This window comes from Schistocerca piceifrons, chromosome 1, assembly GCF_021461385.2.
Source record: "Schistocerca piceifrons isolate TAMUIC-IGC-003096 chromosome 1, iqSchPice1.1, whole genome shotgun sequence".
In the NCBI taxonomy this organism is placed as follows: Eukaryota; Metazoa; Arthropoda; class Insecta; order Orthoptera; family Acrididae; genus Schistocerca; species Schistocerca piceifrons.
This window is the reverse complement of record NC_060138.1, coordinates 417,748,594-417,820,682: the sequence shown is the minus strand read 5'-3', so window position 1 is coordinate 417,820,682 and position 72,089 is coordinate 417,748,594. Positions and strand designations below refer to the sequence as shown.

Here is a 72,089-nt window from a genome sequence, read left to right as displayed (position 1 = left end):
CAGGATTGATGGTCACGAAGTCAGTGAAGTTAAGGAATTCTGCTACCTAGGCAGTAAAATAACCAATGACGGACGGAGCAAGGAGGACATCAAAAGCAGACTCGCTATGGCAAAGAAGGCATTTCTGGCCAAGAGAAGTCTACTAATATCAAATCCCGGCCTTAATTTGAGGAAGAAATTTCTGAGGATGTACGTCTAGAGTACAGCATTGTATGGTAGTGAAACATGGACTGTGGGAAAACCGGAACAGAAGAGAATCGAAGCATTTGAGATGTGGTGCTATAGACGAATGTTGAAAATTAGGTGGACTGATAGGGTAAGGAATGAGGAGGTTCTATGCAGAATCGGAGAGGAAAGGAATATGTGGAAAACACTGATAAGGATAAGGGACAGGATGATAGGACATCTGCTAAGACAAGAGGGAATGACTTCCATGGTACTAGAGGGAGCTGTAGAGGGCAAAAATTGTAGAGGAAGACAGAGATTGGAATACGTCAAGCAAATAATTGAGGACGTAGGTTGCAAGTGCTACTCTGAGATGAAGAGGTTAGCACAGGAAAGGAATTCGTGGCGGGCCGCATCAAACCAGTCAGTAGACTGATGACCAAAAAAAAAAAAAGGTCAACCGAAGACCAGTATCAGTTGCAAAGCGATTCAGAAAAGATAGCTGTATGGTGTGGCAGGTGGCAGTTGACGCTAAATAACGAAAAGTGTGAGGTGATCCACATGAGTTCCAAAAGAAATCCGTTGGAATTCGATTACTCGATAAATAGTACAATTCTCAAGGCTGTCAATTCAACTAAGTACCTGGGTGTTAAAATTACGAACAACTTCAGTTGGAAAGACCACATAGATAATATTCTGGGGAAGGCGAGCCAAAGGTTGCGTTTCATCGGCGGGACACTTAGAAGATGCAACAAGTCCACTAAAGAGACAGCTTACACTACACTCGTTCGTCCTCTGTTAGAATATTGCTGCGCGGTGTGGGATGCTTACCAGGTGGGATTGACGGAGGACATCGAAAGGGTGCAAAAAAGGGCAGCTCGTTTTGTATTATCACGTAACAGGGGAGAGACTGTGGCAGATATGATACGCGAGTTGGAATGGAAGTCATTAAAGCAAAGACGTTTTACGTTGCGGCGAGATCTATTTACGAAATTTCAGTCACCAACTTTCTCTTACATAGGTAGGAATGATCATCAAAATAAAATAAGAGAAATCAGAGCTCAAACAGAAAGGTATAGGTGTTCGTTTTTCCCGCTCGCTGTTCGGGAGTGGAATGGTAGAGAGATAGTATGATTGTGGTTCGATGAACCCTCTGCCAAGCACTTAAATGTGAATTGCAGAGTAATCATGTAGATGTAGTTGTAGATGTAGATTGTATATTACCAATCGCTCCCTATAGCTCACCTCTGTTTTTCTCAGAATTTCGAACATCTTACATCATTTTACACTGTTGAAAGCTTTCTCCAGGTCGACAAATCCTATGAACGTGTCTTGATTTTTCTTCAGTCTTTTTTCCATTATCAACCACAACGTCAGAATTGGTTGTCTGATAGCTTTACCTTTCCTAAAGCCAAACTGATCGTCATCCAACACATCCTCATTTTTCTTATTCATTCATGGATGCATGAGCTACGATAGTTCTCGCACTTGTCAGTTCTTGCAGTCTTCGAAATTGTGTGGATAATATTTTTTCGAAAGTCAGTTGGTATGTCACCAGACTTATACATTCTGCATGCTAGTGTGAATAGTAATTTTCTTGTCACTCCCCCAATGATTTTAGAAATACTGATGGAATGTTATCTACCTCTTCTGTCTTATTTGATCTACGTCATCCAAAGTTCTCTTAAATTCTGATTCTAATACTGGTCCTCTATCTTTTCTAAATAGACTTCTGTTTATTCTTCTATCACAGCAGACATATCTTTCCCCTCGTAGAGGCCTTCAATGTACTCTTTCCAGCTATCCGCTTTCTCCTCTGCATTAAACAGTGGAATTCCTGTTGCGTTCTTAATGTTACCACCCTTGCTTTTAATTTCACCGAAGGTAGTTATGATTTTCTTATATGCTGAGCCAGTCCTTCCAAGAATCATTTCTTTTTAGATTTCTTCGCGTTTTCCATGCGGCCATTTCGTCTTAGCCTCCCTGCACTTCCTATGTATTTCATTCCTTAGCGACATGTATTTCTGTATTCCTGAATTTCTCTGAACGTTTTGTAATTCCTTCTTTCATCGAGCAACTGAAGTATTTCTTTTGTTACCCTTGATTTCTTCGCAGCTGCTTTCTTTGTGCCTATGTTTTTATTTCCAACTTCTACGATTTCCCTTTTGATAGATGCCCCTTTCTCTTCAGCTGTACTGCCTGCTAAACTACTCCTTATTGCAGTATCTATAGCCTTACAGAACATCAAGTGTATCTCCTTATGACTTAGTAGTTATGTATCCCACTTCTTTGCGTATTGATTCTTCCTGACTAATCTCTTGAACTTTAGCCTACTCTTCATCACTACTACATTTCCATCTGAGTCTGTATCTACTCCTGGGTACGCCTTACAATCCAGTATCTGATTTCAGAATCTGTGTCTGACCATGATGTAATTTAACTGAAATCTTTCCGTATCACCCGGTCTCTTCTAAGCATACTTCCTCCTTTTGTGATTCTTGAAGAGAGTATTCGCTCTTACTTGAGGAAATTTATTATGGAACTCAATTAGTCTTCCTCCTCTTGCATTCCTTGTCCCAACCGAATATTTTCCTGTAATTTTTTTCTCCTACTCCTTCCCCGACAACTGCATTCCTGTCCTCCGTGACTATCAGATTTTCATCTCCCTTAATGTACTGTATTACTCTTTCAGGATCCTCAAATACGTTATCTCTTCATATTCAGCTTCTGACATCGCTTGTATACCTGAACTATCGTTGTCAGCGTTGGTTCGCTGCCGATTCTGATAGGAACAACCCTATCACTGAACTGTTCACAGTACCACTCTTTGCCCTACCTTCCTATTCATAACGAATTCTACTCCCGTTATACCATTTACTGCTGCTGTTGATATTACGCTATACTCTTTTTACCAGAAATCCTTGTCTTCTTTCCATTTCACTTCAGCGACCCCTACTATACCTAGATTGGCCTCACTCGCAGAAACTTTTCCTTTTATTGATCAAACAATCAACCTCCCCTTCGGCAGTCGCCTCCCGGAGATCCGAATAGGTGACTACTACGGAATCTTTTGCCAATGGAGAGATCATCATGCCACTTCTACATTTCAGTCCACATGTCGTGTCTTTAATGCAGCCCTTTCAGTTGTCTTCTGCATCTTCATGCCGTTGATCATTGTTGATTCTTCCGCCTTAAGGGGCAGTTTCCCTCCCCTAGGACAAGAGAGTGCCCTGAACGTCTGTCCGCTCGTCCGCCCTCTTTGACAAGGCCATTGGTAGAATGAAATTGACTTCTTATGCTGAAAGTCTTCGGCCGCCAATGCCGATTATTAATCAAAATTCAAACGGTGGCGGGTTTAGAACCCGGGCCGAGTATGGTTTGATTATTAATCAAAGACTTTACTCCAACACCACGTGTTGAAGTAGTGATGTGCACTACTTAGTCAATATCGAGAAAATAGCAAAGAATTTTCACGCGACTATTATGTAACTGTACTTAGGTACCAGAGGTTAGAAGTAATGGTGGTCAAGTGCTTAGCGTTCGAGCTACATAAGAACGATTGGATATGAGGGAGCAGTTCGACTCACGCTCATATTAAATTTTTACTCTATATTTTCTCATCAGTGGTCGTATTATTTAAGTCATATGACATTTGTGAGGTAATAAAATTTTTAAAAAACCACCTGTATTCGCATGAAGTTTTAGTCAATTTCTTAATATTTGACTATTTATTATTTTTAATCAAATTTATTTATTAGACCAAGCGTATTTCTAACCATCCACAAGTAAACGAAGAAAAGCACAGAGTTTTCCTGAAAATGTGTGCCTGTCGTGATCGAGTTGCAGACACTGAGCTAGGCCCCATTAGGAGTTAGCCTGCGTAGCGGTGAGACATAGCTAATGTAGTCAGAACGAGTAGTGTAGATTCAAATTTTTAGAATGTCACAGAATTTACACGTATACTAAAAAAATGGAGGTTTGAGCGGGAGTCGGCAGGCCGCCACAGATGCGTCATTTATACGAAGCCCGAACGCTAACCATTTTACCAACATGAACCCTGGCTTGTGGGCCCTATGCACGGACACATAAGTGACTTGATTGACTCGTAAAATTTCTCTTGCAATTTTCTTGGGATTGACAGAGAAGTGTACCTTACTACTTGCTCGTTATGTTGTTTTGATGGGCTACTAAAAGTGTACAAAGTTTGAAGTTATCCGTTATCCCAGCGGCGTGGCCTCCCCTTGTCAGAGACGGAAAGACATCGCCATTTGTACTGGAATGTAAATACAGTGGCATGAGTGTACTGGGGAAACACAAGGTGACGTGCATCCATTTGTCGTTATTAATGACTTTCCTATAGAAAGCGTGAGGAGATTATCTCCCTGGGCGAGAGCTGTTATATGTACAATGTTTTATTCACAGTTTCTACCAGATTTGCGTTAGGGTGATGAAGAATATTCATAGACTCCTCCCTGAAAATAGGTTCTTTGGTAAAAAAACGGATTTATGCAACTAACCGTATTTGTTTCTTCAAGACAATCAAATTTAAAATTGGAATGCCTCTTTTTACGCAGTGATGTTAGTAAAACAAGTCTCATTATGTATGAATACGAGCCGCCATTTTACTCAATGCTGATGTGGATTCCACAAAGTTGAGAAGTGTTACTTTATAGGGAGTAAGCGAAGTAATGGTACGGCACTTTCGGCAACAAACTGTAGTTTCCTAGCGCACTACAAGTCGACCCAAACCTATCACCTGCTACAAGTGAGATAATATGATCGTTCCACTTATGACACCTATGATATGGACTCTTATCTACTTGTTCAGCACTAGTATCTCCAGTATAAGTTTTTTAACAGTGTAGTGTTCTTCTTACTTTCTTGAATGCATAAGTTACATTTATATGTTTTCAGATCTAGTTGCAATTTTCACACAAGCCTGAGATTTTGTCAGTATCCGTATTACTGCAACTTCATTCCGATAGAACATCCCTATTGACAATCACAGAACGGTCATAGTCAAAGACTGCAAGTAAAGCCAGCAGTTATGACATTAGTACATACAGGATATCCTTCTCACCTTGATCATCCCAAAAAGCTATTATCCAGAAGCAAAATAAAAAATGATGAAGCAAATGTTTAACTACCAGATGGACATAAAACAGCATAATTGTCTCTCTAGTATGTTTTTTATTCTATAATCCACTTTCCCCATTCATAAACGTATCTCAGTGCACTATCCAAAGAAACATTACCCTAATTGTAAACGTAACACGTGAGTGACTTTGACTCTCATGTACAATTACACAGAGCAGGTACCAGCGGTAAAGAAACTTTCCACTTGCTGGACTTGGCAGCAGACAAATGGAAAAACAACGAAAATTCGCATCGGTAATTCAGTCAATCGTCTGAAGTTGAAGGTTTACGTGAGAACAACGTACGCCAACGATGATAAGGTAGAAATACATTATATTGCTCAAAAGAAGTACCGTACTGTGTTGTATATACCCCTGTTGTAAACAAGAAAACATTATTGCTATTACTGTTCAGCTAACTTACATCATGCTTATACGAGTAGAATTTATTGGAGTAGCATTTATATGTGTAGTATTCCTTTTAGTGTACATTCTACTCACGCAGATCTCCAACTGGATACGGCTGAATAACCTGTGTGCATTTTCCTTGTATTTCGATTTGTTTATTGTTGGGTCCGGTTGTCTAATGGAAAAGTGTGTACCTGAGAACCAAGAGGTCGCGAGATCGAATCCCGATTGGACCACAGAAATTTTCAGTCCGACTTAAGTCTAGCCCTCACCTCTGAACGATGTGAAAAGTTGCCAGAGGTCTTCATGCGGTTCTGATTCCGTGTTAAGCTGCAGATCCTCTTACACGGTTGGATAACTGGGTTAGATCAGGGAAACGCGAAACGCAACTTTCCAAAGTGCCGTCCCGTTGAAAGACTTGCTCTAGGCCAGTGAGCCGCACGATATACACTCCTGGAAATGGAAAAAAGAACACATTGACACCGGTGTGTCAGACCCACCATACTTGCTCCGGACACTGCGAGAGGGCTGTACAAGCAATGATCACACGCACGGCACAGCGGACACACCAGGAACCGCGGTGTTGGCCGTCGAATGGCGCTAGCTGCGCAGCATTTGTGCACCGCCGCCGTCAGTGTCAGCCAGTTTGCCGTGGCATACGGAGCTCCATCGCAGTCTTTAACACTGGTAGCATGCCGCGACAGCGTGGACGTGAACCGTATGTGCAGTTGACGGACTTTGAGCGAGGGCGTATAGTGGGCATGCGGGAGGCCGGGTGGACGTACCGCCGAATTGCTCAACACGTGGGGCGTGAGGTCTCCACAGTACATCGATGTTGTCGCCAGTGGTCGGCGGAAGGTGCACGTGCCCGTCGACCTGGGACCGGACCGCAGCGACGCACGGATGCACGCCAAGACCGTAGGATCCTACGCAGTGCCGTAGGGGACCGCACCGCCACTTCCCAGCAAATTAGGGACACTGTTGCTCCTGGGGTATCGGCGAGGACCATTCGCAACCGTCTCCATGAAGCTGGGCTACTGTCCCGCACACCGTTAGGCCGTCTTCCGCTCACGCCCCAACATCGTGCAGCCCGCCTCCAGTGGTGTCGCGACAGGCGTGAATGGAGGGACGAATGGAGACGTGTCGCCTTCAGCGATGAGAGTCGCTTCTGCCTTGGTGCCAATGATGGTCGTATGCGTGTTTGGCGCCGTGCAGGTGAGCGCCACAATCAGGACTGCATACGACCGAGGCACACAGGGCCAACACCCGGCATCATGGTGTGGGGAGCGATCTCCTACACTGGCCGTACACCACTGGTGATCGTCGAGGGGACACTGAATAGTGCACGGTACATCCAAACCGTCATCGAACCCATCGTTCTACCATTCCTAGACCGGCAAGGGAACTTGCTGTTCCAACAGGACAATGCACGTCCGCATGTATCCCGTGCCACCCAACGTGCTCTAGAAGGTGTAAGTCAACTACCCTGGCCAGCAAGATCTCCGGATCTGTCCCCCATTGAGCATGTTTGGGACTGGATGAAGCGTCGTCTCACGCGGTCTGCACGTCCAGCACGAACGCTGGTCCAACTGAGGCGCCAGGTGGAAATGGCATGGCAAGCCGTTCCACAGGACTACATCCAGCGTCTCTACGATCGTCTCCATGGGAGAATAGCAGCCTGCATTGCTGCGAAAGGTGGATATACACTGTACTAGTGCCGACATTGTGCATGCTCTGTTGCCTGTGTCTATGTGCCTGTGGTTCTGTCAGTGTGATCATGTGATGTATCTGACCCCAGGAATGTGTCAATAAAGTTTCCCCTTCCTGGGACAATGAATTCACGGTGTTCTTATTTCAGTTTCCAGGAGTGTATAATAATAATAATTGTTATTATTATTACTGCCAACGCCAGCAAGTGGACGAGTTCCGTTAGTGCTGGTAACTGTTCTGTGTCCTTGTACATGAGACTCAAAGTCACTTACATAATAAATAACGTCGTGATTATTTGAATGGTACACTGTGATATGTTTCTGAACAGGTGTTGAGGAGAGATTGTGGACTATCGAATGAGAAACACGGGATGTTATTAGAAAAGTTCTGTTTTTCATATCTCTGTTACGAACAAACTTACAAGAAAGGAATCCATGCTGGTTAGTGTCCTCGTCGTAAACAAACAACCTTCGCCACTGCTATAATTGTCTAAGAAAATGTAATACGGTAATTACAAAAGGTCTCAATATGGATCTAATGGCTCTAAGCACTATGGAACACATCTGAGGTCTTTAGTCCCATGGACTTACAACTACTTAAACCTAACTAACCTACGGACATAACACACATCCATGCCCGAGGCAGGATTCGAACCTGCGACCATAGCAGAGGCGCGTTTCCCGACTGAAGTGCCTAGAACCGCTGGGCCACAGCGGCCGGCCAAAAGGTCTCAAGAATGAATCTTTCACACTGCTGTCGAGTGTCTGCTGTTTCAAGCTTCCTAGTAGATTAAAACTTTGTGTTGAGGCGGGACTCAAACCTGGATCCTTGCTTTTCGCGGGCAAAGCTCTTACCGGCTGAGAGATCTCAAGACCCGTCTGACGGCTGTCCTTCACAGCCCCACTTTTACCAATTCTTCTCTCCTACTTGTCCAATCTTCACACAAATTCTCCTGCGTAGCTTGCTCGAAGAGCTTTCGTGGAAGAAAGGTTGCTGAGGTGAAATGGCCTAGCCACAGCGGAAGTGACTCTTTTTGCAGCCTGAATTTTTCACTCTGCAGCGAAGTGTGCGCTGTTTTGAAATACAGGGTCTCGGCTTCGAGCCAAGTTCTATCACATAATTTTACTCTGTCAGGATTTTCATTACAAAAAGTACTCAATAACTGTACAACACAACAAGCACTCACTCCGTCTTCAGGCCTACCAGGAGCATCCGACCGCCGTGTCATCCTCAGTGTAGGATGCAGGTAGGAGGGGCGTGAGGTCAGCACACCGCTCTCCCGGTCGTTATGATGGTATTCTTGACCGAAGCCGCTACTGTACGGTCGAGTAGCTCCTCAATTGGCATCACGACGCTGAGTGCACCCCCATAAATGGTAACAGCGCATGGTGGCCTCGATGGTCACCCATCCAAGTGCCGACCACGCCCGACAGCGCTTCGGTGATCTCAGGGGAACCGGTGTATCCACTGCGACAAGGCCGTTGCCCGCAACACAACAAGAGTATCTCAAATACCTAAAAGGGCGAACTGTGGACGAGTTGGGGAAAAAATCACCAGGAAAAGCGCAGCATGTGAAGTACTGAATATTTATCATAAAAATACTACGACTGGGCAATGACTGCGATGCCAGCCGATCGTGTCTTCCTCTGCCTAAATCAGTGAATGAAATTTCTTATGTGTTACAGAGATATTATTTATGATGATTAAAAAGTGTAGTTCTAGGTTAAATCAGCGATGGTGATAATGACATTCTGCACTTGTTTCCTTTTACAAAAATAATCTTTCTTTTCGTAAGTTTGTTCATTATATTTATTTTCTACGTACTTTTCTACCCCTTAATAGTGTCTCAAAAACGTTTGTCTTCATATAGGCTGTACAGTAGGCTTTGAGGGTCACTTTCTAGAACTTATTCAACACAAACGATGCATCTTCGGTCTATTAGCATGAAAGAAACTAGAATGAACGGTATGGAATCCATGTGTATGAGAGGTGGCATGCCACTCTCTCACTCTGACAACGTTGTCAGTCAGATTAACTTTCATATTTTAGGACATGACATGTTCCCCAGTACTACATTTTCTATGTGTGTTTAATGACTTTTTCTACATGAGGAATTTGTGGGCAGACTTCTTTTGTAACTGCATATGAAACCCATAGAGAGCTTGTGGCAAGGGGAGGGGTGGGGGCTGTAGTGGAGGTAATCAAGAACAGAGAGCGAGATAAACTAGGGGGCCATTAATGCTGAGCGCAGCAATCTGGCTGTGTGAGTGATTCTGGGAAACAGTGATAATTGATTCTTACCTGTAGAGACTTCCAGCCGAAGCCCTGTCCTCCTTCCTCGTAGTACCAGGCAGCAGGGTGCCAGTTCACAAAACATTATACCCAGGCCAGACACCAGTCCGTCACAGAAGGCGGCTGGACGGTTCAAATGATTCAAATGGCTCTCAGCACTATGAGACTTAACTTCTGAGGTCATCAGTCCCCTAGAACTTAGAACTACTTAAACCTAACTAACCTAAGGACATCACACACACCCATGCCCGAGGCAGGATTCGAACCTCCGACCGTAGCGGTCGCCCGATTGCAGACTGTAATGCCTAAAACCGCTCGGCCACCCCGGCCGGCACGGCTAGATGGTTGGAACTGGTTGGAGGATACCATTTAAGAGAGAGCTGTAAACTGAGCTTTTGTGCAAAAGGTAGGAAGGTCATAAATGTGCATTCTCATGTTACAAGCAGGGACGGTACAGACTGTGGCTGGCGTACATGTCTAGTGGAGGTGAGAGACTGTGGTCCTGTTTAGGTATGTGTTTTTTGCCAAAACATTGCCATGCTTATTATAAGAACGACGCCTCCTTAGTTTAAAAATCTTCTTTTTTTTTTTTTTTTTTTTACAAGAGAGACTTGGAGTCGCTAATTGGCTCCTCTCAGGATCTACAATGTGGAGGCTTTCTTCCACAGCATGGGGACCCTGGTGCTGTTGCTAGATTGGTTACCTGGCCAGCAGAACAGTCGAGAGGAGAGATTCAATGAGTAGAATAGCTTGACTGCTTTGCGCAGTGTGGGGGCGGTTTTTGGTTTGCTAATTCAGCTCCTGTGCTGAGACTTGGTGGAAAGTGAGGTGATTCTTCGTGTGCTTCGTCTTCTCGCCCTCTCCTGGTGGAGAAATTCAGGTCTTTCCCTAGTGGGAGAGACTTGTCGTCTGAATCCTGGGATGGACTAAGATCCTGTGGCAGTTCCCAACTCTACTGTCAGCAGAACTGCGTATCATCTTGGACATATCGTCACGATGGTGATGAGGGTGAATTTATTCATCCTGAGTTAGCCATCTGACGTTTGGCAATCCCGGCACGCAGTGTTCTGCCTGTGAGTCAGATTGGTTTGGCCAGACCAGCGAATGGGTGCACCTCACACTGAAAATCTGTCAGGATTTCAGGGCTCTGATAATGATATTTCCCACAATCCGATAACCAGAACGCTAGACCGAGTATTTCACATATTTTTGTGGACATGTCAGAACTGTGCGGCTGGTCCCGGTTGAGGTTCGAGTCCTCCCTCGGGCATGGATGTGTATGTTTGCCCTTAGGATAATTTAGGTTAAGTAGTGTGTAAGCTTAGGGACTGATGACCTTAGCAGTTAAGTCGCATAAGATTTCACACAATTTGAACATGTCAGAAAATTACAGCTGCCGTTTGAATCAAGGTGAAATGGTGAAGTACTGCCGCACTGGTGTAGAGTTGTTAACTGATATTCACAGCTTCCTCTTTTCAGATGAAGTTTGTGGTATAGTTGATCATATTTGATTCCGTTTAAATAGAATCGGGCCTCGCAGTGGATTCATGCAAACAAAGTTAGATTGCGCTGTAAAAGGGATTAATTCAGAGGAGAATTTGTACTGCTTCCACGCAAATGTGTGCTTTGCCCATCAAACAGCATTCATTATCTAATTTGTGTTTGTTATTTTTGTGTAACATCTGTCAGCTAGTTGTAGTTACTAAATGTTTAATAAATCTTGTGTTCAATTAAATACTCCGCTGTTATTCATATTCCCTATGCTATTCACTGTTTTTATATTATTGTGGTGGTACACGAATAGCTTCACTCAGACATGTATTCAAGATTAAAGCGAGCGATAGCTTGCAAGTACTAATTCAAAATTAAGTAGAAAAATAAAATAAGCGTAAGATTCATCAGTACATTTACAGGAAGCATAAATCAGAAGACAGGAGTGGAATACTTTTTACTGCTTGTATCTGTGGCAACGGACGTTCTTCAAGCACTGGAAAAGTTGGTACTGCTCTGGATACGAAGAAGTTGGTGATACTGTGGTTACGAAGCCCTGTTACAGCTGCACAATCCTTCCATGACTCACTGCCGCTGTTTCCGTGAGGCCTGCAGCCGTTTAGCAGATGTCTCGAGACACGCACTGCTTTGTCTGCGTGAACAAAGCACACCTTGGCCGTCTTTTCACAATTCCACGGTCTTACGTACAACTACTTTCCGAGTCTCAAGTGCCAACTGTTCTTAAATAAAATTAGATTCATTATTCCATCCTAGCGCAAGATGTATTAACGCCAAAATGGACGTAGTGTGTAAAATAGTTCTTCTGATCAATTATCAACCATTTAAATTTGCCCATTAAAATTTTAAATTACAGAACAGAAAATTTAATGATCGTAATGGATATTACAAGTAACGCGACTTGTAGCAAAAGTAATCGATGAGTAAACACGGCAAAGAGTCATTATAAATTTACATTCAATTACGTAGTTTTATTTTGCCGTTATCAGTGGAAAACTATTATTCTCTTTAACTGTTAACACGCATTCGTATTTTTCATGGTAGTTACATGTAATAGAGTGTCACGTTGACAACATTGAACAGCCTCCTGCAGAAAATAAATATAAGTATTTTTCTTGACCCTAATACAAGAATTTACTTCGCTTAACAATACCAAAGCTTTTTAAGGCAGTCGTATGCCTAAGTATGAAAATGAAACTACGACGGCATGATACCTTATTTAAACTATAAACGGATACCAACAAGATAACACTGCATAATTTAACACAATTTTTGCGCAACTAACTACTTATAAATATTTTATCTTGGAGTACCTAGTACTGTACGGAAGTGCAGTGAGCAAAAAGTTTCTTGTGATAGTTGTATGAAACTATACTGATTTTTATATTACAACTGTCAGTATTACAAAATTCGTAGCAGTAAGTGAAGGAGATGCTGTGCTATTACTTTTGCTACAGAATACCTTGTTTTAAATGTGCCCTTAGAAAGAATCAGAAATATGTATGTCCAAATAAAAAGTCTATCTCACAACAAATTTTACGTGAAGGCTACATTTCAAACGTCTAATTGTTATGAGACTACGCCAGAAAACATACAAAGAACTGACAGAAAACATTTGTCATCATCATTTATACACATGAATACATGGTGTCTGTTCTTTTCATGCATGGGCACGTGAAGGCGTTAAATAGCTTTATTATTGCGAAGTGAAGTAAATTTCTGTACGAGGATCAAGAAAAATACTAACATTTATTCTCTGCAGAAGCCTGTTAAGTCCCAATGCAACTGATCTCATGAGTTCCTTCCCGTGCCTTTCCTTTCTCCCCTCTCGGCCTTCAGTTTACAAAATTATTTATATAGTCATGCGCATGGTACTTTGTGCCATAAATTAAGGCATTATATTACCTGTGTTAGCGAAATACATTCATGATGTAGTGCTGACTGCAGCTTCCATAAAACACACACATACACACACACACACACACACACACACACACACACACAATCACACACACACACACACACAAAGAAGATATTTTTTACAGTGTTTTGTCTCATTACTGAACAATAATAACGGGGAAAATTCCTCCTGTGCTCTCATAGAAATTTATTTCAATAGACTCCACATCTTACAGAACGCCTGCCGAAATATCGGTGGCTGTCGACGACGCTATTTCAACCTTGTATACGCCTTGTATACACCCTAAGGAACGAAGGTCTCACACGATTTAGAAATTTTGTGATATATTAAAACTGTATACTAGACTAGAACACCGAGACTATTGCCTATTAGGAGCATTGTTGCTAATGACTGATCTATCCAGGCCGACCTCACGATTACGTCATCCTCTCCGTGGGTGGCAGGTGTGTAAGGACAGTTTGTACAGAAAAGAATTTTAATTCAGACGATTATCAGGAGGCATTTCAAGCCCAAGTAATACGGTGTCCTGTAACGTGATCAAAGTTCTACCAAACAACCAATAATATGAACCTAAAAAAGGTCGATAGACGCCTTCTGAGTTACTCAGTACTTAGATGATGGGGATGAATATTAAATACATATGTGAAAACGAACTTCACACTCAGGTTTCTAGAAGAATGTTATCACGTTATCATCCTCCATAACTGAAGTCACTAATGCAGGCTTGTGCAATTGGTCTTGAATCAGAGGTAGCAAGATCGGTTTTTCATGGTGGTGGAGATTTTCATCGGCAGAATTTGGCCAGTAACGGGAGGGAAGCAGATTTGATCAAGTAACTTCCCGTTTGAATTCTAAAGCTCTCCACTGTGTCTCTAAAACTGCGGTAATAGAACACTGTTACTGATTATCCACCAATCGGTCTAGGCTGTAGCCCCCTTGATATAATTAGAGTGGAGTAGGTTTCGTGACAGCACCAGAACGTCGGCTAACTCATCCTCCTCACCGTCATTAGTAATGTAAGTACTTCATTATGCTGTACACGCGTTCATCAAAGTGACCTACTCTAACCACAAGAAATTAACTCATACTTCAAGGAGTAACGGCGCCGGCTACCTGAATAAGCAGCTGAGCAGCAAGTCGTATACTCCTAGCTCACTCATTTGTTACATAGTTTAATTCTTAATTTCTTTGCGTGTTTTTGGTACTTGCACTGTTTAATTCATAAATTTCGGGCGTATTATAGTATTTGAGAGTTGTAGCATCGCGTTTTAGTACCTGAATAGTGTAAATTCGCGTAGTCGTGTGTCTACTGTTTTGTTTTGAACGGCCAGTGTCGGTTGGTCGCAGTCAGTGTGCTCCCTGCCGCCGTTGGATAAGCAGCTGAGCAGCAAGTCGTATACTCCTAGCTCACTCATTTGTTACATAGTTTAATTCTTAATTTCTTTGCGTGTTTTTGGTACTTGCACTGTTTAATTCATAAATTTCGGGCGTATTATAGTATTTGAGAGTTGTAGCATCGCGTTTTAGTACCTGAATAGTGTAAATTCGCGTAGTCGTTTGTCTACTGTTTTGTTTTGAACGGCCAGTGTCGGTTGGTCGCAGTCAGTGTGCTCCCTGCCGCCGTTGGATAAGCAGCTGAGCAGCAAGTCGTATACTCCTAGCTCACTCATTTGTTACATAGTTTAATTCTTAATTTCTTTGCGTGTTTTTGGTTCTTGCATTGTTTAATTCATAAATTTCGGGCGTATTATAGTATTTGAGAGTTGTAGCATCGTGTTTTAGTACCTGAATAGTGTAATTTCGCTTAGTCTCCTTCCGCCGCCGAGCAGTGTCAGCAGTGCGCAAGTAGCAGCATTACTGCATTTACTAGGCAATCTTGTATTTTAATAACCGTTTAAATTTTGTCGATTTGTTTGCGCTCTCTGTAGATTAGTTCAGACGTTCTTAGCAAAACAGTTTTTAGCATGGATAGGGACTGCAACTGCTGTGTTCGGATGCAGGCTGAGTTGGCATCCCTTCGCTCCCAGCTTCAGGCAGTGTTGGCTTCGGTCACACAGCTTGAGGCTGTTGCCAATGGGCATCACTGTGGGGGTCGGGATGGGGGTTTGTCGGGGACGGCCAGCTCGTCCCACGCATCCCCTGATCGGACTACGACTGTGGTTGCCCGGGATACTGCCCGCATTGAGGCTGATCCCTCACCTGTGGTAGAGTGGGAGGTCGTTTCAAGGTGTGGCAGGGGGCGAAAGACATTCCGGAGGGCTGAACGGAAAGCCTCTCCAGTTTGTCTGACGAACCGGTTTCAGGCTCTGTCTCAGGCTGATACTGATCTTCGGCCTGGCATGGCTGCTTGTCCTGTTCCAGAGGTTGCCCCTCAGTCTGCAAGATCCGGGCAGTCGCAGAGGGTGGGCTTACTGGTAGTTGGGAGCTCCAACGTCAGGCGCGTAATGGGGCCCCTTAGGGAAATGGCAGCAAGAGAGGGGAAGAAAACCAATGTGCACTCCGTGTGCATACCGGGGGGAGTCATTCCAGATGTGGAAAGGGTCCTTCCGGATGCCATGAAGGGTACAGGGTGCACCCATCTGCAGGTGGTCGCTCATGTCGGCACCAATGATGTGTGTCGCTATGGATCGGAGGAAATCCTCTCTGGCTTCCGGCGGCTATCTGATTTGGTGAAGACTGCCAGTCTCGCTAGCGGGATGAAAGCAGAGCTCACCATCTGCAGCATCGTCGACAGGACTGACTGCGGACCTTTGGTACAGAGCCGAGTGGAGGGTCTGAATCAGAGGCTGAGACGGTTCTGCGACCGTGTGGGCTGCAGATTCCTCGACTTGCGCCATAGGGTGGTGGGGTTTCGGGTTCCGCTGGATAGGTCAGGAGTCCACTACACGCAACAAGCGGCTACACGGGTAGCAGGGGTTGTGTGGCGTGGGCTGGGCGGTTTTTTAGGTTAGATGGCCTTGGGCAAGTACAGAAAGGGCAACAGCCTCAACGGGTGCGGGGCAAAGTCAGGACATGCGGGGACCAAGCAGCAATCGGTATTGTAATTGTCAACTGTCGAAGCTGCGTTGGTAAAGTACCGGAACTTCAAGCGCTGATAGAAAGCACCGAAGCTGAAATCGTTATAGGTACAGAAAGCTGGCTTAAGCCAGAGATAAATTCTGCCGAAATTTTTACAAAGGTACAGACGGTGTTTAGAAAGGATAGATTGCATGCAACCGGTGGTGGAGTGTTCATCGCTGTTAGTAGTAGTTTATCCTGTAGTGAAGTAGAAGTGGATAGTTCCTGTGAATTATTATGGGTGGAGGTTACACTAAACAACCGAACTAGGTTAATAATTGGCTCCTTTTACCGACCTCCCGACTCAGCAGCATTAGTGGCAGAACAACTGAGAGAAAATTTGGAATACATTTCACATAAATTTTCTCAGCATGTTATAGTCTTAGGTGGAGATTTCAATTTACCAGATATAGACTGGGACACTCAGATGTTTAGGACGGGTGGTAGGGACAGAGCATCGAGTGACATTATACTGAGTGCACTATCCGAAAATTACCTCGAGCAATTAAACAGAGAACCGACTCGTGGAGATAACATATTGGACCTACTGATAACAAACAGACCCGAACTTTTCGAATCTGTATGTACAGAACAGGGAATCAGTGATCATAAGGCCGTTGCAGCATCCCTGAATATGGAAGTTAATAGGAATATAAAAAAAGGGAGGAAGGTTTATCTGTTTAGCAAGAGTAATAGAAGGCAGATTTCAGACTACCTAACAGATCAAAACGAAAATTTCTGTTCCGACACTGACAATGTTGAGTGTTTATGGAAAAAGTTCAAGGCAATCGTAAAATGCGTTTTAGACAGGTACGTGCCGAGTAAAACTGTGAGGGACGGGAAAAACCCACCGTGGTACAACAACAAAGTTAGGAAACTACTGCGAAAGCAAAGAGAGCTCCACTCCAAGTTTAAACGCAGCCAAAACCTCTCAGACAAACAGAAGCTAAACGATGTCAAAGTTAGCGTAAGGAGGGCTATGCGTGAAGCGTTCATTGAATTCGAAAGTAAAATTCTATGTACCGACTTGACAGAAAATCCTAGGAAGTTCTGGTCTTACGTTAAATCAGTAAGTGGCTCGAAACAGCATATCCAGACACTACGGGATGATGATGGCATTGAAACAGAGGATGACACGCGTAAAGCTGAAATACTAAACACCTTTTTCCAAAGCTGTTTCACAGAGGAAGACCGCACTGCAGTTCCTTCTCTAAATCCTCGCACAAACGAAAAAATGGCTGACATCGAAATAAGTGTCCAAGGAATAGAAAAGCAACTGGAATCACTCAATAGAGGAAAGTCCACTGGACCTGACGGGATACCAATTCGATTCTACACAGAGTACGCGAAAGAACTTGCCCCCCTTCTAACAGCCGTGTACCGCAAGTCTCTAGAGGAACGGAGGGTTCCAAATGATTGGAAAAGAGCACAGATAGTCCCAGTCTTCAAGAAGGGTCGTCGAGCAGATGCGCAAAACTATAGACCTATATCTCTTACGTCGATCTCTTGTAGAATTTTAGAACATGTTTTTTGCTCGCGTATCATGTCATTTCTGGAAACCCAGAATCTACTATGTAGGAATCAACATGGATTCCGGAAACAGCGATCGTGTGAGACCCAACTCGCCTTATTTGTTCATGAGACCCAGAAAATACTAGATACAGGCTCCCAGGTAGATGCTATTTTTCTTGACTTCCGGAAGGCGTTCGATACAGTTCCGCACTGTCGCCTGATAAACAAAGTAAGAGCCTACGGAATATCAGACCAGCTGTGTGGCTGGATTGAAGAGTTTTTAGCAAACAGAACACAGCATGTTGTTATCAATGGAGAGACGTCTACAGACGTTAAAGTAACCTCTGGCGTGCCACAGGGGAGTGTTATGGGACCATTGCTTTTCACAATATATATAAATGACTTAGTAGATAGTGTCGGAAGTTCCATGCGGCTTTTCGCGGATGATGCTGTGGTATACAGAGAAGTTGCTGCATTAGAAAATTGTAGCGAAATACAGGAAGATCTGCAGCGGATAGGCACTTGGTGCAGGGAGTGGCAACTGACCCTTAACATAGACAAATGTAATGTATTGCGAATACATAGAAAGAAGGATCCTTTATTTTATGATTATATGATAGCGGAACAAACACTGGTAGCAGTTACTTCTGTAAAATATCTGGGAGTATGCGTACGGAACGATTTGAAGTGGAATGATCATATAAAATTAATTGTTGGTAAGGCGGGTACCAGGTTGAGATTCATTGGGAGAGTGCTTAGAAAATGTAGTCCATCAACAAAGGAGGTGGCTTACAAAACACTCGTTCGACCTATACTTGAGTATTGCTCATCAGTGTGGGATCCGTACCAGGTCGGGTTGACGGAGGAGATAGAGAAGATCCAAAGAAGAGCGACGCGTTTCGTCACTGGGTTATTTGGTAACCGTGATAGCGTTACGGAGATGTTTAATAAACTCAAGTGGCAGACTCTGCAAGAGAGGCGCTCTGCATCGCGGTGTAGCTTGCTCGCCAGGTTTCGAGAGGGTGCGTTTCTGGATGAGGTATCGAATATATTGCTTCCCCCTACTTATACTTCCCGAGGAGATCACGAATGTAAAATTAGAGAGATTAGAGCGCGCACGGAGGCTTTCAGACAGTCGTTCTTCCCGCGAACCATACGCGACTGGAACAGGAAAGGGAGGTAATGACAGTGGCACGTAAAGTGCCCTCCGCCACACACCGTTGGGTGGCTTGCGGAGTATCAATGTAGATGTAGATGTAGAATAAGGAACACCTTTCGAAATAGTCAATAATATTGACTCTTAGCTGGCATTCGGCTTTCCTTTGTTTTGTTACAATCTCGCAAGCGCAAGTTTATGTCGAAAAACTGTTTTACGAGCGGATTTTGCTACACTGACTAGCCAAAATATTATGACCACTTAATTTTCTTTATTGTTATTTCATTCTCCCACAAAGGGACGGGCTGGCAGCAGTGCATTAAAGCCACTCTTCAGCCAACGGGTGGCTGTGGACTCTCTGTCTGGCCACGACATCTGCATCCATTTTGTGGCAGAGTCCAAACTCTGAAACACTGAGGCAAAGATGGCTGCTGGGCTCGCAAAGTCGGACAGTTTTCGGTGCCTGCCTAAAATGTTCTTTGCTCTTTATTACAGTAATTGTGATGACACTACTAACACTGCAATCTCTCCAGTCAATCGCTGTAAGAACTGCAAGCACAGACCAATGAAAAATTCAGGAATATCTTACAAAAATCCCCTCCCTTACGTATTTTGTCCAGGTGAATCAGTAATGTTAATTGTGTCTGAAAATGGGGACAGAGGTTCGGAGTTTTCTCCTGCCACGGACGTGATTTTCCGTCCTGGGAAATGAGAAGGACAGCATGTACACAAATGCAAGCCCTTCCTCGGCTACCAAATAAATTTCGTGAACCAATCAGAGTACGCTTTACAAGTTTGATTAAAACACACGGCTGCTTCCTTCGTCGCTACGGCGTCATTCTTCACTTTGAAAGCATATCGTGTTTTCTCCACCTTGCAGATCCACATCTGTTTAGAAGGAATGTTTAAGGCTACGCGTGGCCCAGAAATTTTATGGCCTCCTAGTTTTGCCGGGCTGTCCCCAGTTGTTAGGGACTATGGATGGTTGGGCCCACCATTGGCTTCCAGTTCTGGTGAATGCCTCTTCGTTCAGTGCTTTCAGAAGGAAAAGAATTTATGACTCCATATTCCGCCCCTGCACAGAAACACTAAAACAAACGTGTCAGTTTAAGACAAAATGGGCCACTGAACTACGAGGACAATCCAAATAGTGGAGTTATTCTTGTCAGTCATGCAGTATGTCTGACGCACACCGTCTTATTCAGTTGTGATAGATTATTTCCTGATAAAGAGACCGAGCCATCAGCAAAGTGTAATAAATAGCACGTGTGTTCTAAATTGCTCATCAAACATTTTAATAGCATTTTTGATGTTGCGAAATACCCTTGTAATCAATGCCACATATCACCCAATGACATGCGACAATCATCATGATTACCAGAGTCTTGCGTCACATGTCTGTTGCAAGAGCTACATTGTTAAGTAAAGTACACTACTAGCCATTAAAATTGCTACACCACGAAGATCACGTGCTACAGACGCGAAATGTAACCTACAGGAAAAAGATGCTGTGATATGCAAATGATCAGCTTTTCAGAGCATTCACACAAGGTTGGCGCCGGTGGCGACACCTACAACGTGCTGACATGAGGAAAGTTTCCAACCGATTTCTCATACACAAACAGCAGTTGATCGGCGTTTACTGGTGAAACGTTGTTGTGACGCCTCGTGTAAGGAGAAGAAATGCGTACCATCACGTTTACGACTTTGATAAAGGTCGGTTTGTAGCCTATCGCGATTGCGGTTTATCGTATCGCGACATTGCCGATCGCGTTGGTCGAGATCCAATGACTGTTAGCAGAATATGGAATCGGTGGGTTCAGAAGGGCAATACGGAACGCCGTGCTGGATCCCAACGGCCTCGTATCACTAGCAGTCGAGATGACAGGCATCTTATCCGTATGGCTGCAACGGATCGTGCAGCCACGTCTCGATCCCTGAGTCAACAGATGTGGACGTTTGCAAGACAACAACCATCTGCACGAATAGTTCGACGACGTTTGCAGCAGCATGGACTATCAGCTCGGAGACCATGGCTGCTGTTACCCTTGATACTGCATCACAGACAGAAGCGCCTGCAATGGTGTACTCAACGACGAACCTGGTTGCACGAATGGCAAAGCGTCATTTTTTCGGGTGAATCCAGGTACTGTTTAAAGCATCATGATACGCATCCGTGTTTGGCGACATCGCGGTGAACGCACGTTGGAAGCGTGTATTCGTCATCGCCATACTGGAGTATCACCCGGCGTGATGGTATGGGGTGCCATTGGTTACACGTCTCGGTCACCTCTTGTTCGCATTGACGGCACTTTGAACAGTGGACGTTACATTTCAGATGTGTTACGACCCGTGGCTCTACCCTTCATTCGATCTCTGCGAAACCCTACATTTCAGCAGGATAATGCACGACCGCATGTTGAAGGTCCTGTACGGGCCTTTCTGGATACAGAAAATGTTCGACTGCTGCCCTGGCCAGATTCTCCAGATCTCTTACCAACTGAAAGCGTCTGATCAATGGTGGCCGAGCAACTGGCTCGTCATAATACGCCAGTCACCACTCTTGATGAACTGTGGTATCGTGTTGAAGCTGCATGGGCAGCTGTACCTGTACACGCCATCCAAGCTCTGTTTGACTCAATGCTCTGGCGTATCAAGACCGTTATTACGGCCAGAGGTGGTTGTTCTGGGTACTGGTTTCTCAGGATCTATGCACCCAAATTGCGTGAAAGTGTAATCACGTGTCAGTTCTAGTATAATATGTTTGTCAAATGAATACCCGTTTATCATCTGCATTTCTTCTTCGTGTAGCAATTTTAATGGCGAGTAGTGTAGTAAATCCAGCCGCACAGCAACAGCAGGTATCGAAATGGAAGAGTGTGGAGACTCGCTAGTCTACAGAGAGAGAGCAGCACGTAAAAGCCACGTCCCTACAACACTGTCACATCCCAATAAGGACAAGTTAGCAAACGATATCCAATTTGCTACAACGTGCACGGGAATCGTCACTGCCCAAAAAGTGACGCAGAGTTCTTCACCTGTCATAAGCATGTCCACGTAGCAAGTATGTACATTAGTCTGAAGCCGTCAACCAGACGCCCATACATCAGTACCAGTGGATGAGTAATTGCGACTTATGCTTTTATTAAAACTGAAACCGCTCTGATAGGTTTTGTCGCCTTAGGAAAAGTACCAGACATCGTAAAGTAGTGCAGATATTTGAAATATTATTTTTATAGGTACATGTTGCAGGAAAAGGTAGATATCACCCAATATCTACAGGAACCAAGAGGGAACAATAAGAATAGAGGACCAAAAGATCAGATTAAACGGGATCCAATACAAGGACGCAGGTTTTCAATGACGGAAATAAAATAAACGTTTTGGAGTGAGATTAAGAATCAGGACATTATATATAAATGATAAGATTCGCTGTAGGCACAGCTATTCTCGGTGAAAGTGGGGAATTACAGTACCAGTTGAATGTAACAGTGCATCTCGTGGTCGTGCGGTAGCGTTCTCGCTTCCCACGCCCGGGTTCCCGGGTTCGATTCCCGGCGGAGTCAGGGATTTTCTCTGCCTCGTGATGTCTGGGTGTTGTGTGATGTCCTTAGGTTAGTTAGGTTTAAGTAGTTCTAAGTTCTAGGGGACTGATGACCATAGCTGTTAAGTCCCATAGTGCTCAGATCCATTTGAACCATTTTTTTGAATGTAACAGAGCCTAATGAGTGCAGAATGTGGACTGAGGATAATTCAATAAGAGATGAAAGTAATGAAGCACATGAGTAATCAAACTAGCGATAAGCTTAGCATAAAAATTGGGAGCCACACAGGAGTCGAAGTGAAGGAATTCCGCTACCCTCGAAACAAAATAATGTTTGAAGGTCGAAGCAAGGGGGACATAAGAAACAGAATAGCACAGATAAACAGCAAATCAAATGTCTACTAATGCTAAACATAGGCAATTCGATGAAGAACCTTCTGGTACACGGCAGTTTCCGAAAGTGAATTTTGGACTGTGGGAAAACGAAAAAATATGAGGATGAAAGAGTTTGACTTATGTCGTTACCGAAGGATGACGAAAATTGAGTTGTCTGTTAAGAAATGAGTAGGTCCTCCCCAGATCTGCCGAGGAAAATAAAATGTGGGAAATTAAGTAAAACAATGGACAGGTTGATTGGGCGTGGTTGAGACGCAAACGAATAAGTTCCATGGTACTAGAGAGCAAAAACGATGAGAAAAAGAGATAGGAAGATTCCGTCAAACAGTTGAGAATGTTTGGATAAAGTGGTAATCCGAATGAAGAAGTTGGCACAGTAAAGCTGATCGTCGGTGCCCGCATCATACTTGGCAGAAAAAAAGCAGTAAACAAAGCTACGACGCAATTAGTGATATAGATGATCATTAATTGATGCTAAAATCTTCTAGGTTGATAATCCACATCATGTTCATCTTAAGATTTCTTCCTCGCAACTTAAGGTTTCGACCTCTCTGCGGCAATCTTCTTCAGGACCTTCTGGTGTATCATGTTAACTGTAACGTGGAATAGCTCTGCCCTTAATTAGGTTAGCTGGGTAAGGACCTACCACGTGCCCGCAGCAACTGTAACCGCAGCAACAGGTCGTCAGCTATACAGGTCTTATAGTCCTACTAAGTAATACATAAGCATTTATGTAAACTTCAAACTAATCCATAAACATATAAGTGTAATATTAACTCTTTTTACTGTTTCTTCGACACTAGCAAGTAATAAATTGAACTGAACGCTTTTACCACTTTCTGGCTTTAAAGTTATGGAACAAATGTCCAGGTGTATCATCTGTCATACCGTTCAGCCACTTAGGCTGTCAACAACTGTTTAAAGCCCCAGTAAGCGGCACAAAATCTTCTCAAGAGCGTAAGCTTTTATTTCAGTTCCACAGCCACGGATTTACAGACGACAAGCAATTACAGAAGTGGTACATAAATAGCATTAGCTAGATGTGAGTAACATCTACATCAATCAGGCAATGGGCGACGTCAGTGGTCTCAATTTAAACACCAACGCTTATATCTAGATTTAGACATTTGAAGTCACAGATAATATATTTATCCAATTACACTACCAGAATTATTACTGGCAAAATTCGCTAAGACCATAAATTTTTTTCAAGACTGGCCTTGTTGACATTTATTCACAAGTGCCCTCCACTGCAGAAATAGGTCAAACAGTGTTACTATAAATTGATTTCTACATGTTACAGAATAACCTGCTACCATTTGGAGTGGCCAGATCACCACTGTCTTTTCCAAACTGCTTCTCGACATCCCACTGTGTCCTAATTTCCTTCTCGATATAATTTTAATGAAACCTATTTGAGAGGAATATAATACTAATTTACAGACATTTTTAATCACGTATTAAAAACGGGGCTGTGGTGGAAGCTGGGCAATTCTCACTTAACTGAACCAAGCTTAAAATACGTAGTAATATTTTTAATGAGAGCAGGATCTACGAGGGATACTGATAAGCTTCCAGTCACACGAAATTTACAAGTGTTAGAATCATTTCTGTATGAACTTCTGTATTGTGACAGATTTATAGTCCATGAAGCTTTCACTAACCCAACACTGCAAAAAAGACGTTAAGTATGAGTAATCTAGTGCATGCAAGGAAGCATTTCTGTAATTAAAAAAAAAAAAAGGGTCCAGCGACATTCACGCCAGACAAGCATCCCACTGTGGCAACCAAAGCTTCACAGTATGGAAAAGGGGCAGTGCTGTTACACAAATGTGCCAATGGCACAAAGCAGCTAATATTGATGATATAAAAGTCTTTGACATTGGCACAAGGTCGTTACCACTAGATTAAAAAATTGATTTTGGCAGTTCATTGAAGGAGCTAAAGACATGTAGACATGTGTACCTGTACGGAACAATTCACTAATACTGAAACATTTAGATGTTACCTTCGGTATCGGACGGCATCTGATGGCCACCTATTGTACTTAACCCAACCTGTGTCAGTACACAGTAGCCCTAGTCCATTGTATTCCTATACACTGGAATGTTTTGATAAGATTGAGGGGCTCTTGCTATAGTGTCTCGTATACATGCAACGATTTGTGCTATGTGAGTTAACTACTTTCCATTGTCTTTGCATCTGACAAATGTTTGGAAAAAATCGCAAGTTAGGCAAAGTAAGACGAATCATTTTATAAACATTTTACAGTGCTTTCAAGGTATTAGATTTTAATTTGCAGCTGTAGCGGCGCATCGAAAGCTAAGTACTAATTAATTGTTTGTGTATAGTAGTTTATTTAGGATCTTTAGTAGTCTTCAACCGGTGTTCTTGGTGTTTTCCGGTGAAATAACTTCAGAAGAAATTTTTGCGAACTGCTTTCAGTTTCGTTACTGTCATTAGACGTTTGATTTTCTTTCTGTGTTGGTATTTTGTTATATTCTCATTTGTTGTTGATTAATACTGTCAATAATAGTAGTTACTTTCCTTGTAGAACAAGTTTGTGATTATTGTAGTCAGTTTTTAACATCTTCTTATTGTAGTAGCGGAACTTAGATAAAGTTTTTTTCTTGTTTCAATAACTGTAAAATTTTACCATGAGTGAAAAGTGTGGGCTTTGCCGTAGGTTCGTGAGTAGTGGATTGCGGTGTGAGACTTGTTCGAAGTATTTTCACTGGGGGGAATGCAGTGGGGAAGCCAGTGGGCATTCTGGTGAGATCCTCTCCTGGAACTGCAGGTTATGTAGCAAGAGTAAGTTGATAGAGGAGCAGGAGCGTAAGATGTGTGCCCTTCAGGTGCAGTTGAAAAACGCACAGGAGGAGCTAGATAGGATGAGGAGGGAGAAGGGGGTTGGGGAATGGGAGCTGGCTGTTGGCAAGAGATCTGCTAGGAGAAGGAGATATTCAGATAGTTTTACTATAGGTGTTTGTAATAGGTATGACCAACTGTCAGAGTCTAGTGGAGAGGAATCTCTAGTAGCTATAGATATAGGAAGTATGCAGCAGACCTCAGCAGTTACGGTGGCTAGGACAGTTGCAAAGTCTAAGAGAAAGAAGAAGGTTCTGATGTTAGGTAGTTCTCATGGTAGAGGTGTAGGCCAGCAGTTGCAGGAAGTTTTGGGAAGTGAGTACTAGGTCACCAGAATTGTGAAGCCTAATGCAGGAATGGCTCAGGTGACTTTTAACATAGGGGGGTTATGTAGGGATTTTACAAAAGAGGATCAGGTAGTGATTGTGGGTGGGGCCGGTAATAGTATTGATAGGGATGGGGAGTATGACATAGATGGTGACCTGGAAAAGATAGCCACTCAGACTGGTAACACTAATGTGCATTTCGTGGAACTGTTTCAGCGTCACGATCGGCCTCATCTTGATACAGCTGTCAGAGGTAATAACATGAGACTTGGGGGTGCGCTAATGACAGAAGGCATGAGTCACATTTCAGTAGTGTCGGTGGAGTCTATCAGCAGGACGGGTTTCCCTATACATGGCCTGCACCTCAACAGGTATGGAAAGGGGAGGTTGGCAAAGCTTATAGGTGACAGCATAGGTGGGGGTGGTGGGATCACTCATGGGAAAATTTCGGTAGTTATGGGTGTCAGAGCTGTACCTTTTTTAGATTGAAGTCAGCTGACAGGTATTGCTGCTTAAGGGAAGTCTCTCTAACAAAGAAACCACTTTCGACAAAGCTTAGGTATCCGATTAATGAGGGAATTAGTATATTTCATCAAAACATACAAGGCATTAAAGTTAGTGAACTGCTTATAGATGTTGACTCTAAAATTATTGGTATATCTGAACACTTCTTAAATAAGGAGATAATTCAGAGGCTTCCTTTACCAGGATACAAGTTGGCTGGCAGCTTTTCTAGGAGCTCTTTGCGGTGTGGGGGAGTAGCCATGTATGTGAAAAACGGTATCCCATTTGAGTCAATTGATGTTTCAAAGTACTGCACTGAAAAGGTGTTTGAATGTTGTGCAGGTGTGGTTAAATTGAGTGGAGCTAAACTTCTTACTGTTGTTATTTATAGATCCCCAGACTCAGATTTCACAACATTTTTGCTAAAGCTAGAGGAGGTTCTTGGTTCACTTTATAGGAAATACAAAAAGTTAGTTATATGTGGTGACTTCAATATAAATTGTATAAGTGATTGTGCAAGGAAAAGGATGCTGGTAGACCTCCTTAATTTATATAATCTTATGCAAACCGTATTCTTTCCAACGAGAGTGCAAGGGAACAGTCGAAAAACCATAGACAATATTTTTGTTCATTCGTCATAACTAGAAGGGCATTCTGTTAGCAAAATGGTGAATGGCCTTTCAGATCATGATGCACAAATTTTAAGTCTAAAAGATTTTTGTGCTGCAACACATGTTAAATATAGTTACCAACTTTTTAGGAAAGCTGATCCAGTTGCTAAGCCATTTCTAAAACCAAACTGTACATTTGACAGCAAATTATGTGAATTTAAATGCTGCAGTAACCTTGTATATACAACCGTCTCGATAACTTTAGCAAACACCGATGGCATAGAAATAGGTCTATAATTATCAACATTATTTTCAGTTATCAACATTATCCCTGTCTCCCTTTTTATAAAGTGGCTTCACTACCGAGTACTTTAATTGGTCAGGAAACCGACCACTCCTAAAGGAAAAGTTACAGATATGGCTAAGTACTGGGCTAACATACATGGAACAATACTTCAGTATTCTGCTAGATACCCCGTCATATCCATGAGAGTTCTTGGTCTTTAGTGATTTAATTATTAACTCAATCTCCCTCTTGTCAGTATCATGGAGGAGCATTTCAGGTAACAGTCTCGGAACACTTTTTTCTAAGAGCAACGTTGTTGCCTCGCAAATCGAAATGGAGCAACAACTTTAATCAGATATTCAAGACATACTCCAGAATGCTCTGAAGAAGAGGAAAGTGTGCGAATCTTGACCTCTGAATAAAAACGACGAGTGGACGCCTGCCGCGACGTGGTTCAAATCCATAACGCGGAAAACTCTTTTTTGGGAATAACCACAATTCGAGAGGAGACTTATCAGTACGAACCTGCTATGAAACGACAAAGGTTCTAAATTCACAAGAAGCGTCAATGATTTGACGATATAACTGATAATCAGGCCATTACGACATTCGAGTTGATTACAAAGAAGAACTTTCTTGACAGTTTCACATGGTTGGGTGACTGTTCTGTGTTTTGTGCTTAAGTGGAAGGAGAATATGCTGAATGCCTGAAGCGTTAAATGCACCGTTTTAACGTTCCAATTTTTAAAAATCCAATCTCGAAACTTTCTGGACTGACAGGCTATGAAGAAGTCTTTTCTAAAGAGGTATAAATTACGCAATATTATATTTCCATAAAGGTCACTTGTTCATATCCCGTCAGTCCAGGCTACTTGTTCATACCCCGTCAGTCCAGGCTACTTGTTCATACCCCGTCAGTCCAAAAATTTTCGAGACTAGGTTAAAAAAACAGAAACGCTAACACACACACACACACACACACATATATATATATATATATATATATATATATATATATATATATATATATATATATATATATATATATATGAGTTTACGGAAAGGCCCACAACAAGAATGAGCTTTTATACACTGACGGTTCAACGACTGACAAGTAACAGAAAGTTCTGACTGCGAATCAACAAACATGCAAATCGTACTCTACAAACTATGACAGTAGAGATAATATAAGTCTTAAGGAGACTCAAATACACTAACAGAATTCCGAAGATACAGCTCTACTATAGCCGTAATCGCAATAACTCATACACACTGTCAACTTTGGTAACTGTAAGGAGGCTGGAGGTTAATAGAAGGATGAAGGTAAAAGCAACGAAAAATCTCCACAAGAATGGCACACAAGTTACCAAGATTGAGAACAGCAGTAATTAGACATCTCATGACAACTAAAGATTACTGAAAATTTTCTTTAACTACTTCGAGACTGGATTTTTCGTCATGAAGCCTGTGAGAAACATTCATGCAGAATAAGGATGGCGTATAAGAATATGTAAATCAGCTCTTGTTTATTTATGAAGGAAATGTGAATAAAATCAGTGAATTCACAAAAACCAACGTTAGCTTGAACTGTGGACAACCAATCCGCTCATGGTCGTTGTTGTTGTACAGAGACGTAAAATTTTGCACAAAATCGTCGGATAGCTTAAATAACTCTACGGAGATGGCGATGTAATCCGACAGCTTGTAAATAATGTATATCATGATCACTGTAGAGGCCTGCTGCTTAAATAAAATTATTTTATTCACCATCAGGTTCGATCACACCCATCATCATCAGGCCCATAAAAAGTCAAGTCCTTTTACTTAAGCGTGCTGCCAATAATAAAACGCAATCTGAGTTATTCTTTGATAATGATACCTACTGATAAAAAAGCACGCCATGAGAGTTGTATTGCTCAAAAGACGTCGGTCACAAGCGTGACCTTTGACGTTTTTGTTATTTAATAACGATCCAAATCATCTAAATTGATAAACAAAGGTTTTGTTCGAACTGCATGCTATTTTGGTAATCAAGACGTTCTGTAAGCATTTAATTAACGTGCATTTAAATAGATTTAAATAGTGTAAAGCAATAGAAATACGAAATGTGGCAAGCATACAATAACATAACATATAACGTAACAAGAAGCTGTGAGATAAACGTATATGTATTTCACAGATCTCATTTTTGTATCTATTAATTGCTTTATGTACATATATATGTTAAGATTCTTTTATTGCTATCTGATTCTAAGAGTACATTATATTTCTCTTGCGGCAACAACAGGTTTGGTTTCGCGTGCACAAACACGCAGGGAATTTTTTTTTTTTTTTTTTTTTTTTTTTTTTTTTTTTTTTTTTTTTTTTTTTTTAGTAGGCCTGTGGTTGAGAGCGTGTCGGTATTTGGGTGCGTGTAGAAGAGGTTCTTCGAGGTTCGAAGCAGGCTACGCTGGTATGGGTCGTTAGTTATGCAGAATGTTCTACTGTGATTTGTATTATGTGTAGAGCCACCAGTATATTACTGGTACGTGGTTTTTAAAGAAACTAATGACTGTCAAGGCCGATACTTTGTGCAAATAAGGCAGAAACTTCGAAATGGGTCTTTTGTTAACCTGAGCCATCACAGACACTTCCTAAACGTGGCAGATCAGGATCTTAGCATCAGTTAAAGTTTCTTGCCCGCTCCCTCTACAGTCGGCAAGTAAGGAGGAGGATCAGGCTTTTATCCAGCGAGAGGATAATGGGAGCACGTTACAAAGTTAAGAATCAACAAGCGTGTGAAGGTGTGCACATCCGCACTTGTGCGTGTGTGGTGCATGTCTGGTTAAGTGAGTATTACAGCAGATTTAAGGCACTGAACAGACTTGGTTTTTTACCAGTCAAGTAAACTGAGAAAAAACACTTTCATTGGTATCTGTAGTTAGGTGTTTTTCTCGGTCGCTCGAGGGTGTATCCACCTCTGACGAGTAATGTATTCCCCGATGTAAAAAAAAGGGTCCTAAGGGCGCGGCGGCACTAAAGCCACAATCGCGACCACACCCTGCGAGCAAGGTCTTCCGATGGCAACGCCCGTCGCCTTTACGATCTGATATCTCGCAGAAGACAAACAATGGGCTAACGGACTGGGCGTATTGCATTTGCGTACTTCTAATAGTTGGTCCCTAGCCTGAAAACTGTTTGAAATGCTCACTGAGTGACCTGAAACGATTCTGGGCACTCATTGAACTGTCCAGCTAGCCAGATTAACCCAGACGCTCCCCTCAGCAATATCACGGCTGATTTCCTCCCACATCGCTTTACACCTGAGTTAGTGCTTGTTCTCTCGTGATCTATAATCTTCGTTTATCTTTTCTTAAAATTTTCGCTACGTTGTTCGATGATCCTTTAACTAACAGCGACGTGTTAATCTTCGATACTCGTTTCCCCTATTTTGCTGTTAGTCCCTGTGTAATGTGAGGCTTGTGAATCAAGATTTTCGGTATAGATTTCTGTCTGAGTCTATTATGAAAAGGATTTAGAGATGAAAATGATGCACTTACAACTCAGAGTCTGTTGTGACGTTTATTGTGGGCAGATACGCCGAAATAATGTTTATGGAAAAAAATACCTCATTTACGTTCGTAGGGAATGTGTTCTTTATGAGTAACCCTTGTAATATTACTTTCTTTGATTTTATTTAAGATATAGTGTTTGAAGAACGCTATGCTATATAAAGTACTAATTCCCCATGGTATTTTGCATGTTGCTTTCTCGAAAGCTTCGATCTTACTGGAACGTTTCTCAAAGAACCTGTACACGTCTCTTTCTTAAATCAAACAGCAAGCCATTCCAGCGAAAACGTAGGAAATAAGAAGAAAAAGAAACGAAAAATAAGAAGTAGAAAGAAGCGTATGGTTTCTGAGTAACGTTTACCTGTATGCTACAGTGGACAGCAATGATTTCCGATAGTAAGGCAACGTTTACGGGTAAAATTCTGGGACGAATGGACAAGGTTCGAATTACCTTTCCCAGAATTTTGACTTTCCCGTGTTTCCTTCCATGCTCTCCCACAAATGTTACCGAGATCAACTAAGTGCATCAGTTTACACGGTTTTGTAAACACACTTCAGAAAGTTTTTGTTCTTTCTCCACTTTTTTGCAATTGCAGTACTGAGTTCGGCGTAGTTAAGTTGTTGTGGTAAAACTTGTAGTAAATTGAACTGATCAGTGTCAAGTTCATTCTTATCAGTATCAGTTGCAAGGTCTTTGAGCTACAGTGTCACATAGTCATTATTATGTAAGCAAAGTAATTTAGTACTAAAATTCAACATTTATATCTAATTTGAGTATCAGACGTAGGCATTTATTTTGAACGGAATTACTCGTACAATTCCACTAAATTAAATTACCTTCGTCACTGATATAAACTTTCTAGTTTCACGTTGTCTCCGAATTAGTTACCTCGCATAATCGATACAGTAATATGTGCCACCAAGAGACAAACACACTCCAGACCGGTAAAAAATTAATGTATGTTTAGCAGTGTCCCTGCTTATCATCGGAAACTGAAAGCATGTTAATATGAAAATAATGGTAAAATAAGCCAGTCTGTGGAAATGTTAGAGGTATACGTGAGAGGTTACAAAGCTGAAATAAACAACCTTTTTAAATAAATGTAAAACCTTCTTCGTTCATAAGATAATTATAAATGTTAACACTGAGCGCTACAGTGATTCAAATAAGGATCTTCGCCTCTTATTTGCAATATTAAGCTGCCTGTTCTGCCGATTGCACCTCACCTCGAAGTTCCGAACTGTCACAGTACTCGTGTGATCTGCCTTTCATCCGGATTTCATAATGATTGTCTATAATGTTGAGCAACTACCAGCACCATGGCAATGGATGAACGAGGCTTCTTCTCAGCCTACGCCACAGCCGTTCTTCGCTGCTATCATGCGTCGAGTAAGAAGATGAACGAGTTACCAGAACACGATATATTTACTACGTTCTTGACTATCCATGAGAGCCATTTTGTTCTATCAAAACTGCAAATAACGTGCGTATAGAAGAGAAGGACGTAATCTGAATTCTTCAAGCGGTTCGTGTTGTTTTGGATACAAAGGAGTGCTTTTCATAATTTCCAGCTAGGGCCTATTCAACACTGTTATTAAAAATATTGTGCGTTTTTTAGTTTCCATTCGTTGCGTATCTTCTTTGGTTTAAAGCTTGTGTTCAGCGAACACCCGTTTGTCGTTTATATTCTATAAGTTTCCTTTAATTTACGTCTACAATCACAATCTTTTCTGTTTAACAGATTACCGGTTTCGGTCTTTAATGACCATCATCAGATCTGTTTCATAAAAACAAAGTCCTAATGCACTGTAGCCATAGTGTTTTTTAAACAGTAGTTTTACTGACAACATGACTCGTGCATGTGATGTGATATATATGTATTTGACGATGCTGGTGCTGATTCCGCATTTAACAGTTGACTATGCCACTATGGCTGCAGTGCATTAGGAATTTGTTTTTATGAGACAGATCTGATGATGGTCATTAAAGACCGAAACCGGTAATCTGTTAAACAGAAAAGATTGTGACCATAGACGTAAATTAAAGGAAACTTATTACATATACGGGTCATTAACTATATATGACGGTAGTATCTGTTCCCGAAAGAACAGTTACCGTGGATGACCATGCAGCATTGCTAGAAATGAAATGATAATTAAATAGACACCCTAGCTGCAAGCAGGCGTTGATACACTTCATTGGGGACATGTTGAAAATGTGTGCCCCGACCGGGACTCGAACCCGGGATCTCCTGCTTACATGGCAGACGCTCTATCCATCTGAGCCACCGCGGGCACAGAGGATAGTGCGTCTGCAGGGACTTATCCCTTGCACGCTCCCCGTGAGATCCACATTCCCAACATGTCCACACCACTACATTCGTAGTGCGCCTAATAGTGGACATGTTGGGAATGTGGATCTCACGGGGAGCGTGCAAGGGATAAGTCCCTGCAGACGCACTATCCTCTGTGCTCGCGGTGGCTCAGAAGGATAGAGCGTCTGCCATGTAAGCAGGAGATCCCGGGTTCGAGTCCCAGTCGGGGCACACATTTTCAACATGTCCCCAATGAAGTGTATCAACGCCTGATTACAGCTAGGGTGTCTATTTAATTATCATTTCATTTCTAGCAACGCTGCATGGTCATCCACGGTAACTGTTCTTTCGTGAACAGATACTACCGTCATATATAGTTAAAAATATGGGTTCCCGGCCTTTGACCTTCTTGTGCGAACGCACACGCTATGCCCGAACTCGTACGGGACTTGGTAGATTAATCTGCCGCGAGTAATGAGTATGATGGGCAAACATCTATTAGGCGCACTACGAATGTAGTGGTGTGGACATGTTGGGAATGTGGATCTCACGGGGAGCGTGCAGGGGATAAGTCCCTGCAGACGCAATATCCTCTGTGCCCGCGGTGGCTCAGATGGATAGAGCGTCTGCCATGTAAGCAGGAGATCCCGGGTTCGAGTCCCGGTCGGGGCACACATTTTCAACATGTCCCCAATGAAGTGTATCAACGCCTGCTACAACTAGGGTGTCTATTTAATTATCATTTCATATACAGGTCACTGTGTTTCTTCGCGACGATGTCGCAGCTTGTGTTTATATTTTAGTTTTATACATCTGCCCGTCACCTAGAAGTTAACTCAACAGCAGCGAAAGACAAGTTTTCGCAAACCATTACTTTATTTTAATTTAAATGTGTGGTAGTGAGTGTTAGGTGAGTGTAAAAGTAGCGTCATGGGTGAGAATGTGAATGATACTGTGGGTTAGTAGGTATGAGAGAAACATGTCAGGACTGTGGGCTAGTGTTTCACTGGGATTGATTGCAGCGCAGAAACCTTTAAAGTGTCAGATAGGAGTCTCCCATGGAGTTGTAGATCATTTAGTCGAGTCAAGAAAATCGTAGAAGAATGAAGAAAGATTTGTGCTCTTCAGGCAGAATCAGATGTGGTGGTGATAGGCTGAAGGATAGAGACAATGGGAGCTGGGAGCAGGTGACAGGTAATTGACAAAAGGAGAGAACCTCAGAAATAGCTTTTCAGATTCAGTCAGCAATCAGTTGCTCTTGCTATCTGGAACAAGAGAAGAGCGTCAGCCAGTTTTTGAGCAAAGAGGATTGCACTGGAATCGTAGAAACAACTTTCAGGCTAGGTTCAAAGAAAAGTCATGTTGACAGGTTGGGTGTAAGCTAGATGCTACAGAAAAAGATGGGAGTAGAACACCAGGGATCACAAGCATCTTGAAATTCAGCGCCAAGCTTAGCCAGTTGACAAAGCTCGTGGGGGCCTTGTACAGAGATTTTTGATGAGGAGAATCAGATACTTGTAGTGGGAGGAGTGAATAACAGCCTGGCTATCAATTTTGGTTTCAATATTAAATGTGACCTGGAAGAAACAGGAGGAGTACACGCCAGTATTGGATTTTGCAGTGCCATGACCAGCCCTGCGTTAACACAGCCATTAACCATGCAAACAAAGAGCTTAGTGGAATAGTTTTGGCTGGAACACGCATATAGATGCCACGGCTGTTGCTGCAATTGGGAGATGGGTATACACAATTCATGGCCTGATTAGGAAGGGTAAGGGCTGATTATGGAAACATTTCAGAAAGTGTAAGGGGCGCCAGAAGCACGCACGACAAAATCCCTGTAATTGCTGAAATCAGAGAGGCATATTTTTTATGTTAGAATCAGTATTTAAAGAAATTGGAGCAGAGTAGGACCACAATATATGTAAAAGTATCCAGAAGAATAAAATTAATTTATTTCAGCAGAACATTATGGGGTTGGAAAACAAGATACATAAACTTCTTGTATGACCAGGAGATGTACAAAATTCTGAACTGATCACTGTTCTGTGCCTCTCTAAGAACCACATAACCATAGGGATGGAGAAATGAAATATCATGGACTAAAGACTAGCATTACTTTCGTCTAGAGATAATATTGGTAACATATGCAAACACTGAACACAAAGTAAAAAATACTGAAAGGAACAGAATCATATGCCTGTGAATTGTTACTGCAAAATACTTATCTGGTAACTGTAACAATATACAGATCCCCTCCTCGAAATTTTAACTATTTATGAGAAATATAGAAGCATTGTTGAGTTTTCTGTTAGACAAGAAAACACAGTTAGTAGATTGTGGAGATTTAAAAGTGGACATCTTAAAAGATACAAACAGGAAAAATGAAAATGGAACCATTATTTTCTGTATCAATCTAATTTCAGAAGTCAGTTTCCTAATTCATCCACAGCAAGGCACCTAACACTGAGTGATAAAATTTTCGTAGTTATTGCTCAGGCTGAAGTAATTAATGTGTACCCAGTAGTCAATGAACTATCTGATCATTATGCAAAATTAATGTAAATAACCAATACAGCGCCTTATAGCCCTGAGGTAGGTTAATACTAAACAGTGAAGCTTATTAATAAGATTGGATAAATATTTTCAGAGTAATTTAAAGGAACTGGGAAGGGGGAGGGGTATATATCGAAACACATGCTAATGTCACATTCAATTTTGAGAATTGCTTTTCTAACACATTATCCAGATAATCTATTAACAAACAAATAAACTATGGATAACTAAAACAATTAAAATCTCATACAACAGGAACAGGTAATTTGTATGAAGGCCACAATAAATCAAGATCCAACAGTACCTGCAGTCTATCAGAAATACCGTAATATTTTAAGGATAGACAATCATACGCCAGGGAATAAATACATCCCAACAGAAATTAATAGTGTGGATAATAAGAAGAAAACTCTATAGGGTATTGTTAAATGTGAGACGAAACAGCCAGTCAGCGTACAGCAAACTGTAACAAGTAAACTGAATGACAATGTTGTAACTGATAATTCACCAGTTGTGAGTACTTTTAACAATCACTTCCTAAATGGGGCAGCAAGAATAGGATTAAACAGTACAACAGAAGGGAATATATTAAAATAAAATAGTTCAGTTGAAGAGAATATATTAAAAACATCATTAAGGAACTGGAAGTAGCACCACAATTATTTGCTGAAAGTAATAGAAATCTAAAAATTCTAAAAAAAAATTGGTCATATGGTATTGTTGTATTATCAAACAGAGTTTTGAAAAAATTTTCTAACTTAATGAGTAAAGACCTTAGTGATATATGTAATGCATTACTGACAAAGGGAATTTTTTCAGGCAGATCAAATCATGCAGTTGTTAAACCTTTTCATAAGAGAGGCGTTAAGGAAGACATACTTATCATCCTATTTCCTTACTGACTTTTTTTCCAGAGTATTCGAAAAAGTGATGTACCCAATAGTCGTATCACATACAAGTAGAAGCAATTTACATAGCATATCAGAGGCTGGTTTCTGTAAGGGTTGTTCGACTGAGAATGCTATTTGCACGTTCACTAATAAAGTATTACAAGCCTTAAATGATAAAATATGGGCAGTTGCAATTTTTGTGATCTTTTCAAAGTGTTTCATTGTGGAGATTATGTCACACTATAAGAGAAACTCAGGGTGTATGCAAAAGATAGCTTTATACACAGCTGGTTTCAATAATACTCAATTAACAGAAAGCAATAAGTGTCAAATAATTCAAGCCGTATTGGAATGGTAGAAAGTTTTAGTGACTGGGGATTAATCGCAAAGAGAGTCCCAAAGGGTTTAATTCTGTGTATACTCTTAGTCCTTGTACTCATGAATGACCTTCTACTAAACATTTAAAAAGCAGACGTTACTAGTGTTGTAATAAATTCCATTAGAGAGAAGGCCACAGAATTAATTAAGCGTTTCATAGAATTATGAAGTGGTTCTCTGGAAACGGACTCTCCCTAAGTTTGGAGAGAACACACTATATTCAAATCTGTACAACAGAGCTATACGACAGTTGATGCAGCACATGAACGGGCGTCAATAATCGTTGTAGAAGGCTCAAAATTTCTGGTGTACATTTGATAAAAAACTGAACTGTAAGAAGCATATTACTGAACTTCTCAAAGATTTAAGTGCAGCTACTTTGGTCTCCTTATAATTACTAGTCTTGAAAACAAGCGAATCAATCTTCTGACATATTTTTGTACATTTCTACTCAGTAACATTTTACGGTTAAATTTTCTGGAGTAACTCATCTCTTAGAAAGCATGTATTGATGCACAAAAGTGATCAGTAAGAATAATATATGGTTTTCGCCTACAGTTAGCATGTAGGTATCTCTTGAAGGGGTTGGGCACCATAACAATACATATATTCGCTGACATAATTTGTCATAAATAAACCATAACAATTTGAGAATAAAAGTGTTGTCCATATCTACAACACTAGACGAGAAGATGATCTTCATTACACTATTAAAAGTGTCATTGGCTCAGAGGGAGTTCAAAATGCAATAATGAAAGTTCTTGTTCATTTTCCCAACAACCTAAAATGATTGACAGGTAGCAAAGCACGTTTTAAAAACTATCCTAAGATCATTTCTCCTGAACACCTTTCTACTCCGCTGGGGGATTTCTATTTAAAAACAGGAAGCGTGTAAAAAAAGTACCGCACTTTGTCTTTAAGTGCAGCTCCAAGAGCAAGTTCAAAATTGTTCAAATGGCTCTGAGTAGTATGGGACTTAACATCTGAGGTCATCAGTCCTCTAGAACTTAGAACTACTTAAACCTAACTAACCTAAGGACATCACTCACATCCATGCCCGAGGCAGGATTCGAACATGCGACAGTAGCAGTCGCGCGGTTCCGGACTGCAGTGTCTAGAACCGCTCGGCCACCGCGGCCGGCTCCAAGAACAGGACTAAAAAATAATTTGTAATATGAAAACTAATCATGTAAACATATCCTTTAAACTGACTCGTTCAACAATATTTCCATAAAAGAACCGTTCATATGATCTGTGAAACATGTAACTAATTATCTAACTAATCTGGAAACCAGTATTGTACGAATGCTGTGAGTTTCATCTTGTACTGGATACACAAGAAGCTTCTAGTTCACTTTCTTCCATGTGTTAAAGTAAGCTCACCTTCAAAGCAAAGTCTTTTTCATATTATTACAGCTATGTAACAAACATAAATAGCACGAAATGATTTCGTCCTTAACTCCAACGTCTGAGGTGTTTTTAAATATTCCCTAGTGAGAAGTGCTTAAAAACTGTTATTATGGTTCTTTAATGTTCGAATTAAATCTCTTCCAATGATACACTGCAGTAAGTACTTACTTCCCCAACACAGTAACAGTTTACAGACTTTGTGGTTCTTACATTAAGCCTCTGACTACCCTGCCTGCAAATATTAGCACAGCTGAACTTTTGAGAAATACAACAGGACGGCAGACCAAGTATGTGTATAATTTCCGGAAATCGTTCCTTCGATAATTAGTACATATACGTCGCTGCAGACCAGCTGCAGTGAAACATACACCAGTCAAGGATAAAAAGTTTTTCCTGCTCACCAGTACTCATGAAATAGAGTATTATAACATCTGAATAATATCGCGATTCTTCCAGTTTCCTGTTGAGCAGTTGAGTAGTTTTGAAGATGGTACCTTCACATCATGCTCACTTAATTTTACGAAAATCTTGCAACATATATTGAGACACACACCTACATACACGGCGAGATTACATACAACTATGTTTCGCAATTTGCAAACAGTTCAGGGTTTTCCTTTCCCTCGACCACGTCAGGAAATGTCCATGGAGACTTTCAACAGAATGAGAAATGTGTGTTGTTTTGTAAAAATGTTTATTTACAAGGTAATATACAGTGATAATGGGAAGTATGAAACTGGCTCACGTTTTTATTCCTGTTTTTTATCATTATGAGGATGCGAGTATCGTTAATCGTCAGGAACCCTGCAAAAGAAAGAGCAAAGAAATATTAACAAAGAAAATGTTGTTTGAGAAACACTCAGCATTGTATTTGACATTTTAAAAATATAGACGAAGAATAAAAGTAGCTTAATGAATGCGAATCTACAATAAATATTTCGAGGTATTTGGCTTTTCCCTTTTTCTGTTCCTTTTTTGATGTTTACTGGGTTTCCAGCTGGGGTACATATTTTGATGACGTTGCACGATTTGTGGAAGGAGGAGCAGAGGGAGTTTGATGGATTTCTGTCTGATTGGACAACAAACGAATTTTATCAGTTACATTTCGTCCTGTCAGTGAAAATAATGGTTGAGAGAAGTGCTGAAGTGGCATCTATTTATATAAATAGACTATAAAAAAATCCCAGAATGCTCGATCTCTATGTAACTAAGAGAATCGAATACTAAGACCAGTTAAATTTCCTCTATAGGAACAAGATTACTTGTTTATTCTTTTGAAAAATCGAGGGTTCGTTTGGACTGGAAAGATAAGTGAAATGGGTGAGAAACGAGAGCAGATATTATTCAAGATGAAATAATTTCCAGGTGTGCGCGTCGAAATATGAAAAATTAAGTTGTAAAAATTGGGTTACACCTAAATAAATCACTTAGGCAGGCTAGTAAAGTAAGTCATTCAAATGTCTGGGTTTTTTATTCTATGGTAGATTATCAGTAGAAAAGTAATTCGGAGGTGTCGATGGGTGTCCATAGTGGAACGTATGTATGTAATATGAATATATGACAAAAATGTGATAAACGATTTTCGAAATGTAATAGAAACGTTATGTAAACGTTGACGATAAAAAAATAAAACAATATTTTCCTTACTGCTGAACAATATTTCTCTCATCTCTTCTGCAAAGTAATTTTACTGATGTTTTCTGGATTTAGAATATCTGGAACTTACATGAGAGAGAAAGACTGCCACAGCTGCACTCTGAGACATTCTCCCTAGGATGCATCATTTATTTTTCAGCGAAATTTACCCTGTAATAAAATTTCCTGAGAGACGAGAGTCATTACTTGATCTGAACTACAGCTGGCAATGTTTCGACTAAAATGCTCTTTGTGACTGCGCTGTGTCAAAGGCTGCCCCACGGCTTCAAAAATGTTTTTCACTAAGTGGGGGTGGTTACTAGGTTTTCGCTTTGATTTTTCTCTCTTGTTCTGGGGGGGGGGGGGGGGAGGGGGGGGGGAGGGGGAGGGGGGAGGGAGAGGGAGGGGTAGGTCATATGTCTTACGAAGTTTGTTTCATGTAGAGGCTTCAAGCTATCTCTCTGTTCATCTAGGATTTCCTGTGTATCTTGCTGCTAGAGAAAGGATGTGGTAGAGAATACAAAGCAGTGATAATATGGGTCGCGACTGCGAACGCTGATGCATAACGTGACTAATTTTACTGCTACATAACGTGGAGCTTCATTTTACGGGTCGCGACCAAACTGAAAAAACTCTTACGTTCGTCAGTGTTTTCTGGAAGTGTGGTGGAATGTGGGCTATTGCAGTCCAAATCCATAACGTTACACAAATATACTGAAAACAAAAAACCACATACAAAATGTCTGGAAACTGTCGCTCTAAAAAAGTCACACCCCAAGAAAATTAGGAATCCTGCCTTGGCACACAATTTTAACTAATGATAAATGTTCAAACATGTGTCTTTTTGTTTCCATCTGGTGTCACAAACAGTTCTAAGATCGATTATTTAAAGCTGTCTTTTCAGCATGGCTGGTGCCTTTAATCCATTGTGGGTTCAGAAGGCTACATCAAGATTTCCTAAAACTGTTTTTGACAAATCGCTAAGTTAATGTAGTTATTTCAGGTGATTCTGTTTTCAGAATAAATATTGTGTTTCGTTTGTTCACTACGCTGCACCTCCGTAGTCAAGAGATCAGGCGTCACTTTCATGCAGAGGATCCTGGTCCAGTTCCCACTACTGCCAAAGACTTTTTCTTGGTTGGAAGACTGGAGTGGGGTGAACTCCGCTTCGTGATACCAACTGACGAGCTACTTAAATGGAAAGTAGCAGCCTCGAAAACTGACAACGGCTGGAATAGCGGTGTCCTGACACGGTGGCCGGTCGACATCGCGTGTTTTTAAGGCCTTATCGTGGAGTTTAGTTTTGTGTCAGCACATGGATATCCTAAACGTACCGACAGGGAGTATGAGTTGATAGGTCACGGTGAAACGAGTATCACGTGGTACATTGTTAGAGGAAGGTGCTTAAATTCGGATTCCCACCACTAACGCGGATTCACTACTTCTTGGCTCTGCAATTTCTTGAACTCTAGTGGAACCAAATGTAAATAGTAGGTTAGACTTCAACCATTCTGTAGCGATATTCTCAGGCAATGGAAAAAGTTTTTACTTTCTGCCACATTTTTCGTTATTTCTCCTAGATACTGACGGGTAAGCGTTTCAACATACATTCCTGTATAGTGAGGTTCAAGGTTAGTGTTTAGGACTAAACTGTTTCATTTAGGCGTTTGGTTAAAATTTATTTGGTTAACAAAATGTAGGCTGTTGTTGCGTAAACTGGACCTATTCAGTTGCTTAAACCCGACTCTAGTTTTCCATGCTTCAAGTCTACCCTCGTTCTCTTGGATTTCTGTTTCAGATTCGAAGCGGATTGTGGGGAACGTTGAGCAAAACACGAGCAGTCCTTTTAAAACCACTAAAGCTGTTGATGTAGTTCAGAAAACGAGGAAGAGGTTAGAACAATGCAAGCGAACAGTCGTGAGACTGTCCAACAAGAAGTACAGTACACCAGAGAAAGCAGCGAAACGAAAGTAGGCAGACCTACAATTTCGGGTAAACGTCTTGAAGAAGAACTACTTTAATACTTTCTTGCTATGGCAGCTTCTTTCTTTGGGCTTGAGCATAACGACATGAGAAAAATGAATGTGTAATTGACAGTGAGAAATAGTATTGAACACCTTTTCAAGGACGAAATTTCTGGTGAAAAGTTGATTAGTCTTTTTCTAAAACATCGCAAAACTAAACTCTACGAAAGAAAGCATGAAGGGACATCCAGTAACAGGGCTCATGGGTTCGGCAAAGAATCCACACAGAAATTTTATAACCTTCTGGAAGATGTTATATTATGCCTGAAAAGTAAATATTACGTCTTTTTAAAACATAAATTTTTTAATATTTTCTAAGCTTTAAAATCAAAAACAAAATGGGGGACCAGTTTTTGGGAACTTCCTCTGTAAACTATCTTTGCACCTTCAAGTGCACGTCCAGTGAGAACGCAGCTAAAAGACTGTTTTTTCAGTGATATGTATCTTCTTTACAGCATAAGCAGCCATTCTGTCTCTTCGACTAAGTATTTAATTCTAATAAAAAGTACAGTATTATTTGTAAGTACATGCAGGCTTTCGGAAGGCGAAAGTACTAGACATAGAGGAAACAGGCACATATCATTGTGTAGAGCATTTATCCAAGTTTTAACTTGCGTTACAAGTGCTGAATGTGGTTATCCTTTATCCCACCACAGACGGAAAGAGTTTATGCAATTCACTGAGACTACTGCTGGTACGGTCCAAGAAGGCGCAATGGCAGCAGCTCACTTTGGAAATCTGTTTACTTATAGGTTTCTGCACTTGTGAAGTATGAGGGGCAATCAAATGAAAACGAAACAGGGAATAAAAGTTTAAATGAACTGTTTGTTATTTCAAAGGTTATGGCCATAACTGAGAAAAATGCGAGCGAGGCATAGTGTCTAAACTCACAGGAATGCTGAAGGGTGGTGTTATGTCTGCCACAGACGGCCCCTTCCCGACAGACTACACTCAAGATACCCCTGTGTACCATATAACATACACAAGCACTTGCAGGCGCAACCAAGAGGACAACAATTCTTCAAACAAACAGAAATTGCTAGATACTAATGCGAACCTTTTTCTGCAGAGGTCGCCTCGTAGATACAGGGAATGTTGGAGTACTCCCAGTACAGCCAGTTCCTTGTCGAGCTAGGACCAGCTCCGACGGACCTCACCGACGCTCTTGATGAATGGTCGTCTACTGAGTATACTTCAGTATTGTAGAACACTCAGTTTAATGTCGTTTATTGAAACTGAACTACACTTCTCGAACAATCACTATATACACACACACAAATACAAATAACTTGTAGACGATCATTCATCAAGAGCTAGTCCTAGCTCGACAAGGAACTGGCTGTACTGCTGCTGTGCTGGCCTTATAAAGCCGGCGGAGTACTCCAACTTTCCCTGTATCTGTGAGGCGGCCTCTGCAGAAAAAGGTTCGCATTAGTCTGCAGCAAGTTAGTCTGCGGCTGCCGTATAATGTCGGCCCACATGTTGCCAAATTTGTTTCGACTACGCTGCACAAGTTTTGCGGGGGAGCCCTTACTTATCCCCCATACAGTTTCCATCGGTCCCCATGCGATTTTCATAGTTTTGGAGATCTGAAGAAAGACGCTTCGGATGAAGAGGTGCATTCCTGGGTACAATCACGCTTCCGAAAGCAAACGCAAATATATTGTTGGTAAAGTGGGCATCGATTATTTGGTTTTCTTCTTTTTTTCCACTTGATTCCCCTCATACCCCGATGAGAAAATTCGCAGTGGATGATTTGTCTGCATGATCTGACACATCTGGCCCTATTGGTGCGCACTGCGACTGTACCACAACACGTATTACGAATCGAAAGTTGTACAGATAGAAAAATGAGGTATCGGTGGATAGGCTATGTGTCCTGATTCCCTACCTCGTAGGTAGTTGTGAGTAGCTCTTTAGATGTAAGGTTGCTCACGTAATTGAAATGCAGCTTGATAGTGCTCGAGTGTACCTGCTAGTCGAAGAAGCCGAAGCCGCCGCCGCCGCCTCGGCTGTTGCTGAAGGCCTGGCTCTGGGAGAAGGAGGCGGTGAAGGGTCCGACGCCGAAGCTGGCGGAGGCGCTGGAGGCGTGGCTGCTGGACTGGCCGCCGCCCCCGTGGGGGCCGTGCCCGCCCGCCACGCTGCCTGCGGACGCGGAGCTACCCGCGAAGCTGCCGCCGCCGCCGCCTCCGTGGCCGCCGTAGCCGCCGTGGCCGCCGTAGCCCCCGTACCCTCCGTAGCCGCCGAACTTCTTGCGGTGGAACGTCGGTTCTGTGGGATCGAGGACAGCTGCGTCACGTCTGCGCTAAGTAAGCGAATCTGCTCGGCTGGACGAGAGCTCCTCGACGGCAGCCTCGAGAATATCTACGCTTATTAAGGACGCGTTGAGAGCTTTTCCTCTCCAGCACTTCACTAACTGCATGGAAGATATACTAGCTTCTCGGTGAGGACTACCGCCGACTTTTCCTTAGCTGTGAATTTTCACTTAGCAGCGGTGTGTGCGGTGGAAAATAGGGGATGAGGTACTGGCTCAGTGCTGTCAGAACGGGACGAGAGCTACGTTTGGCGGAATGCTCTGACGATAGAGCGCTAGCCCGCGAAACGCAATGGTTCCGTGTTCGAGTCCAAGACCTGCACATAGTTTTAATCTACAGCTAATCAGTAACAGTCGGTAAACTCAAGAGAAAGAAAAGGCAAATACATTTAATTTGATCTGTAGTTATACTCGAGATTTCTGAAATCCTTACATGCTGCAGTAATCCTTCGATTCTAGCTATTTAATGTAATCTTTCAATGCCAAACACTAAATTTACGTCAACAGTCCGGTAATATGGACTTCAGTTTACTAGTCTGCTCACAGTGGTTGGTTCAAATGACTCTGAGCACTATGGGACTTAACTTCTGAGGTCATCAGTCCCCTAGAACTACTAAAACCTAATTAATATAAGGACATCACACACATCCATGCCCGAGGCAGGATTCGAAACTGCGACCGTTGTGGTCGCGCGGTTCCAGACTGTAGCGCCTAGAACCGCTCGGCCACACCGGCCGGCTGCTCACAGTGTACCTGCCTTCTCCATCCATCTCAGTATCGAGTGTTCCATAGCTAACGTGTTCGTATGAGATCCAGACAACACATTCTTGTTCGTTGATGTTTTTTTAATGGTTATTTTTATGTATCTTACAGTATTTGTATTATCATTAAACATTTATCCCTTTCAAATTCTGCTCCCCAAGTTCTTACGGATCGTCATCGTTCTCATTCAACACAGGAAATTTCTAATATGAAAAATAACCAAATTGTGACAAAAATTAGAAAAAAAAATCAGATGATGCAGCTTAAAATTTGAATATATTACACCAGCTGCACTGTATTTCATTTAAATTATACCAGGGGGTTACAATTAAACTTTCCCTATTTATAACGTTATAACAGAGAAACTAAATACTAAAATGTAAACCTTCACGGCCGGAAATATCATGTCCATTATAATTATCCGGGCGGTTATGCCGTGGTCGGTTGATGAATTCTGAGGTGATTCCCAACGTTTCGTCCCCGACTGCGGGAGACATCTTCAAGGAGGTCCGTAGCTTGATGGAAGGTCCAACACACACACTGGCTCGCTACTGACTGCAGTCAGTAGCGAGCCAGTGTGTGTGTTGGACCTTCCATCAAGCTATAGTCAGTAGCGAGCCAGTGTGTGTGTTGGACCTTCCATCAAGCTACGGACCCCCTTGAAGATGTCTCCCGCAGTCGGAGACGAAACGTTGGGAATCACCTCAGAATTCATCAACCGACCACGGCATAACCGCCCGGATAATTATAATGGACAGAGAAACTAAATACCGTAAGAGTACCAAACTTGGTAACGTTAATGTCCAGAGTATGGGCTGCATGATTTCCTTGCGTCACAGGGCCACCGTCCTGTTTCAACTATGGCCATCAGGTGCCGTGATCAGTCATCGGGATGCATAGTCTCACACACCTGACCAGTCACAGTGCACTTGTTGATGTGTCAACATGACCTTCGACAAAAGGAGCAGGGCATCACTGGTGAAGAAGCTCTCTTATCAAAACAACAGTAATGCTGCACTTCGAGCATATCGCCGGCTGAAGGGATAACAGAAGGGTCTCTTTCTCCATCTGCTGTGCGGAGCACGACGAAGAAGTTCGAATCAACTGAAAAACTGGGCGTCGCTCCGGGAGGTGGTTAAAGAAATCGCTGTTGCAATAACACACAACGCTGCGTGCTATTCCCGATCGTCAGTCGGTGAGTGTGCTGTGTCACGACAGTTGAAAATACCGTGGTCCACTGTACCGAAGGTGCATAGAACCATTCTTAAATGGTTTCCGTACAAGATCCATGTCGAACAGCAGCTTGCATCACGGCACGCACAACGACGTGTTGACTTCGCTTTCTCTCAGGGATTGAAGTTGACGAGAGCTGGCCCTGGACCATTCTATGGACAGACGAAGCTCATTTTTCCCTGACAGGGGAGGTGAACACGCAGAATTGCTGAGTGTGGGGATCTTCACCTCCAGTCACTGTGCATGAAGTTCCTCTGTATGGTGGACGTATCACCGTATGGTGTGACTTCACGGCTACGTTCCTCATTGGCCCATTCTTTTTTGAATAAGCTGGCGCTCAAGGACCCAAGACTTGCAGTGTGACTGGCCAGCGATATTTACGGCTACATGATTATTCGGAGTAAGAAAATAAGGGTCTCATGATTCATTAGCTTTGCTTCAATGCCTCTGTAATTTACTGAGCGTACTCCTATTGAAGGCAATATTCCGTTACATTATGTTGGCCTATTAACTGTCACACTGAACCATTTCTTGGGACAGAAATAAAAAACACAATGTAACCCAGTCACTAAACTAAGTCAGTAATGTGCGACGTGTTTCGGAGACTTTGCTCCAGGAGCAGGTGGAGGATCAAGTGTTTAGATTGTTACCGGGATCAAAACACTTGATCCGCTACCCACTGATCAGCATAGCCTCTGAAAGACGTTGTAAATAAAAATGACTGCTTAAGTTATGTTTTTTATTTGAAATTTAAACAGACAGTCACGGAAACAGTCTGCGAAACTTGTGTATGTGTAACATGTATTGTCCGAAAAACGGTGGAACATAATATGTATTTTATATATATACAAGGAATTTTTAAGACTTCGCTGACAGCACAGAACAACAGTGGAGAAAGGGATTTTAAAACCGATGTTTTGGAATTATAGTCTGATTCCCAGAATGAAGTTCACTCTCCGCTGATTTGAAATTTGCTGGCGGACCAGACCTCGAACCTGGAACCTATACTTTTCGCGGTGCTCTACCGATTGAGCTACGCAAGCACGTCTAATGACGAACCCACAAATTCACTTCCATCAGTACCTCGGATCTATCTTTTAAACATCACAGGAGGTCTCCTACATACTTGCGGGACTAGCATTCCTGGAAGAAAGGTTATTGCGTAAACACGGTTTAACCACATCCTGGGGAGGGGAAGGAATGGGTTGTTTATAGAATGGATTTTCTCTCTACAGCAGAGTGTACGCCTCCTGGAAGATTAAAACTCTGTGCTGGATCGGGATCGGACTTGTGACCTTTCTTATTTCTTTTGGAACTGTAAATCTCGTAAGGTATGTAGAAGAACTTGTGTAAGTTTGGAAGGTATGTGTACCGGCGGAAGTGAAGTTGTGTGGACGGGTAGTGGGTAGAGCACTTACTCGCGAAAGGCAAGGGTCCCACGTTGGACCCGATTCGGCGCACAGTCTGATGTTTACCCACAGAGCCGTAAACACAGTGTAAGAAACGCACCACATTTCGAACAGTAACACTAGTTCGAGGGCCATACTTCCTATTCCAAGAGCCTGACAAAGCTCTCTCGGGTTTACAAATGTTACGGTCGTCAACTGCGTCCGCATTTGCATCTACATATACAGCTACAGTTCATAATTCAAAGCCTGGCAGAGGGTTCATCGAACCAGCATCAAGCTCTGTATCTACCGTTCCACTCTCGAACATCGGACGGGAAAAACACTTAAATTTTTTTGTGATACTCATTTCTCCCTACAGAGATCGACAATAAGAAAATATTTTCACATTATGAGGAGACAGTTGTTGATTGGAATTTCATGACAAGATCCAGCCGTAACGAAAAACGCCTTTGTTTTACTGATTGCATCCCAACTCGCATACCGTATCCGCGACACTCTCCCTCCATTTCACGATAATACAAAATAAGCTGCCCTACTTTGAACTTTAAGGTTGTCCTCCATCAATGTTTTTTGATGCGTATCCGACACCGCGCAGCAATATCCCAGAAGTGGACATACAAGCATAATGTCTGCAGTCTCTTTAACAGGATATTACATCCTCTAAGTCTCCTGCCAATAAAACGCAGTCTTTGGTTTGTAATTCCACACATCATTACGTCCGTGATCATCCCACTTTAAGTCGTTCGTAATTGTAAACCTAAGTATGTAGTTAAAATGGTGCAAATGGCTCTGAGCGCTATGGGACTTAACTTCTGAGGTCATCAGTCCCCTATAACTTAGAATTACTTAAACCTAACTAACCTAAGACATAACACACAACTATGCCCGAGGCAGGATTCGAACCTTCGGCCGTAGCAGTCACGCGGTTCCAAACTGTAGCGCCTAGAACCGCTCGTCCACCACGGCCGGCATGTAGTTAAATTCACAGTCTTAAGATTTCTACCATTTATCGTGTAGCCGCATTTTTCTTTTAAAACCTATGTGGATGACTTCACACATTACTTAGAGTCAATTTCCACTTCCCACAACACAGAGATATCTTGTCAGAAACATTTTGCAGTTGGTCTCGAGCATCTGATGACTTTACGAGACGGTAAATGACAGCATTAACTGCAAAGAACCTGAGATGGTTACTCAGATTGTCTCCTAAATCGTTTATATAGATTAGGACTAGCAGACGGCCTACAACGCTTCCTAGAGGAACACAAGTATTAATTCCATTTTACTCGATGACTTTCTGTCAATGACTAACGAATTGACGTTTCTGACAGAAAATCAAGAGTCCAGTCGCACAGTAGAGACGGTACTCCATACGCATGCTATTTGATTAGAAGTTCTTGTGAGGAACAACGTCGAAAGGAATCTAGAAGTATGGAGAAAATTAGGGCTCACCTGTGAAAAGCACTCATTAGTTCGTGTGAATAAATGGCTGCTTGTGTTTCAAAAGAACGACATTTTATGAATGCGTACTGACTGTCAATAGATCGTTTTCCTCAGATGATTCATAATGTGCGATCAGACTATATGTTCCTAAATGATATCGCAAATCGACATTCTGTAATTCAGCGAATTACTCTTAGGTGCTTTCTCGAGTACTGGTGTGGGCTGTGAACTAGTGGAGACTTCACCTGGTGCAGGGGCGCTGGCGGCCCACTCTGCGACCAGCACGATCCCGAGCAGCAGCAGCGCGACTCTCGTCGAGGGCGTCATGTCTGGCGGCGGCGTCTCGTCTGCTTCTCGTCTGTGTCTCCTCAGCGGCCTCCGGTGCCCGAGCTAGACTCTGCAGGCCGGCCAGCGCCGGTCGCCTTTATAGCGGCCACCGGCAGGCCGGGCGACCTCAGCCCGCAGCCCTTGGGACTGGTCCGAAGGCCCGACCACGCGCGCGTCATCCCACCTGCTGCAGCGTCTCTGGAAGACTCGCACAGCCCGCGTCTCGCTCCCGCAAGTGTGTGGCTCGCTCTAACAGCAAGCGTTAAGTGGGCCCTCACACACTCAATATTTTTGCACTATAATATTATGTAATTACACTACGCGAGAGAGTGACGCCAAGAGCAGCACAATATTATTACAGTGACGTCCAGGTAGAACTCTGTCTGCGAAGCGAAATGTCTGCGCTCAATAATTTAGAACTTGAAACTTCCTGGCAGATTAAAACTGTGTGTTGTACCGAGACTCGAACTCGGGACCTTTGCTTTTGCGGGCAAGTGCTCTACCAAATGAGCTACCCAAGCACGACTGATGCCCCGTCCTCACAGCCTTACTTCTGCCAGTAGAGCACTTGCCGCGAAAGGGAAAGGTCCCGAGTGCGAGTCTCGGTCCAGCACACAGTTTTAATATGCCAGAAAGTTTCATGCCAGCGCACACTCCACTGCAGAGTGAAAATCTCATTCTGGAAACATCCCCCAGGCTGTGGCTAAGCCCTGTCTCCACAATATCCTTTCTTTCAGGACTGCTAGTTCTGCAAGTTTCGCAGGAGAGCTTCTGTAAAGTTTGGAAGGTAGGAGACAAGGTACTGGCAGAAGTAAAGCTCTAAGGACGGGGCGTCAGTCGTGCTTGGGTAGCTCATTTGGTAGAGCACTTGCTCGCGAAAGCCAAAGGTCCCGAGTTCGAGTCTCGGTCCAGCACGCGGTTTTAATCTGCCAGGGAGTTTCATATCAGCGCACACTCCACTGCAGAGTGAAAATCTCATTCTGGAATTTAGGACGATCTTTGAGTCATCAGTCTTCTGGTTGGTTTGATGCGGCCTGCCAAGAATTCCTCTCATGTCTCAGAGTAGCACTACCCTCAGAGTAGCACTTGCAACCTGTGTCTTCAATCCTTTGCTGAATATATACCAATCTCTGTCCTCTACAGTTTTTATCCTCTACAGCTCCCACTAGTACCATGCAAGTCATCCCTTTTTGTCTTAAAAGATATCCTATCATCTTGTCCCTCCCTCTTGTCAGTATTTTTCATATATTCCTCTCCGATTCTAGGCAGAATCTTCTCATTCCTCACCCTATCAGCCCACCTAATTTTCAGCATTCCAAATACTTCGATTCTCTCCTGTTCCCGTTTGCCCACAGTCCGTGAGTCACTACCATACTGTGCTGTGCTCCAAACGTACATTCTCAGAAATTTCTTCTTCAAATTAAGGCTTACGTTCGGTACTAGACTTCTCTTGGCCAGGAATGCCCTTTTTCCAGTGTTTCTTTTCCGTGCGTCACTAGTAATTTTGCTGCCTGGGTAGAAAAATTCTTTAATTTCATTTACTTTTCGACCATTAGTCCTGATGTTAAGTATCCAGGTGTTCTCGTTCATGTTATTTCTCATTACTTTCGTCTTTTTTCGATTCACTCTCGTATGTTTTGCTATTGAATTACTTGCCTTGCAAAAGCAGAAATTGTGCAGAACTGACGAAAGTAGCCTGAAAAGCTCTTTGTAAACGCTTTAGTCGACTAAAGGACTCATTCATTCAAACATAGCTGCGTAAGCTAGGATAACAACAAACAAATGAACTGAGTAGTTGATCGAAAACATGTGTTATTGTTTATGTATTTATCTACTGTAACAACTGTTGCAAACAAAAGAAAATAATTATTTACTGACTGAATGCTTATACGATCTTATGTACGTGGTGCGACAACCGTTACAAAGAAAGAAGTTTGTTCACGTGGATACTAACCTGACTATTTGTCAATTCTGAAAAATGCTACAAGTAAAATTAGCATTTCCGCTTACTGTCATTACATCCTTATCTTCAGTTTTCTCTGATACTCTGGTCAGTTAAGTATCTAGCTTTTCCTTTACCGTCAGGAATATCATTTCTCAAAGTATCTCAGGATGGTTTAACATACATCCTCCAGCACACACCCTGACCTTTTGTCCGTGGCTTTTTTCAGTTCTTTGCGGAAATTCATTCGAAGCGAGTTGAATTACTCTCTGTTCCGGCAGGAACTGCCGTATATTACGCAATATTACACTTATAGTGTGCACTATACTGAGCGAGTGTTAACATTTTTCAAACTTGCCCTCTCCTTCAGTACATTACCAAGCCGTCAATACCGCTCGCTGATGGTCAGTGTCACTGCGCAATAAAAACTGAGTGTCTGAAGGCCATTTTACAATCCCGTTTCGAGCGAAAAAAATTACATGACCGAGTTTACATATCACTTTTTAGCAATTAAGTGGTATCTGTGTCCAAGATCTTAGCTGAAAAATGTGTCATACTTATTGGTGACATACACAAAAGAGCCTGTAGAAATCGTCTAGGTGTGTGACCTACTTTGAAACGTAACTTTAAATTTAAATTCGTTCGTTTTTATTATCCGACAGTCTTAAATTTTCTTTCTGTTGTTGGTGATGGGTTTATACCAGAATCTTTATTTTCATTTAATTTTACCGTATTAGTTATGTTATAACAATGAAAATCTTTTATTAAGTTGGTTTTTGCTATAGGGCATCATCGCCCTCCAAGAACTTTCGCCAGAACTAAAATGAATGAACCGCACATTTGCAGCTTAAGATACATGAAATTTTAAACGTGAACCGTCATTTGATAACCAACGTTTTGGTTCGAAACCAGTAACAGCTCCTTTAGTTCTAAATAAATAGTAATGTAAACAGTGGCTGATTGCTGCTTTTATGTTACTGTAAGAATCAACCTGTATTTTTACACATGCGTGGTCTCAGTATACCAGTTTTCGACAAAAAAACATAAAATATTGTCAATGGTGAACACATTATTGTGAATGTGTTAGCATGCGATATTTTCAGCAGTAATGCACAAATCATGAAAATAATTACCCATCTTAAAGAATTTTCGAAGTCGCATTGAACTTTCGGATTAAGCGGCCAATCGGCAACAAGGTCATTAAATAAACATGAAAAGTCTGGTGGACATTGCTGTCCTTGCACTCATTTTTTACATTTTCTGTACTTAATCAGGTTTCATTTCTTATATAACTGAATCGACAGAACCGCTTCAGCAGCTTCAGCTGCCAAAATGCTTAAAGAGCCAGGCTACCGCTAACGTTAGTATTACCCATTCTACATTCGTAGCAGAGAAAAAATCATTAAACGAATACTATATGCCTAAGGAGTAAACGTCCTCTGAAATCACAAACGTCTCTTAACATATTTAACCACCCAAGCTTTCGGTTATTAGTAACAAATTTACATGGACGTTATGCTCTGAATAGCCTCTGTACCAGTCACAGAAGGTCCAGTACTTTTTCTTAATTTATCGAGTGATATACACGTAGGCGACAAAAGTTATGGTTCAAAAATGGCTCTGAGCACTATGGGACTCAACTGTTGTGGTCATCAGTCCCCTAGAACTTAGAACAACTTAAACCTAACTAACCTAAGGACATCACACACATCCATGCCCGAGGCAGGATTCGAACCTGCGACCGTAGCAGCAGCAAGGTTCCGGACTGAAGCGCCTAGAACCGCTCGGCCACAACGGCCTGCTTCAACAAGGCACTGCGCAAGCTGGTGGTGGCTCCACAATGGTGTGGACTGGGTCCTCTGGTCCCACTAAACTGATTATTGACTGGAAACAGTTGTGTTCCACTACTTGGAGAATATTTGCAGCTATTCATGGAGTTAATGTTCATTTTTATGGATGATAACGCCCAGCGTCTTCGGATCACAGTTTTTCGCGATGTGTTTGAAGAACATTCTGGACAATTCGAGAAAATGATTTGGCCACCCAGATAGTGCGACATAAATCCCATAGAAACGTAATGGGACATAATCGAGAGGTCAGTTCCTGTAGAAAATCCTACACCGGCAACGCTTTCGCAGTTGTGGTCAGCTATAGAGATAGTAGGGCTCAATATTTCTGCAGGGTACTTCGAGTGACTTGTTTAGTGCATGCCACTTCTAGCTACTGCACGACGCCGGGCGAAAAGAGGACCGATACGATATTAGGAGGCATCCCATTACTTCTGTCCATTCAGTGCATACTGGGGTGATAAATTAGTAGCAATTATTCGAAAAAAGTTGGGAATTCATACATTGTAAACTATTTGCTACCAGTCCAAGTCAATCCCAAGCTTTCATGATTTCGTCCATCTATAGCTTCCTGGATGTACCTTGCAGTTTCATGTCTATCCATCAGCACCGTAGCGGTCAATTTTTCTTGTTATGATTTTGTGGACAATGTTTCGTTGCCACATCACTTAGTACAGTTACTGATTCTTATTTCTTCAGCTGTTCGCTGCTCACCAAGATGTTTCTCCAGATTTCTCGTTCATGCACTAGGAGTTTCTCATGTTACAACTTTGCGGTACTCAATGCCTCTGTTCCACATAACTTCACTGTAGCTGTTATTACATTCTATATCCTCAATCTAGTTTTGCTGTGGAGCGTATGTGATCACAGCACCTGTTTCATGCTAAAGTGTGTTACGGATGCATTAGTAAAGCGCTATTTTAATTTTTTGTAATTCCTCAACCTGTTCCGCATGTACTTAACAGACTTTACCTAAGTCAACTCAACGTATCTTGCTTACAGTGTGTTTCTGTGCACTACTGCTTCGAATACCACCAACACTTCCGCCTTCTCGGCGTTAATTTTCAGGTTGAGAAACAGGGGCAGAAACGAGTCTTAGAACACAGTTTGATTTCGAAGTATAAATCGGAAAATAATTTCGAACCAACACGTATCTAATGGTCAATGGGAGATGAGTGTTCATACATTCAAGAAAATATTAAAACGTCTTGTACTTTCGTATATAGTAATTAAAATAAAACGTTTTCAACTTTGCACGTGATAAATCTACCTTATTTCTGTTTAGGTGAAATTCCGTGTAAATCTAATTGCATATCCGTACAAATCATTCGTAGAAAACAAGCAGAAAATATATTTTGTCTCGCAAATTGTACAACTTGAAACTGAGAAGCTGAGCTTCCTCATCATAGGCTACTTACCGCAATTAGACTTTCTTTTACGGCTGTTGAAAACGTCCTGCTCACTGCTAGACTAAGATGCTTTTCATATCTTCAAACCTTACTTTGTTTCTACGATCGTGGGCTGTTTTATGTGAAACTAGTCTTGCCCAGATCCGGTGTTGCTGTCATTTGTATAAAAGCACGGAATGATTGTCATTACTCTGAAGATAAGGTCAACAAGTCTATCTACTTCAGCCTGTTAATAGTAACTACGATTAGAAACTAGATTACTGCACGCTGTTTCTCACGCACCGACATTGTTACGTTACACGCCGCCATGTTACACGCTACAATACGGAGCCATATGGCGACAGAGGGTTACAGCCTACATCAGCATAGTAGGAAATCGTAAGAAGCTACAAATGCAGTAAAGCGAAAACAGCTCGTATATTCACAGTTAATTCCTGGTTCTCTCATACACTGGATCGCAATCGTGTGGTACTTTAGAGCTGTTTGCCTTGATAAACAGACACCCAGCTTTTCTCCTGACATTACTTACTACGACAAGAACAATTTTGCGAATCTCCAAGTAAATAACGGAAATTACACAGTACAATCAACACACTAATATCAGAAATTAACGCAAAATATATGTACAGTACTTTCATGTTACACATCTGAAACGAAGTGAAATAATCGTCTAAATGCAACAGAACTGAAATGTGCTAAATAGGGTTATCAGCTTACAGTTTTAGGAAGATGCGAAATGACACATATATGTGTAATAGTCCCACTTCAATATGTCATCACTGTAGCTGGTCATTTTGTCGTTTGACACGCGTGTGGAGGATGCCGTACTGAAATGTAATGCCTTCGAAATACTTATGGGAAAATTCTCAACATAGTCACTCTGGCGAAGAACAGATTCCTGCCAACGAGTGACCGGTTCGTTAATACTGTCACTGTAGAGCGTTTGGCATCGTTGACGGAGCTACAACCCCACCTCTGCTTGAAACGCTTCATCATTATGAACGTGAAGTCTTCGAAAGTATGCTGGACGTTTTGGAAACACATGAAAGTTGGGACTGTATGGAAGGTAATCCATGATAGTGAAGCCGAGGCGTCAGTTTGTTGCATATGTCTCAGCGCTCGTTTGTGGTCCGCCATTGTCATACTGAACAAGAGGGTATTCCATGTGTGGACGAGCCTTAGAATTTGTGCTTACAGTTTTCTGGATGTCTTACGGGACTTCACAGAGTTTTTTGGTGGTGCCCTTAGACATGAAAACCAAACGCGCACGTTGTATGTATCGGCACACTGAGCATGACTTTTCATGCTGATGCCATGGTCTTAAACTTTTTTGGGATCTGTGATCCTTTGTGCCGGAATTCCATCGATGTTCTCTTTTTTCGGGATTAAAATGGTTAACTTAGCTTTGGTCGCCAGTCCCAATTTCGTTAAGGAATCCATCACCGTAGACAGCGTTCGATCTTCTATGGATTTCAATTGGAGAGACGTTTTCTTCGATTAGAAACTAGATTACTGCACGCTGTTTCTCATGCACCGACATTGTTACGTTACACGCCGCCATGTTACACGCTACAGTTCGGAGCCATATGGCGACAGAGGGTTACTGCCTACATCAGCATAGCAGGAAATCGTCCGAGTAATGAACATGACATGTAATACTTCAACCGATGTTGAGGAAAGAATAAAAAGTTCGGAGGCATCACTTTTTATTAGCATGACCTTATAATGACAAAAATGAATGCACCCATTTAAAAGATCATTTATCTTTTTGCGAATCAAACTTTGATTTAAATTATTGTGACAAAAATATAATAAGCTAAATTTGGCCCTCAAAAGAAACGGTACATTTCTGAGTGACGAGTAAAATTACATTCTTTTTACATTAAATTGATGACTGTAATCATCAATATAGCCAGACATGGGAAACTCAGTTTTCATCCCGGTAGGTTTCATATCCTGACGAATTTGGTATTTTACGCCAACGTTGCCTCTAAGTTGTATTCTGATCTACTTTTCTGAACTACAGAGTGACAGCATATTTGAAACCTATGCCCATGGCAGAGACAGGACTCACTTCCATAACCTTCACTTTATCGGGTGAAATATTGATCTATTGATGATTGCAAATTAAAGTATCATTGTTTGTGTATACAGTGTGTCTATGAGTCATCAGGCACATCTTTCTCTGGTGTTTCGGCAGAAATTTGCAATTTCGCTTTTGCACTGTGTAGCTGGAGTCAGCCCAAACAAAACCTGCTCATCATGTCTTTCATACGACGCCCAGCGTTGACTGAGAGCATCGGTTTGTTTCCCAAGACAAACAAAATTATTTTAATTCGGAATTTTACGTGCCCATTCGACAGAGCGCTACCAGATTAGTCTAGTGCGATATTCTTTTTACCTGCACCTATTAAAAGGAAGGGTAAAACACGCGGAATAAGCAGTGCACCAGCGGAGACTGAACTGCGCTTCCCTATGGCGGTAGCACCACGTGAGGAGCAGGACGGAGCTGTCGACGGTGCAGAACTGGCTATTCTTAGTGTTTACTGTTCCTGTACTGTTCTTGTTAGTACCCTGCGATAAAGCAAATGTCGCACCAGACTAATCTGGTAGCGCTCTGTTGAATGGGTACGTGAAATTCCACTTGAAAAAACCATTTTGTTTGTAACGGAAAACAAACCGACGCTTCCCGTTGCGCTGGGGGTCGTATGAAAGACGTGACGGGTTCTATTTGTGTAGGCTGACTCCAGCTGTACATTTCAAAAACAAAATTGTAAATATCTGCCGAAACACTATAGAAAGCGCACCTGATGACTCTTGGGAGAGACAGCCTGTAAAAGGCGATAAAATATTTTTGACAAAAGAAGAATAATAGGTCTAATACTACAAACCACTGCCGTGTTGCGAAATGTGGTTAAAGTATGGTAGACTCTAAAGAGCTTCTCCTTTCATATGTTGGTGAGGAACAATGTAAAAGCTACTGCGAGACCTTAATAACATGTCTTATCGTTCAGACTGTCATTTGTACAAGGCTATTGTGTTTCATCAATGAAATATTATGACAAATAATTTTAAAAAAATTAATGTTTGCTGTGATGGCCATTTGGACCACACTAACACACGGACCGTACTGCAGGCCATAACATATCGCTAACTTCCCTATATACATTTCATTTGCGTCACTGTCGACGTACAGTTTTAGTTCACTTCAAACTTTCATGGCAGCGAAATCAACCTAACTTGAGAACATTGTAGATTCAAGCTTCCGTTGAATCGTCTCAGACGAAAGTGCTGAAATTGCTGTGTGAATGTGAACGCTGTGTGTCGTGTGGTGCCTTTCGTTGTTCCGTGCTCGGATGACCAACGGGAAGTGTACTGTCTGTTGAAGTCATGAATCTGACTTCGTCTCTCTGCGTGCTAGGAAGTATTAATCGGTCGCAAGTATACAAATCACCTGAGGAATGTATAACATACGGAATTCCATTTGACCAATAATACTAAGATTTCTGCAGCTCGATTGTTAGTATTAAAGTGATTAGAGCACAGCTGTAATGACTTGAAGAAAATAAAATACAGACAGCCCTAATTTTACGAATAATTTTAGTCAAATGGCTCTGAGCACTATGGGACTTAACTGCTGTGGTCATCAGCCCCCTAGAACTTAGAACTACTTAAACCTAACTAACCTAAGGACATCACACACATCCATGCCCGAGGCAGGATTCGAACCTGCGACCGTAGCGGTCACGCGGTTCCGGACTGTAGCGCCTTTAACCCCACGGCCACTCCGGCCGGCTAATTGTAGTCGACTACCAGTTTCGCTGACTCATTGCCACCATCTTCAGGTCCCGTCTAAATCGATCAAATCTAGCTTACAATAGACAACAAGTCTGATATGCAACATCAGTTGTCATTATTTGAAATAAATTAACCATACACATACATTATTAAAAATACCAAAAAATATAAGACAGATCAAATATATCATCGGTCATTAAAATGTCATGTAGCCATTCACTCTATGAATAAAAGATGGAGATCCGGAAACAACTATAATAGTTCTGACTGGTCTCCCAAGTCACCTTCACACTTTTTCTGGTGGCTTTACCAGTGACCGTGCTGTATATTTACGAAAAAGCCAAGATGCGCAGTGGATTGGAATCCTCGTAGAAAAGACAATCGTATGACATCGTTAACTGGCAGGTTGCGAAGGGCGATTTCAGCTGCCTACTCGGAAGAAGTTTTCATGCTCTGTGCGTAACGACCCCTTCCCTCACTGCGTGCGATAGTTGTACCTTGAGTGTATATGTTTGTTATGGGTGGCTGTAATGACTTTGTCTACTGTGTGGTGCCATTCAAGAGTGAAAGCCGGTGCTGGTGCCTCTCAAATAGCACGAAGGGGATACCGAGCTTAGCATCACAATGCGACCGACTAACTACCTTTAAGATCCACACCCTTACACTCCTGCAGAGCTGGAATTTTGTTGGAAATTTGTGGTAAGTTCCTGTGGGACCAAACTGCTAAGGTCATCGGTCCCTAGGCTTACACACTACTTTATCTAACTTAAACCAACCTACGCTAAGTACAACACACACAACCATACCCGAGGAAGGACACGACCCTCCGACGGGCGTAGCCGTGCGAACCGTGGCAAGGCCCCCTAAACCGCACGGCTACCCCGCGCCGTCCCTGCAGGGCTGGATACGACAAAGGCGGCAATTGGGGAGCCAGGCTGAGAGAGCCGCTAAAGATGCCCCTTGCGAATAATTTGTGCGAAGTGTGTACGATTATTTGTAACGAAAAACCAAATTTCCCCGCTTATTAGATTTAGGTTTACTTTGAAGGTCATACTCGGTGCTAAAGGAACGACAACTAACATCTGAGTAACGGAAAGAAAAGGGTGGGGCATCAAATGAAATATCGCGTGTGTGGAAAAAATGGGGGCAGGAGACGTATGACACTTTTGCAGATAAATATTCTCGGAGGTGCTAATTCCATGAGACACTACCCAGAGGTTTGGAATTTATTAGGTTGTTTCGTAGCGATTTTCTTTTGCATGTTGGGATTCCGTTTGCTATGGATTTATTTATCGATCCCATCTTTTTGTAGTTCACCGTTGCCATCTGAGTTTACATATTGTCATTTGGAGGTACTGAGTGGAGCTGCGGACATTAAAAAAAGGAGTGCCAAATGGAGAAATCGGAACATTTACATTACATTCCTCTGTTGGAGTTCGGCAGAGGCGTGACAGCAGCGAGGTCAGCTAGAAATATTTCCGCCGTGAAAGGAGATAATTCCATTGAACAGAGTTTGACAAGAAAATAAGTTTCTCGTTTGAAGAAGAATCGTTTGGACGGTAGTGACTCTCCATGTTCAGGATGATCGTTTTAAACACATTAACCACAATGAGCCACGTCAGTGTTCCCGGGGACTGGTATATGTGTTTTACTTTATTTATTACATCACTGTAAGAGCACTGCATGCAATGGGGAAAGCTAAATAATCTGGTGAATGCGTCCGCACGCTCTAAACCAAAATCACGAAACGAAGCTTGTGACCATATGGGTATCTCTATTTGCCCGTCATCAAGGGGGCTGGTGAATAACACCGACCATTCCTATCCTGTATCGTTATTGGTGATGAGAACGGTGTCTTTGTGCTAACGTAAGGAAAAGAAAGGAATGGTTAAGCTCAAACAAAGCAGCAACTTTCTGGTACAAAGACGTGCTCCACAAAAAATAGCGTTAATGCATCTAATGGAATAGCGTCGGTATGGTATACTACGAATTGCTTCCCAAGTTGTAATCCTCACTGCTGACACTAATTGCCTATAACTGAGACGTCTCGCAGACGTAATCGAAGAACAACGACAAGGTAAACTGTTGAGGTGATGATACTCCACGATAATGTCCGCCCGCGTTCTGCTAGACCGACAAAAAACTCTATATAGGAGCTGGGTTGGGAATTCATTTGGCACCCACGTTATCCACCTGTTCCACTTTCTATCGATCAATTTTCAAGAAATTTCCTTTCCGGATAAAAATGCGCTCCGAACATGGCTCGACGCGTTGCTCGCCTCAAAACCACGTTATTTCAACAGTCGCGGAATCGAAAGCGACCCCAGTGTCGGCAGACCATTGTAAACAGTGAAGAAGGATACATCATTAATAACTAAAGTCTCTGTTATGAGTATCTCTTGTGTTTATGAAACTGATGGAAAATCGCAGCGAACTTATGCACCAGTCTAATAATTCAGGACATTGGCGCTAAATCAGGAGAGCACAGTCTCTAAGCCAGCACATCTGTTCCTTTTTCTGGCTAAACTTACCGAGATCTGAACCGAACCAAACGCCACCGATCAGGCGTGTGACAGAGAGATCGATTGTAGCGACGATTAAATGACAGATCTGCTAGTAAGAAGCTTTATGATACAATTCACAAGTCAGAGGAAGGTAAATGTTGTGTTCTCACGAGAATTTGACTTGATGACTGCTTTACTTTCCTTATATCTGTGTCTAGTCAGTGCAAATCATCTTGGCTGGGATGTTGCCGTAAGAAAATTACGATTTATCTACGATTTCTAACACACTGCCTTAGTGGGTACACTGATAACTATTTACCTCTCTGATAAAATTCCCTCTATATAGGCAATTGAAAAATCTAGGAACCTAACTAGAAAGAATATTAAATCAATGGTACCATTTTTTTAAAAAAATATGAAATATAGGTTTTTGGTTTTGCTGACGAGCGACCTTATTACGATCGACAGAGAATAATATTTACACAAGTCAAACGGGCCATCACTCAGACAGAGATGTCGAGAGAACTTGACGGAAGAGAAAATCGATGATGTAGAACTGTGGAGAAAGGGTTTAAAGTAACCAAAGTAGCTCTCCGCGCGGTTTACGGTTCTTTCAACTTCTGGAGTCCATCTTTCTCGCGGTCGTGGGACAGCGGCTGATGACATTAATAAAGAAAACGGACCACCTCAGGCGTAACTTTAATTTTCTAGTCTCGTGTCGGTCCAACACTTAACATCATCTCTAGGTACACTGCATACAAAACGAGTACTTTCATTCTGTGACCAATGTACTGCCGAACTCAGTACTAGTTGTGGACTGCATACATCTACACTTTATAGAGTACACATGTTTGATGTATGCTATCCACGATAATTGGTGCTATATAGGTACTACGATACATGGGCCAAGAAATAAAAGTACTCTTGTGGTTTGTAGTGCACCTGAAAATGGCGTAAGTGTTGCGCCGAAACTACTCGTTAGAAGTAAATTTCTTTGATAACACCGCTGTGATGGTTCGTTTTCTTAATTTACGATGACTTCGGCTTGAGGTAAGTAACAGAGGAATTAGAGGCCCTCCGCGCAGAAGAGAACCTCTTTAACTACTGCTAGTCGGTACCTGAGATAGTCAGCTCATTACGGAAGATCTCGGACGAGCACCGTCCAGTCACCGTCCTTACGCCGTAGGAGCGGCGCGTTGACCTCGTGACCATTTCCTCTGCGGCTAATGCACAGTCCAAACATTGAGCAAAAGCGAAAGTTGGTGGGGAAGCCCTGCGCCTGCAGCCGCGTCCTCCGGCAGCCCACGCGCTGGTAATGACCCCGGCGCTTTGCAGCGGTCTCTGCTCGCCTAGCGATCACTTCTCACCTCGCCTCGCACACGCAACCTCGCTATTCGCCTGCAATCACACGCGGAGGCGATGACTGGCGTGCACGACTCCCACGCAGGCGGAAGTACACCACTCGAGTCTGTGCGAGGCCGTCCGGAAAACTGCATGACGTATCAGCGAAAATGTTTTCTCATCATCTCACAACGTACTGTCAAATTTCACAGCCGGTGGCTTTTCCAGCACACTTGCAGCCTTGTCTACCGCTCTTAATGTCCACAGTGCTAGGACTCGTCCCAAATGAGATGAAGCAACGTATTTTGTGTTGTGATTATGGCCCCACGGTGGGATTTAACAAACTTCGAACGCGGAATGATTGTTAGCTCTAGATGCATGGGACATCCCATTTCGGAAATCGTTAAGAAATTCAGTATACCAAGATCCACATTGTCAAGGGTGTGCTGACAATACCAAATTTCAGGCACCGATTCTCACCACGAAAAACGCAATGGCCGAAGACCTGCATTTAATGACTAAGGACATCGACGTTTGCATAAAGTCGTCAGTGCTAATATTTAAGCAGCGCTGGGTGAAATAACTGTACAACTCAGTATGGAACGTACGACCAACATATGCGTTAGGACAGTTCGGTGAAATTTGACGTTGATGGACTTTGGCAGAAGACTGCCGACGTAAGTGCCTTTGCTAATAGCACGAAATCGCCCGCAGCATGTCTCCTGGGCTCGTGACCAATTCGGTTGCATCCAAGATGACTGAAAACCATGGCCTGGTCAGATGAATCCCGGATTCGGTATAGGAGACCTGATGGCAGCGTTCGAGTACGGCGCAGACTCCACGAAGCCATGGACCTAGGTTGTCAACAAGGTGCTGTGGAAGCTGGTGGTCGCTCCATAGTGGTGTGCGCTGTGGTAGAGTGGACTGTATCCTCTGGTCCAAATTAACAGATCGTTCAGTGAAAATAGCTGTGTTTGGCTACCTGTAGACCATTTGCAGTCATGTATTAGGTCCATGTTCCCTTAAAATGATGGAATTTTTATGAATGGCGATGCGCCATGGCACCGACCACAGTGTTTGGCGACTGGACAGTTCGAGCGAATGATTTGGCCATCCATATTGCCCGTCATGAATCCTGTCGAACTTTTATCGGACATAATGGAAAGATCTCTTTGAGAGGCCACACAAACGTGTGGTTTCTGAAGAGGGGAAGCAGCCTTTTCAGTAGCTGCAGGGGCAACAGTCTGGATGATTGACTGATCTGGCCTTGTAACACTAACCAAAACGGCGTTGCTGTGCTGAAACTGGGAACGGCTGAAAGCAAGAGAAACTACAGCCGTAAATGTTTCCAAGGACGTGCAGCTTTACTGTATGGTTAAATAATGATGGCGTCCTCTTGGGTCAAATATTCCGGAGGTAAAATAGTTCCCCATTCGGATCTCCAGGCGGGGACTGCTGAGGAGGCCGGCGTTATCAGGAGAAACAAAACTGGCGTTCTACGGATCGGAGCGTGGAATGTCAGATCCGTTAATCGGGCAGGTAGGTTAGAAAGTTTAAAAACGGAAACATATAAGTGAAACCTAGATATAGTGGGAATTATTGAAGTTCCGTGGCAGGAGGAACAAGACTTCTGGTCAGGTGAATACAGGGTTATAAATACAAAATCAAATAAGGGTAATGCAGGAGTAGGTTTAATAATCAATAATAATAATCAATAATAATCAAAATAGAATCACTAGTAAGTTACTACGAATAGTACAGTGAACGCATTATTGTAGCCAAGATAGACACGAAGACCACGGCTACCATAGTAGTACAAGTTTATATGCCAACTAGCTTCGCAGATGTATCATGAGATAAAAGAAATGATTCAGATAGTGAAGAGAGACGAAAATTTAATAGTCATGGGGGACTGGAATCAATAGTAGGAAAAGGAAGAGAAGGAGAAATAGTTGGTGAATATGGAATGGGGGTAAGGGATGGAAGAGGAAGCCGCCTGGTAGAATTTTGCACAGAGGATAACTTAATCGTAGCTAACAGTTTGCGAATCATTAAAGAAGGTTGCATATGTGGAAGAGAACTGGAGACACTAGAAGGTTTCATATAGATTATATAATGGTAAGACAGATTTAGCAACCAGGTTTTAGATTTTAGGACATTTCCTGGGGCAGATGCGGGGTCCGACCACAATCTGTTGGTTATGAACTGTAGATTAAAACTGAAGAAACTGCAAAAAGGTGGGAAATTAAAGAGATGGTACCTGGATAAACTGAAAGAACAAGAGATTGTAGAGAGTTTCAGAGAGAGCATAAGGGAACGACTGACAATAACAGGGGAAGAAATACAGTAGAAGAAGACTGGGTAGCTGGCGGCAAAGGATCAAGTTGGTAGAAAGACGAGGTCTAGTAGAAATCCCTGGGTAACAGAAGAGATACTGAATTTAATTGATGAAAGGAGGAAACATAAAAATGCAATAAATGATACAGGCAAAAAAGAATACAAATATCTCATAAATGAGATCGATAGGAAATGCAAAATCGCTAGGCAGTGATCGCTAGAGGACAAATGTAAGGATGTAGAGGTGCATATCACTTGGGGTAAGACAGATACTGCTTACAGGAAAATTAAAGAGACTTTTGGAGAATAGAGAGCCACTTGTATGTATATCAAGGGCTCAGATGGAGCGAAGAAGGAAATGTAGAAATGTGGAAGGAGTATGCAGAGGGTGGATGCAAGGGCGACGTACTTGAAGGCAATATTATGGAGATGGAAGAGGACGTAGTAGAGGGTGAGATGGGAGATACGATACTGCGTGAAGAATTTGACAGAGTACTGAAAGACCTAAGTCGAAACAAGGCCCCGTGAGTAGACAACATTCCATTAGAACTACTGACAGCCTTGGGATAGCAATCCCCGACAAAACTCTACCATCTGGTGAGCAAGATGCATGGGACAGACGAAATACCCTCAGAGTTCAAGAAGAATATTATAACTCCAGTCCCAAAGAACGAAGGTGTTGACTTGCGTGAAAATTACCGAACTATCAGTTTAATAAGTCACGGTCGCAAAATACTAACACGAATTCTTTAGAGACGAATGGAAGAAAAGAAATTTGCTAACATCGTGTATAGATTTAAGTGTCAGGATGTCTTTTCTGAAAGTTTTTTATGGTGTGGAGACATGTATGGAAGTGAAATATGGACAATACATAGTTTAGACAAGCAGAGAATAGAAGCTATTGAAAGGTGGTTCTACAGAAGAATACTTAAGGTTAGATGAGTAGCTCAAGAAACTAATGAAGAGATACTGAATAGAGTTGTGCTGAAGAGGAATTTGTGGCACAACTTGACTAGAAGGAGGGATCAGTTGGTAGGACATGTCCTGAGGCATCAAGCGATCACCAATTTAGCATTGGCGATCAGCATGGAGGGTAAAAATAGTAGAGAGAGACCAAGAGATGAATACACTAAGCAGACTCAGAAGGTTGTAGGTTGCTGTAGTTAGTTGGAGACGAAGAAGCTTGCACAGGGAAGAGCAATATGGAGAGCTATACCAAACCAGTCTCTGGACTAAAGAATACAACAAAAACAATAACAACAACTGAAAGGTCTGCTTGTGGACAAAATCTTGCACCGCTAACAATTTCGCATTTATGGCCGTCTATAGAGGTACTACGGCTCAATATTCCTGCAAGGGTTTTACAACGTAGGGTTACCGTGCTACGCCGGGCAAAAGGAGGTCCGACCCGATATTAGGAGGTATCTCATGACTGTAATTACTTCACTCTATGTGCCATGAAAATGCATGGCATATCTGTAAGAACGTCCATGTTAACAGAATCCAGAGTTCTTTGGTCATAGTACTGTTGTTGCCCTATCATATTGTCCTGATAGTTTATACTGTACGTTTGGGGGTAGCTGAATGCAGCGCAACACCAAAATTGCTATAAAAGAATAAAAACATCTACTGCCATTTGCTAAAATTTGGTATCTTGTACGTGCCCCAAATGAAACAACAGAATTAATTTCGTGGAGCTTGTGAAAGATAACATAAAAAAAGTCATAACTGCAGCCCCTATTCTGTTCGCAAACACACCAGAGTTACGTTTCATATTTACCTTGTAATACGTTACTTCTTAAATTTTCAGTCGCAGGAACATGTGTAATCGTTATAGTGTCCTCTAAATTTCACCATCACAACAACAGAAAACTCTCACCGCCTCTGTACTTCGCACACTGCTCAAAATAGCCACACTTTTTAAAAAGGTTTTTCTTCAGTGGGTGTGTGCAGAATAATGACAACATGTAGATCTTGGGGAACCTCATAATAGTGAACATAAATGGAAGAATTCTAAAGATATCGAAAGAAGCAAGCGGCGTTGAGGACACTGTTTACTCTAATAAGAAGGGTATTACAGGTCTGTTGTTTCTTTAGCTTAAATTGGGTCTAGAAAACCCGTCAAAGAGAAGTTAATAAGCACATATTTTACGGCAGAATTCTTATGGATAAGCCCAAGTAAATACAAAACAAACAAAAAAATTAAAAAAAAACGATATTTCAGTGGTGTTAGGAACACGAAACACGGGCTATCGACAACCAACAAATGGAAGCAAAAGCAGTTGAACGAATGGGCTTTGGGTCTGTTCCTTGTTGGAGATTGGCTGTGCATACAAGAAACACTTCAGTAAATGAACAATCAAATTTCTTTCCTTCCATGACAAAACTAAACTGCGCTGTGGAAAAGAGAGTGGATTAACTTACATCAAGACTAGGTTTCAAATCCGAGTCGGCACAACCAGGTTTAGACTTACCATGATTTCCATAAATTACATAAGGCAAATTCCGGTAACCTACTGTTCCTTTGATACGGTTGATTTTCTTACCCATCCTTCTCCAACCCGAGTTTATTCCCCGTCCTTTCCAGACTAACGTATGTTGGAGATACTGTAATTGTTTGGCTGGATATTTTATGATTTTCTGTGGATCTTAAGTTCACAGTTGAGAGAAGTAGTAACCATTACCTACTTTATAGGGCACCTGTATGCACGGGTGTAAAAAACGTGAACGGGAGGGAGAAACCCCATTACCGAGCGTTATTCTTACACACAAAAATAGGGAGAATTTCTAAATAAATTTTCTGACTGCTAGTTTTTCTGAATGATGACTGGCTTTCGTGTACTAAACATAAATAAGTCCTTACGAATATATTCATTATCTCATGCATTGACAAAATGGGCACAAAACATACTCGATTTCAGTTGACCGTAGCATACCGAGCCCTATAAAAATTGATTATAGTGTGAGCAGCCAGCAGCCAGAATGGATGATTTTTTGTTACACTAAACATGGGTTCTGTGGGTACCTAAAACCAGTCATATTTTGTGACTATTTTGTGATTGTTCAAACAATACATAAATCATCAAACAGTAGTCAGTCGTCAATTATTAACCTCGTTGTTATGCCATACTGAAAGGCGTCTTCTCAGCCACTTTTCATGAAAGTAGTTTTTGTAATTACTACATTGGTTTCAGATAATTCAGTAGATGGCTTTTCTCCAATTTGCTTACCATACCCACATCCTTGGGAAAAGGAACATAACAAACCAGCTGTACTGATTTTAATTTATTTTATTCCATATCAGTATCCTCGTTTACCCATAAGCTAATAATTGTTAGCTTTGCAATGTAAGAATATGTCATCGATTGAAAGTGCATGTGCGATCGTAGAATCAGAGTAGCTTTCTTGGTTCTCTTTGTAGAGGCGTGGGAATGTCCATTGAATATTGGGTTTCAAAACCTGCATGTGGCGTGACCGCGGAGACAATGGTTTGTTTCACTGTTTTTCAAAAGTTCGTCTTACTATGTGTCAGTCAGACCAGCAAGAGGAGTGTGAAATTTTCCACCGAACTCTTGTTCAAATTTTGGAAGATTAACTGGTGAGAGGATTGATTAATGGGTACTGGCATTTTTAGCATCCACCTAACTGGGCGAAGCGTTTGGCGTCACGGACTCGTTTTTTGTGACAATTGGCCGCTCACCACCCCCAGTCGGGGATGTTATTTCAGGCAACACCATCTGGGAAGTTTTAGAAAGTTTCGTGATCTCTTAGTCGCGGTCTGACGGTGTGGTAAGTAACACGTCCTGCTTTCGAGCACTCTTAGGATCAAACTTTTTTTTTTGTTTCGGTTTGATGTTTCGTTTCATAACGTGGGTAATTGATGCAGTAATTAAATTCAGCTATCAAGAGAATTACGTGGCTAAATTTTGCTTATGTAAATTACTATCCATCCACTTTAGGATTTCTCCTTTGTGTTCTGCATGTTTTCGTGAGCAGAACGAAACGTTACACGCCAGCTTTGTCGACAACTGCTGCCAATTCGTAGGAATTATTAGGATTTTCTTTGACTGTCAAAATTATCTTTTAGTGATTGCGTTTCTCAGCTGTAGAGAGTATTTGAATTTTACTGACTTTACAGGAAAATAGTGTCCCATCATTCCGATGCCACGGTCCTTTGCTGACAGAATAATGCCCAGAGAGTTGTTAAGAAAACAACTTCAGCAAAAAAAAAAAATAAATAAATAAATAAATAAATAAAAATGGTTCAAATGGCTCTGAGCACTATGGGACTTAACAGCTGTGGTCATCAGTCCCCTAGAACTTAGAACTACTTAAACCTAACTAACCTAAGGACATCACACACATCCATGCCCGAGGCAGGATTCGAACCTGCGACCGTAGCAGTCGCGCGGTTCCGGACTGCGCGCCTAGAACCGCGAGACCACCGCGGCCGGCCAACTTCAGCACGGAACCGTAATATTAAGATGATTTTTGCTTTGTTAAATAGCCTACGAGCATTCTGCCAGTCATTTCCAACTCCTGTGATTAGTGACAGTAGCATTCCTGCTTGAGAAACATTTCTTTTTTTTTCAAATTATAATTGAAAGTCATTTCGTGATCAGTGGTGCAAAAGCCGTTTGACAGAGTTCGTTGCGCGTTATAGAGAAATCGTTGGGGCGAATCTCATTATTACTAACTTCAGACGACACTTTATTCAACGGAACTTACCAATAGAGAGGCATTGCTAGTTCTTGATAAGAAGTACGGTAGCTTCATATAGTCCATTGTACAGGGTGCCTCTCCTAAGAGTCACCACGCGCATTTTCTCTGGTGTTCCCGCATTTTGCAATTTCGTTTCTGCAATGTGTAGCTGGAATCAGCCCAGATAAATACAGCTCTTTTATACGACGCCCAGTGTTGAAAGAAAGCGCCTCTTCGTTTCCGCTCACAAAAAAAATTATTTTTAAACCGGAATTTTACGTGCTCATCCGATTCAGGCGTCATAAATTGGTGTAGTGCGATGCATGTTTCATCGATATGAATTGAGAGGGACAGAAAAAGAGGAAGAACAACTAGGACGCCACGAGCGACCGTGCAGCGATTGCTGCCTGGTGGGAGCGGTCAGCATGGGCCAGGACAGTGGTATCTATCGAATGAGAACGTGAAACTCAACTTCAGAAATCATTATGTTTGCAAATAAACGAACACTTCTCTATGACACCGGACCTCGTATGAAAGAGATGGAGAGCCATAGACCATACATAACATAGACCGCGCATTTCCCTATCTCTGTCATGTTAACGTTTGAACTCAACATTTAAGTCACGTGACTCGGGGCAGAAAGTCGAGTTCCTGTAATTACGCGTTGTATGAAGTGGAGCTGACAGTTACAGTTTCTCTCATTTATAGCTGAAATCAAGCATTCATTTTGATAATTCAACAAACTGTAGAACTACTCTTACACGTGTAGTAGTGCAGTTTCTCCGAAATTCCTGATAATAAAGCAGTGGTTATCGTTTTTACATGTCGTTAATTTGAAACGTATTGGCAGCTCTTCCAACAAGCGTCAGAATGACTGTTCTTTAGTGAATACTCCTTTTTTTCAATGTGAATTCTTGTAGTTCACCGTTTCCACAGAAGTGGAAATTTCGAACGCAGCATTAGTTTTCTAACTATTCCAGAAGAATATTTAAGCTTTTGTAAGAAAGGAAATTCTTTTATGTGCATAATTTCAGGTATTTACACAAAGTAAGCACGTACCGTATGTTTTCTGCCTTTTTCTTAATCCAGTACAGATACCGAAACGATATCAATATACGAAGCGTAATATATTACAAAACGTTGATTATACTGGCGTAGTGAGCTAGATATTAACGATATGTCGTCTCAAAATCTTAGTCATGCACGAAGTTTTGCATCCAAGGACCAATACCCATACTGACTATCAACTTATCGAAATAACTTTGCATGTATTTTGAAGTAATTCACTTACACAACTGTCATTTTCGTCACATTACCTAATCTGTAGGATACAAAGCAACTATCTCATCTGAGAATATGTGGAGGTCTTTACTTCTTCATCTTGTAAAAAGCACAACATTTGATGTGTAACAAAAATGTCATAAATTGTGCACTATAAATGAATAATAACATGGTCGGCTTCGAGCCCCGAGACATGTGAATTCGATGTTGGTTTCAGTAAAATGACGTCATGCACAGTCTATGTTATTTGTGATCTACGTGGCGAGCAGTATTTGTTAGGGCTGACTCCAGATACACTTCGCACGCCTCTTTGGAGAGACACCCGGTATACGGCGAAAGATGTGTCTCGTATGCCAGGCGTTATCAATAGGATTATAATTCTGAATTAAGCAGAATCAGACGAATGTTTAGACTAATAAGGTTGTTTCGGATTAAGGACATTCCTTGAGACTGAGCATCACCTGAAGCCCCTCTTTATGAATGAATCCGAAGGGAAGCACTGTGTGATAAATACTTGACTCTATGTCCTGTATGTCTGGTGAACTATAGGAGCCAGCACAAGTACCACTCATGAACGCCTTCTCTAGATATTTACTGCGCCAACGGGCTTAACACAGAGTTAAATATAACGCTTCGGAGACCATAGGTTATGAGTCTAGCAAAGACGACGGAGGAAGGCTCAAATGGCAAGTGATTTGCAGAAGTGTAGGGCTAGATACAGGACTCCGTTCGAAGAAAACCTCGCCGTCCGATGTAGCACACTCTTAATGGAGTGTTTCGATGCGTTGTAACACCGGTTGTCTTCCTGGTTGTGTTTTCCTTCAGAAATTTTAGGAAGTCACAAATATATCGTGCTGAGTAAATTTAAAATGAAATTATTTATAATTGTATTTTAACTTGAAAACATTCGAGTTTTGTGACTTTATGTCTAAAGCCTGTAAGAATATCTTTGGAGGACACGTCTGTTACCTATTACCTACATGCATTAATTAAACAGAGGATATGAAAAGAGAATTCATTCTTCGTGGGCACAACTCGACGAGCCTCTCGGATGTGTGTTGACACTTATGAAGGATGCTGAAGGCCACCGTGGAGTTGGAGGCGTTTGTCGCTAATAGGCGGTGGGGTTTCCCTTGAGGTCGATATCTGGCTTTCTGAGAACAAGACAACAGTTCCGCATTGAGCTCTACGAGAACTGGAAGTTGTGGAGAAATCTTATGCTACATAGTGAACGTACGGTGAAATAAAAATTCGGGGAAAGATGGGTGTCGGGTGCAGATGT

At 42.1% G+C, this 72,089-nt stretch overlaps 1 protein-coding gene and 2 non-coding genes across 3 annotated transcripts; 1 reads left to right on the top strand and 2 right to left on the bottom strand.

Annotated features, from left to right (window-relative positions):
- Positions 1 to 33,172: 33,172 nt before the first annotated feature.
- On the bottom strand, positions 33,173 to 33,247 carry Trnat-ugu. The gene has a single exon. It is a non-coding gene; the product is annotated as a tRNA-Thr (tRNA).
- Positions 33,248 to 33,863: 616 nt separating this feature from the next.
- On the top strand, positions 33,864 to 33,938 carry Trnat-ugu. The gene has a single exon. It is a non-coding gene; the product is annotated as a tRNA-Thr (tRNA).
- Positions 33,939 to 39,177: 5,239 nt separating this feature from the next.
- LOC124794697 (glycine-rich cell wall structural protein-like) lies at positions 39,178 to 49,741 on the bottom strand. Its single transcript, XM_047258266.1, has 3 exons — positions 49,566 to 49,741; positions 44,132 to 44,430; positions 39,178 to 39,304 (listed from the first exon to the last, which is right to left on the bottom strand). The coding sequence occupies exons 1-2, from the start codon at positions 49,645 to 49,647 to the stop codon at positions 44,135 to 44,137; spliced, it is 378 nt and encodes a 125-aa protein (XP_047114222.1). The 5' UTR covers positions 49,648 to 49,741; the 3' UTR covers positions 39,178 to 39,304; positions 44,132 to 44,134.
- Positions 49,742 to 72,089: the final 22,348 nt, after the last annotated feature.

Excerpts from the sequence above, each read along its gene's own strand:
- LOC124794697 (XM_047258266.1), bottom strand. The coding sequence starts at position 49,647 with ATGACGCCCTCGACGAGAGTCGCGCTGCTGCTGCTCGGGATCGTGCTG. Across the intron at positions 44,431-49,565 it reads CGCCAGCGCCCCTGCACCAG|AACCGACGTTCCACCGCAAG; the intron begins GTGAAGTCTCCA and ends TCGATCCCACAG.